Source organism: Eschrichtius robustus, chromosome 2 (assembly GCF_028021215.1).
Source record: "Eschrichtius robustus isolate mEscRob2 chromosome 2, mEscRob2.pri, whole genome shotgun sequence".
Taxonomy (NCBI): domain Eukaryota; kingdom Metazoa; phylum Chordata; class Mammalia; order Artiodactyla; family Eschrichtiidae; genus Eschrichtius; species Eschrichtius robustus.
This window is the reverse complement of record NC_090825.1, coordinates 157,554,244-157,626,332: the sequence shown is the minus strand read 5'-3', so window position 1 is coordinate 157,626,332 and position 72,089 is coordinate 157,554,244. Positions and strand designations below refer to the sequence as shown.

General features: G+C 40.6%; 1 protein-coding gene across 1 annotated transcript; it reads right to left on the bottom strand.

Moving 5' to 3' along the window:
- Positions 1 to 28,657: 28,657 nt before the first annotated feature.
- LOC137758983 (uncharacterized) lies at positions 28,658 to 67,979 on the bottom strand. The gene is made up of 4 exons (XM_068534918.1): positions 67,969 to 67,979; positions 65,278 to 65,858; positions 33,543 to 33,714; positions 28,658 to 30,247 (listed from the first exon to the last, which is right to left on the bottom strand). Exons 1-4 carry the CDS (start codon positions 67,977 to 67,979, stop codon positions 30,130 to 30,132), a joined length of 882 nt encoding a protein of 293 aa, XP_068391019.1. The 3' UTR covers positions 28,658 to 30,129.
- Between the last annotated feature and the right edge of the window lie 4,110 nt (positions 67,980 to 72,089).

Below are 72,089 nucleotides of genomic sequence, written 5' to 3'. Positions count from 1 at the left end.
TTATATAATTCGTTTTTTCTGACAGCTTTTAAGAACACATTCTTTGATCCCCATATTATAAGGAAAATTGGCTTTTTAAATAAAGCTACTTGCTTAACCCAAGGTATCTAAACAAAAACAAGAAAACTTAAATGAGAGGTTCACAAAGGAACATTTGATGACGTTAGTGAACCTAAAATATGTCATATTTCTTATACAGACTTAAGCAAAAGAAAATATGAATCCCAACGTATAGGCAAGTGCCACAAAAACACAAAACCTACAGGAACACAAGAACAGCACTTTATCCTAGGTGGAAAAACGAACCCCTAGCCTATTTCAATACCAGAAGAATGACAGATTCTGAGAGGGCTCCGGCTACCTTGGGAGTTCTCTCCATCAAGAACAAGAACTAGTAATTAACATGAAAGAGTCCATTTCAGACAATTCTGCCCACAAAGGAGGCAGTGCTGTTGAAAAATAAACTTAACCAAACATTGGAGAACAGAAAAAAAATACTGAAGTATAATCCCTCACTGATGGAAGAAAGATCTTTAGTTAGTAGCAGGCATTAAGCTCCCTGACAGAGATACAATGGCAGGTGGGTATAATAAACATGGTCTGTCTCCATATAAAGGTAGATAAGACAGATAACGGAGGATAAGAGAGTCATTAATCCCAACAGCAACAAAAATACACAATTATAACTGCAAACAGGGATAAAAGCTATAAATCCAAGGTAGTAAAAGATAAGAGAAGATTTGAGGGCTGGGTGAGATCTGAAGAATAAGTTAACTTCCATTAGCTATTTAAAGACACAACACTTCTACTGTGAGGAGAAGACTACTTAGGTGAAGACCCTCAAGAAGGAGGGGGCACAGCACATTTGAGGGATTAAGGAGACTGAGCACCAAGGAAGTGTGACAAGTGTTTTGGACTTTAAGGGCAACAGGAAGCCCTGAAAAAGTTTTGAGCAGAGTATGATCATCTCTACCATCATCACTAATAGTGATGCCGGGCACATACTACCACATTTAATTCTTAGAACACAAGTACATGAGGTAAGAATTATATAACCATTTCACAGATGAGGAAACTAAGGTTTGGAAAGACTTAGCAGACTGCCAAGCTCACATAACTAGTGAGTGGTGGAGCCAGGATTCAAACATCACATGGGCACTTTCAAAAGCTCAGACTGGCTGCAATGAGGCTGCATATCAGGGGGAAACAGAAAGACAGGAAAATTGGGAGACCACTGCAATAATGTCAGCCAACAGCGACATGACCAAACTATGACAGTGGCTGTGGGGTGGGAAAATGGATGGCTTACAGAAATACTTCAGAGAAAAAAGATCACCAGGATTTGACTGGCAGGGTGGGAAATGAGGGAATGAAGCAATCAAGGAAAATTCTGAAGTTTCTGACTTAAACACCATGGACAAGTTGGTGGCACCATAAACAAAAATGGGAAAAAATAAGGAAGGACCAGAATTGAGGGGAAATCTTGAGCTGAATGTAATGTGCTTTTGAGATGCTGAGAAAAGGTTTGAGGGAGCAACTGGGCATGTGGGTCTGGAGCTTAGAGGAATGATATGAGCTAAAGATGTTAAGTGTGGAAGCTCTGATACACAGATGTTAACTGAGGCCAAGGCAGTGAATGAGCCTCCCTAGGAAAAGAAAACACAGCAAGAGGAGATAGTCATAGGACTGATTCAACATTAGATGGCAGGCAGAGGGTAAGAGGCGGGCAAAGGAGACAAGAGGAGCAGTCAGAGAAGTCGGTAGAAATCGGAAAACAGTGTCACAGAAACTGAAAGAAGTTGATAAGGACCCTTTCTCTAAGGGGAGAACACAGACCAAGAAAGATCTGGCTCTGGGTTCAATTCCTGGTTCCATCAGGATGACTTCAGTGAAGTTAACTAAATACTCTGAGCCTTAATTTATTAATCTATACTATGAACATTATGAAACTGAATCTACAGGGTTATTATAATAATTAGCAGTAAGACAGAACACCTATCACACTGTAAATTATCAATAAATGGCAGTTACTGTTGTTGCTCCTGTTTGTAAAATCAAAAGGTTTGGTTAGTGGCTTACTGAACCCAGCCCTGGGAAGCCCTAGGGGTTCTAAAGAACATCTTCAGGGAATGCCTGGCAGGGCCACACTGGGGCATCTGGGCTCCCCAGTCCTGTCTCAATCAGAACAGCTTTGCCTTCTTTTTCATTTTACTTCTTAAAATAAGTTTTAGGCACTTGCCTGGTGGCACCGTGGTTGGGAATCCACCTGCCAATGCAGGGGACACGGGTTCGAGCCCTGGTCCGGGAAGATCCCACATGCCGCAGAGCAACTAAGCCCGTGCACCACAACTACTGAGCCTGCGCTCTAGATCCCGGCTCCACAACAAGAGAGGCCACCGCAATGAGAAGCCTGCACCCCACACCGCTCACCGCAACTAGAGAAAGCCTGTGCGCAGCAACGAAGACCCAACACAGCCAAAAAATAAATAAATTAATTAATTAATAATAAGTTTTATTTTCATATCTGAATAATATTCATTTGAAAAAAGGGGTCTGCAGCTTAAAGTGTTTTTCAAAAAGCAATGACTGGATCATCTCAATAGTCCCTTCAATTCATTTGGATTACAGCTTGTAATTCTATTTTTTTTCTTTTTTTGAATTTTTGAAGTTTATTTTATTTTTTTATACAGCAGGTTCTTATTAGTTATCTATTTTATACATATTAGTGTATACATGTCAATCCCAATCTCCCAGTTCATCCCACCACCACCCACCCTCCCCACCACTTTCCCCCCTTGGTGCCCATACGTTTGTTCTCTACATCCGTGTCTACTTCTGCCCTGAAAACCGGTTCATCTGTACCATTTACAGCTTGTAATTCTTCACCAAAGTAAAACATTTGAGAAATAAGGACAAAACAACACACTTGATAACATAATCCCTAACATGAAGCTTATTATTTACGATTATTTAATTAGAATAATGGTTATAAATCAATTAGCTCTGTTTATCTACTGAAAATTGTACTAGGGTCAGTGCCATTACTGCCATTGAAGCACCACAGCCTTATAATAGCAAATTTTTGTTTGTTTGCTTAAGATTATAACCGCATGAACGGTGAAGAAAAGAGTTAAGCAGCATTAAAATCACAAAGGGCTTTCTTTTTTCATGAAAAATAAAGTTGGTTAGTGTGCTCAAATTACTTGTTTTCTTTTTGAAAGCCCTGCATGAAGAAAACCAATTAATAAAGAACCAAAATATCTCACCAGCCTTTTCTCATTGAAATCAGTACCTCTAAAAACTTTCTTTTAATATCCTTTTCTTATGCTATTGATTGTTTGTAATTAATCACTTTCCATGTCATCATTGTGTGTGGTCCTCTTGTGATAATTATCCCACACTCTCCAGTTTAGTCTGTTGAGCAATCACCACTCTGGTGCAGCTGAAAATTCTCAGGGACACTAGCTTGAATCTCTATGGCACAGATGTCCTAATACTTCATTTTAAAATGGGACAAAGGTTTTACAGAGCCTTGCTGATCTTTTGTCCCAGACACTGGCTGTCTTTTTCATCTAGGACATAATCAAAAATGTACTGTATTAAAAAAAAATGTACTGTATAAGTTTTTTAACTACAACTTTAGAATTTATACTCTTCAATAGTAAGTCACTTCTCTTAAATGACAGAATTTGCTCCTATTTAATTGCTGGAAATTTTAAGCAATTAAATAGGAGCTGATGGTGGATCAATAGTTGTCTTCATTTTAACAGCTCACCCAATAATGAGGAACATGAGAACTGCATCTGGAAGATTTGGTGTGAAAGGAAATGACTTCTGAAAGGCTGACTGATTTATTTGTGCTGATACTGGCACAGACTGCCCTACTTTAGGCAGGATGGTTAGGGAAGGTCTCTTTGAAGAAGTACCATTTAAGCTGACACCTGAGGCAGCCAGCATATAACAGTGGGGTAAGAATGTCTGGCAGCACATAAGAATAAAGAGTTAAGAATAGCATATATATATATGTATATGTGTGTGTTTCTGTGTGTGTGTACATATATATTTGAAGGACATTTTTTTCAACGCCCAATCGGCCATTAATACAAATTGAAAGCCTGTTATAATCAAATCAATGTAGTCCTGGAAAAAGAATACCAACAAAGAGATCAATGGAACAAATCTCACAATAATTAAGCACTTAAGAAAAAAAAAGGAAATGCCACAAACCAAAAGAAAAGAGACTGATCACAGTATTTAGAAAGCTTTTCAATTATTAGGGAAACATCAAAATAAATACGTTCTCCCCACACAAAATTAAAAATAAGTTCCAGGAAGATTAAAGAACTAGGTATAAAATGCAAATTAATTAGAAAATAAAAGGAATAAATATAACATATTTAATGATATTCAGATAGGGAAGGACTTTCTAAACAAAAAACGAAATGTAAGAAATTACAAAAAAATTACAAATTGCAAATATAAGAAAAGTATAGTACATTTTACTGCTTAGAAATCTAGAATTATAAACATCAAAAGTCAAAAACTAATGAGCAAATGACAAAAACTAAAAATTATTCACAACTGTGAAAGTACTTTATCCTCACTATTGAAAAAGCCCATACAAGTCAATGAAATACTAAGACCTTACTGTCCCCAAGAGAAATTAACAAATAGGAATATACCAATCACAGACAATATGCAAATTGACAATAAACACATGAAAATGTAAACAAAGAATTGCAAATGAAAGCAAGGTAAGACAAAACTTTTTAACCTATGAAAGAGGTAAAAGTTTTTTTTCAGGCAAAAGATTTTTAAACATTATATGAACAGGTAAGGTGATACATGCATTCGTACATGCCTGATCACCTGAAGTGGTCCAATCCTTCTAGAAGACAGTGTGTCAATAAGTATATCCATCTCTTTTATTTTATAAGCACAATTGTATCATCCTTAGGAAGCAGAAACTATCTTCTAGCAATGTTGCTTTTCTCTCCAAATATAAGGTGGATAATATAGTAATTTGTAGGGTCATTTTTGTAACATTTTCTCATTACAAAGTAATAAATATACGTGTTAAACATTTTAAGAATACATAAATGTATACGGGAAAACCTCTCCTATAATTCCTTTGATCCCCTCTGATGAATAGATTCAATTTTTTAACAACCTATCATAGGAAAATAATCAGAAATGTGAAAATGTATTAATAAAGATGGCCATAACAGTAATACATATGACAAAAAAAACTGAAAAGTGGGGAGACCTTCAAGATGGCGAAAGAGTAACACATGGAGATCACCTTCCTCCCCACAAATACATCATAAATACATCTACGTGTGGAACAACTCCTACAGAACACCTACTGAACACTAGCAGAGGACCTCAGACCTCCCAAAAGGCAAGAAACTCCCCACGTACCTGGGTAGGGCAAAAGAAAAAAGAAAAAACAGAGACAAAAGAATAGGGATGGGACCGCAACAGTGGGAGGGAGCTGTAAAGGAAGAAAGGTTTCCACGCACTAGGAAGCCCCTTCACTGGCGGAGACAGGGCGTGGCAGGGGGAAGCTTCAGAGCCACGGAGGAGAGCGCAGCAACGGGGGTGCAGAGGGCAAAGCAGAGAGATTCCCTCACAGAGGATCGGTGCCGACCAGCACTCACCAGCCCAAGAGGCTTGTCTGCTCACCCGCCGGGGCGGGCGGGAGCTGGGAGCTGAGGCTCGGGCTTCGGAGGTCAGACCCCAGGGAGAGTACTGGGGTTGGCTGTGTGAACACAGCCTGAAGGGGGCTAGTGTGCCACAGCTAGCCGGGAGGGTGTCCGGGAAAAGTCTGGAGCTGCCGAAGAGGCAAGAGACCATTGTTTCGGGCGCGTGAGGAGAGGGGATGCAGAGCACCTCCTAAATGAGCTCCAGAGACGGGCGCGAGCCGAGGCTATCAGCACGGACACCAGAGACTGGCATGAGACGCTAAGGCTGCAGGTGCAGCCACCAAGAAGCCTGTGTGCAAGCACAGGTCACTATCCACACCTCCCCTCCCGGAAGCATGTGCAGCCCCCGACTGCCAGGGTCCCGTGATGCAGGGACAACTTCCCCGGGAGGACACACGGCGCGCCTCAGGCTGGTGCAACGTTAAGCCAGCCTCCGCCACCACAGGCTCACCACGCATTCTGTACTCCTCCCTCCCCCCAGGCCTGAGTGAGCCAGAGCCCCGGAATCAGCTGCTACGTTAACCCTGTCCTGTCTGGGCAGGAACAAACGCCCTAGGCAACCTACATGGAGAGGAGGGGCCAAATCCAAAGCTGAACCCCGGGAGCTGTGTGAACAAGGAAGGAAAGGGAAATCTCTACCAGAAGCCTTAGGAGCAGCAGATTGAATCTCCACAATCAACTTGATGTACCCTGCATCTGTGGAATACCTAAATAGACAACGAATCATCCCCAAATTGAGGCAGTGGACTTCGTGTGATTTTGCCTGTATAGCTTTGCTTTTACCAATTGTCCTAGGGTTCTGTCTGTCCGTTTTTTGTTTCTTTTCTTAGTATAGTTTTTAGCGTTTGTTATCATTGGTGGATTTGTTTTTTGGTTTGGTTGCTCTCTTCTTTTTTTTTCTTTTTTTATTACTTTTTAATTTTTTATTTTCAATAATTATTTTTTATTTCTTATTTTAATAACTTTATTTTATTTCTTTTTTTTCTCCCTTTTCTTCTGAGCCATGTGGCTGACAGGGTCTTGGTGCTCTGGCCAGGTGTCAGGCCTGAGTCTCTGAGGTGGGAGAGCCGAGTTCAGGACATGGGTCCACCAGCGACCTCCCAGCTCCACGTAATATCAAACGGCAAAAGCTCTCCCAGAGATCTCCATCTCAACGCTAAGACCCAGCTCCACTCAACAACCAGCAAGCTACAGTGCTGGGCATACTATGCCAAACAACTAGCAAGACAGGAACACAACTCCACCCATTAGCAGAGAGGCTGCCGAAAATCATAATAAGGTCACAGACACCCCAAAACACACCACCAGATGTGGACCTGCCCACCAGAAAGACAAGATCCAGCCTCATCCACCAGAACACAGGTACCAGTCCCCTCCACCAGGAAGCCTACACAACCCACTGAACCAACCTTAGCCACTGGGAACAGACACCAAAAACAACAGGAACTACGAACCTGCAGCCTGCAAAAAGGAGACCCCAAACACAGTAAGTTAAGCAAAATGAGAAGAAAGAGAAACACACAGCAGATGAAGGAGCAAAGTAAGAACCCACCAGACCAAACAAATGAAGAGGAAATAGGCAGTCTACATGAACAAGAATTCAGAGTAATGACAGCAAAGATGATCCAAAATCTTGGAAGTAGAATGGAGAAAATACAAGAAACGTTTAACAAGGACCTAGAAGAACTAAAGAATAAACAACAAGGATGAACAACAGGATGAACAACACAATAAATGAAATTTAAAATTCTCTAGAAGAAATCAATAGCAGAATAACTAAGGAAGGAGAATGGATAAGTGACCTGGAAGATAAAATAGTGGAAATAACTACTGCAGAGAAGAAAAAAGAAAAAAGAATGAAAAGAATTAAGGACAGTCTGAGAGACCTCTGGGACAACATTAAACGCACCAACATTCGAATTATAGGGGTCTCAGAAGAAGAAGAGAAAAAGAAAGGGACTGAGAAAATATTTGAAAAGATTATAGTTGAAAACTTCCCTAATGTGGGAAAAATATTAAAAGCAGCAAGGGAAAAGCAACAAATAACATACAAGGGAATCCCCATAAGGTTAACAGCTGATCTTTCAGCAGAAACTCTGCAAGCCAGAAGGGAGTGGCAGGACGTATTTAAAGTGATGAAAGGGAAAAACCTACAACCAAGATTACTCTACCCAGCAAGGATCTCATTGAGATTTCATGGAGAAATTAAAACCTTTACAGACAAGCAAAAGCTAAGACAATTCAGCACCACCAAACCAGCTTTACAACAAATGCTCAAGGAACTTCTCTAGGCAGGAAACACAAGAGAAGGAAAAGACCTACAATAACAAACCCAAAACAATTAAGAAAATGGTAATAGGAACACACATATCGATAATTACCTTAAATGTAAATGGATTAAATGCTCCAACCAAAAGACACAGACTGCTGAATTGATACAAAAACAAGACCTGTATATATGCTGTCTACAAGAGACCCACTTCAGACCTAGAAACACATACAGACTGAAAGTGAGGGGATGGAAAAAGATATTTTATGCAAATGGAAATCAAAAGAAAGCTGGAGTAGCAATTCTCGTATCAGACAAAACAGACTTTACAGTAAAGAATGTTACAAGACACAAGGAAGGACACTATATAATGATCAAGGGATCAATCCAAGAAGAATATAACAATTGTAAATATTTATGCACCCAACATAGGAGCACCTCAATACAGAAGGCAAAGGCTAACAGCCGTAAAACGGGAAATCGACGGTAACACAATCATAGTAGGGGACTTTTAACATCCCACTTTCACCAATGGACAGATCATCCAAAATGAAAATAAATAAGGAAACACAAGCTTTAAATGATACATTAAACAAGATGGACTTAATTGATATTTATAGGACATTCCATCCAAAAACAACAGAATATACTTTCTTCTCAGGTGCTCATGGAACATTCTCCAGGATAGAGCATATCTTGGGTCACAAAGCAAGCCTTGACAAATTTAAGAAAATTGAAATTGTATCAAGTATCTTTTCCGACCACAATGCTATGAGACTAGATATCAATTACAGGAAAAAATTTGTAAAAAATACAAACACATGGAGGCTAAACAATACACTAGTTAATAAACAAGAGATTACTGAAGAAATCAAAGAGGAAATCAAAAAATACCTAGAAACAAATGAAATGAAAACACGACGACCCAAAACCTATGGGATGCAGCAAAAGCAGTTCTAAGAGGGAAGTTTATAGCAATACAATCCTACCTCAAGAAACAAGAAACATCTCAAATAAACAACCTAACCTTACACCTAAAGCAATTAGAGAAAGAAGAACAAAAAAACCCCAAAGTTAGCAGAAGGAAAGAAATCATCAAGATCAGATCAGAAATAAATGAAAAAGAAATGAAGGAAACGATACCAAAGATCAATAAAACTAAAAGCTGGTTCGTTGAGAGGATAAACAAAATTGATAAACCATTAGCCGGACTCATCAAGAATAAAAGGGAGAAGACTCAAATCAACAGAATTAGAAATGAAAAAGGAGAAGTAACCACTGACACTGCAGAAATACAAACGATCATGAGAGATTACTACAACCAACTCTATGCCAATAAAATGGACAACCTGGAAGAAATGGACAGATTCTTAGAAATGCACAACCTACCGAGACTGAACCAGGAAGAAATAGAAAATATGAACAGATCAATCACAAGCACTGAAATTGAAACTGTGATTAAAAATCTTCCAACAAACAAAAGCCCAGGACCAGATGGCTTCACAGGCGAATTCTATCAAACATTTAGAGAAGAGCTAACATCTATCCTTCTCAAACTCTTCCAAAATATTGCAGAGGGAGGATCACTCCCCAACTCATTCTACGAGGCCACCATCACCCTGATACCAAAACCAGACAAAGATGTCACAAAGAAAGAAAACTACAGGTCAATATCACTGATGAACATAGATGCAAAAATCCTCAACAAAATACTAGCAAACAGAATCCAACAGCACATTAAAAGGATTATACACCATGATCAAGTGGGGTTTATTCCAGGAATGCAAGGATTCTTCAATACACGCAAATCAATCAACGTGATACATCATATTAACAAACTGAAGGAGAAAAACCATATGATCATCTCATCAGATGCAGAGAAAGCTTTCGACAAAATTCAACACCCATTTATGATAAAAGCCCCGCAGAAAGCAGGCATAGAGGGAACTTTCCTCAACATAATAAAGGCCATATATGACAAACCCACAGCCAACATCATTCTCAATGGTGAAAAACAAACCATTTCCACTAAGATCAGGAACAAGACAAGATTGCCCACTCTCACCACTATTATTCAACATAGTTTTGGAAGTGTTAGCCACAGCAATCAGAGAAGAAAAAGAAATAAACGGAATCCAAATCAGAAATGAAGAAGTAAAGCTGTCACTGTTTGCAGATGACATGATACTATACATAGAGAATCCTAAAGATGCTACCAAAAAACTACTAGAGCTAATCAATGAATTTGGGAAAGTAGCAGGATACAAAATTAATGCACAGAAATCTCTTGCATTCCTATATACTAATGATGAAAAATCTGAAAGTGAAATTAAGAAAACACTCCCGTTTACCATTGCAACAAAAAGAATAAAATATCTAGGAATAAACCTACCTAAGGAGACAAAAGACCTGTATGCAGAAAATTATAGGACACTGATGAAAGAAATTAAAGATGATACAAATAGATGGAGAGATACACCATGTTCTTGGATTGGAAGAATCAACATTGTGAAAATGACTCTACTACCCAAAGCAATCTACAGATTCACTGCAATCCCTATCAAACTACCACTGGCATTTATCACAGAACTAGAACAAAAAATTTCACAATTTGTATGGAAACACAAAAGACCCCGAATAGCCAAAGCAATCTTGAGAACGAAAAATGGAGCTGGAGGAATCAGGCTCCCTGACTTCAGACTATATTACAAAGCTACAGTAATCAAGACAGTTTGGTACTGGCACAAAAACAGAAATATAGATCAATGGAACAGGATAGAAAGCCCAGAGATAAACCCACGCACATATGGTCACCTTATCTTTGATAAAGGAGGCAAGAATATACAGTGGAGAAAAGACAGCCTCTTCAGTAAGTGGTGCTGGGAAAACTGGACAGGTACATGTAAAAGTATGAAATTAGAACACTCCCCTAACACCATACACAAAAATAAACTCAAAATGGATTAAAGACCTAAGTGTAAGGCCAGACACTATCAAACTCTTCGAGGAAAACAGAGGCAGAACACTCTATGACATAAATAACAGCAAGATCCTTTTTGACCCACCTCCTAGAGAAATGGAAATAAAAACACAAATAAACAAATGGGACCTAATGAAACTTCAAAGCTTTTGCACAGCAAAGGAAACCATAAACAAGATGAGAAGACAACCCTCAGAATGGGAGAAAATATTTGCAAATGAAGCAACTGACAAAGGATTAAACTCCAGAATTTACAAGCAGCTCATGCAGCTCAATATCAAAAAAACAAAAACCCAATCCAAAAATGGGCAGAAGACCTAAACAGACATTTCTCCAAAGAAGATATACAGATTGCCAACAGACACATGAAAGAATGCTCAACATCATTAATCATTAGAGAAATGCAAATCAAAACTACGATGAGATATCATCTCACACTGGTCAGAATGGCCATCATCAAAAAATCTAGAAATAATAAATGCTGGAGAGCGTGTGGAGAAAAGGGAACACTCTTGCACTGTTGGTGGGAATGTAAATTGATATAGCCATTATGGAGAACAGTAGGGAGGTTCCTTAAAAAACTAAAAATAGAACTACCATACGACCCAGCAATCCCACTACTGGGCATATACCCTGAGGAAACCATAATTCAAAAAGAGTCATGTACCAAAATGTTCATTGCAGCTCTATTTACAATAGCCAGGACATGGAAGCAACCTAAGTGTCCATCATCGGATGAACGGATAAAGAAGATGTGGCACATATATACAATGGAATATTACTCAGCCATAAAAAGAAATGAAATGGAGGTACTTGTAGTGAGGTGGATGGAGTTAGAGTCTGTCATACAAAGTGAAGTAAGTCAGAAAGAGAAAAACAAATACAGTATGCTAACACATATATATGGAATCTAAGGGAAAAAAAAAAAGGTCATGAAGAACCTAGTGGCAAGACGGGAATAAAGACACAGACCTACTAGAGAATGGACTTGAGGATATGGGGAGGGGGAAGGGTAAGATGTGACAGGGTGAGAGAGTGGCATGGACATATATACACTACCAAATGTAAAATAGATAGCTAGTGGGAAGCAGCCGCATAGCACAGGGAGATCAGCTCGGTGCTTTGTGACCACATAGAGGGGTGGGATAGGGAAGGTGGGAGGGAGGGAGATGCAAGAGGGAAGAGATATGGGAACATATGTATATGTATAACTGATTCACTTTGTTATAAAGCAGAAAGTAACACACCATTGTAAAGCAATTATACTTCAATAAAGATGTTTAAAAAAAAAAAAAAAAGAAAGAAGAACAAAAAAACCCCAGTTAGCAGAAGGAAAGAAATCATCAAGATCAGATCAGAAATAAATGAAAAAGAAATGAAGGAAACGATACCAAAGATCAATAAAACTAAAAGCTGGTTCGTTGAGAAGATAAACAAAATTGATAAAACATTAGCCGGACTCATCAAGAATAAAAGGGAGAAGACTCAAATCAATAGAATTAGAAATGAAAAGGAAGTAACAACTGACACTGCAGAAATACAAAGGATCATGAGAGATTACTACAAGCAACCATACGCCAATAAAATGGACAACCTGGAAGAAATGGACAAATCCACAATCAACACTGTGAAAATGACTATACTACCCAAAGCAATCTACAGATTCACTGCAATCCCTATCAAACTACCATGGCATTTTTCACAGAACTAAAACAAAAAATTTCACAATTTGCATGGAAACACAAAAGACCCCGAATAGCCAAAGCAATCTTGAGAAAGAAAAATGGAGTTGGAGGAATCAGGCTCCCTGACTTCAGTCTATACTACAAAGCTACAGTAATCAAGACAGTATGGTACTGGCACAAAAACAGAAATATAGATCAGTGGAACAGGATAGAAAGCCCAGAGATAAACCCACGCACATATGGTCACCTTATCTTTGATAAAGGAGGCAAGAATATACACTGGAGAAAAGACAGCCTCTTCAATAAGTGGTGCTGGGAAAACTGGGCAGGTACATGTAAAAGAATGAAATTAGAACACTCCCTAATACCATACACAAAAATAAACTCAAAATGGACTAAAGACCTAAATGTAAGGCAAGACACTATAAAACTCTTAGAGGAAAACAAAGGCAGAACACTCTATGACATAAATCACAGCAAGATCCTTTTTGACCCACCTCCTAGAGAAATGGAAATAAAAACACAAATAAACAAATGGGACCTAATGAAACTTCAAAGCTTTTGCACAGCAAAGGAAACCATAAACAAGATGAAAAGACAACCCTCAGAATGGGAGAAAATATTTGCAAATGAAGCAACTGACAAAGGATTAATCTCCAAAATATACAAGCAGCTCATACAGCTCAATATCAAAAAACAAACCACCCAATCAAAAAATGGGCAGAAGATCTAAATAGACATTTCTCCAAAGAAGACGTATAGATGGCCAAAAGGCACATGAAAAGATGCTCAACACTGCTAATTATTAGAGAAATGCAAATCAAAACAACAATGAGATATCACCTCACATCAGTAAGAATGGCCATCATCAAAAAAATCTACAAACAATAAATGCTGGAGAGGGCATGGAGAAAAGGGAACCTTCTTACACTGATGGTGGGAATGTAAATTGGTGCACCCACTATGGAGAACAGTATGGAGGTTCCTGAAGAAACTAAAAATAGAGTTACCATATGATCCAGCAATCCCACTCCTGGGCATATATCCAGAAAAAAACATAATTCAAAAAGATACATGCAACCCAGTGTTCACTGCAGCTCTATTACAATAGCCAAGACATGGAAGTAACCTAAATGTCCATCAATAGGTGAATGGATAAAGAAGATGTGTTTTATATATTTATACATATATATGTATACACACACATACACACACACACACACACACACAATGGAATATTATTCAGCCATAAAAAGGAATGAAATAATGCCATTTGCAGCAACATACATGGACCTAGAGATTATCATACTAAGTGAAGTAATCCAGACAGAGAAAGACAAATATCATGATATCGCTTATATGTGGAACCTAAAAAAAAAAAAAAAAAGATACAAATGAACTTATATACAAAACAGAAATAGACCCACAGACATAGAAAACAAACTTATGGTTACCAAAGGAGAAAAGAGTGTGGAGGAGGGATACATTAGGAGTTTGGGATTAGCCACCACTCTCAACAGCATGTTTGGATAGACGATTAGGCCTGAAGTGCTTAATTTGTTAAAAGAAAGGTATTAAACAACCATTTTATTAAGATATGAAAATGAGAGACAACAACAAGGAGAAATTTAAGTGCAAATTAAAGCAAAGACTACTTTAAAAACTTTAAGTCAGTAAATCTGCATGACAAAAAACTTGTAGAAAATCTAAGAACAGCATGATGCTGTAGTAGTATCTCCTGAGCAAATGAGGAAGGTGATTTAAGAGACAGGTCACCTGTCAGAGCCAGGTTTTAACACCTTATTTCTAGAACTTTTATTTAATGTTTATTCATCAAATTTCTATACCACTTATAAATTCTCTGAATACTTTAATGACTCATCCCATGCCTTAGTGTGTGAGTGTTTGATCTTACCAAAAACAGTTTTGCAAATCACAGTATTTTTCTGAAATGTAATCTCTAACCTGGGTTGGCAAGGGAAGTCCATAAGAAAGTTTAGTACTGTGGTTCCAAAAATAATAACAATAATAAAACAAAAAAAAAAATCACACGCAATTCCCTTTTAATGGTTTAAAGTCAAGCATTCTTTAAAAAAATTCTTTCATATCTTTTCAAAGTCCTAACAATAAAGGAAAATTCCTTTACAAATCCACCACTGTTTTGCTATAGACACTTGAACTGAGTGGGAAAGATGTGACAAGTCAAGTCAAGATATTGGTACACAGAGAAAAGGAAACAATACTCCTATACCGTTGCTTTAGCAGGGCCTGTTTGTGCTTAGGAGTATCACATCGATACCGTGTATTCCCAAATATTATACCCATCCTTCCTCTATGTTCTTATCATCAGGGATAAAACCTTGTCTTCAACTGCCTCTACTAACCTGCTCGTAAGAAGCAAACTTTCTCATCACGATACTCAGAACCCTAAATTCTCCCAGTTCTCCCTGCGTATCAACCTATTTCTGGCTCCAGTATCTGTCACTTCCGAGAGCACATCACCTGCAATTCTTTTCTGAAAGATCAGGCTCTCTTAACCTCCCACTGTGTCCTAATAATCCATAAGCACAGGGGACACCCCGATATTTGTTTCCTCAACTCCTGGGCTGCCGTCATGATATCAAAACAATCATGCCCCATGAAAATTCATGCTGAGGTGTCATGGCAAGATCCTCTGCTACTCTGTAATTCTCATATTCAACATGTATTGATAGTTCAAAGTAGCAGAAAAGAAGAGGGGATGTTAGCTTCAAGCACTGGCTGGGCTCAGAAAGACTGTTTACTTTAGGTCAGAGAGAGTGCGTATTTATTGCAGAGAAAAAGGAACTAACAGAAAGTGAGCAAAGATTATATGAAAGAAAATTAATGGAGACAGATTGCAGAGGAGGGAACCAGAGCTTAAATCTATGATAGAAATAAGAAGAGAGCTTGGTGAAGGAGAGACAGTATCTCCTCTGAGTCAGAAGAGAAGACGACAAGAACACAGGTAACTGCTGAGGTGATGAAGGTAACTGAGGGGTCCCAGCATAGACTTGGTTTCAGTAAAATGAGAGCAGGACAATTACACAGGGGTGGGGATTGGAGTGATGGAGAAAGTACTAAGGGACTTAAAAAAGAGACATACTTGTTCTGAAGAGAAGGAAACCAGAACTTTTCAAAGTCACAGAGGAGAAAAAGCAGCAGCTGTATTCTGCACAGCAGATATATACAGCCTTCACAACAGACTATCTCAAGGAAGCTGCAAGATGCCTGGAAAGTACAAAAATGATGTAAAGAATGGTTCTGCTAAAAGTGACAATTTTGTCAAAACTGACTGGAGAGTGTGGCAAATGTTAATGGTGAAATATGGGGGATGGGTATAAGGAGGTTCACTATACTATTCTCTAGTTTTGTGTACCTTTGGAAATGTTTATAATAAAAAATGTTTTTAAAAATTGCCTAGCCATCGTATGACCTCAGGAGCAATGGTTATCTTCCTCAGAAAGCTCAACAACTTGCCAGAACTTTCCAGAAGGTTTTAGGAATTTCAGAGACACAATTGCATACGGATACATACACTCTAGAGGACTGCAAAATTCAATGACAGGGAGGCAAAAAAAGTTTCTAGTTGACGAGGATTTGCCCCAAATTTGTTCTAAGGAGTGAGAAACACAAGTGAGCATTAAAATTAGGCTAAGTGTGTCAGGCGTGACAAACGGGGCCAGAAGATGAAAGCGATGAGGACAAGTATTTCAACTAAGCATATGCCTGAAGAACAATATTATAAAACTTACTTCATCTCCAGAACTTCCTCTAAGTGTTTTCTTCTCTCGGCCCGAAGGTTGGTCAAATGAGTTTACTTCTCTGCCAGTGACTGCTGAGTGCAAGACAGCTTCGCCTTCATGGACTCCAGCTCCTGTTTTACCTTCTCCATGACCATCAGTAACTCCTCCACCTACGATCAATACAGAAAACACAGAAACTGAGCATCTGGGTCAGGTATAGTCAGAGGAGCTGGGCAGTGGGCAACGCCTGGGTCCACAAAATTGAAGACACACCCATCAAAAATTCTGTACTCTCGCAGGATCAGACATAAATGGCAGTGAAAGAAATACATCTCTCATCTTCCCTCCACTATAATAATTCTCAGTTTAGGTCCAAAAAACCCTCATTTTCTTTTTGACAAATGTGAGGGCATCAGAAGTAACAGTGTGCCAGAAACAATCCCTTCGAAGGAATTTGTTTGGAAACAGTCCAGAAACTTCCATGCAAATAACAAAATAATGCAGATAAAAATATAAGGAGCAAAATCGTAATAAATATTTCTAGAACGATTTTAAGAAATAAAAGCCATAAACCTGACTAATACCAGATGCAGAATAAACATAAATGAGTCATTTTTATTCGTTCAAACAAAGATTCTTCTGTTTATACCATTACAAAGAATTTCTTGTTAAAGAAACAGCTAGAATTCAATCGGATAATTTCCTGCTCTAAAGCTAGGTAGGTAGAGATTTTCTGAGGAAGGCAGGAAGAAAAGAAAAAAAAATATGACCAGATAGAGAAGACAGAATGCTTTTAAAAGACCTGTAAAGGACTTCCCTGGTGGCGCCGCCCGCGAGGACGGGGACGGCCGTCCGCGCCGCCCTCCCTCCCCGGCCGCCGAGGCGAACCGCGGACAGGCCGCCGGCGGGGTCTCCCGGGCCATGCGGGCAGCCCGAGGGCCTCCGGGCGGGAAGCCCACCTGTCCGCGGGCGCCAGGCTCCTAGGTGCGGCCCGCCCCGGGCTCTGCGTGACTGGCCCCCTGAAGCAGCGGCGGAGGCGGCAGCCGACTGTTTGCGCCGCACCGCCTCCTAGGGCAAGCGGGAGGAGACAGACGCCGCCCGCCCGGCGCCTGCCGTGTGCGCGTGTGCGCCCGCGCCGGCCCGCAGCCCAGAGCCCCCGCCCGCCAGCCTCACCTACGGCTCCGCCCTGCCCGGGGGCGCGCTGCCGGGACCCAGCCAGGGCCGTGAGGAGGAGCGAGCGGAGGAGAGCCGAGGGGCCTAGCGCCAGCGACGGGCGGGAAGCTCCAGGCGCCGCCCGACCCCGAGCTGCCGCCACCGCGGCCCTCTCACCCTGCTCAGGGCTGCCGCTACCGCTGCTGCCCGGGCGCCGTCGCCGTCGCCGCCGCCAACACCACAGCCACAGCTCGCCCGGGACGCCCGACATCACCGCGCCCCGCCCCCTGCGCGATTCCCCAGCTCCGCCCCGGGCCGACGTCTGCGCGAGCCCCGCCCCCGCGCGACCGCGCCCGGTCGGCGCCCCGCGGCCTCCTGGGAGTGCGACTCGGGCGCGCGCGGGCCTCGGGCACTTTCCGGGTGTTGTCTTTACTCTGATATCTTAGTTAAGTCTAGTGGGGTGTCCCCCCCTTTTTTTTAAATACTAAAGTATGTCATTATGTTAATTCAACATTAATACTAGAAACAAAAGTGAAAATTCCCATAGCAACAGCTGCTCTTTTTCTATGCTACGTTCATGCTTTTAGAAGTAGTATACGAGCTGTTAAATGTGCGTTTTGCACATACTGTGTAAAACACATTGATGGAGAAAGAGCAGGGAATGATTTTGGCTAATCAAATAATAAACAGTGTATTGATTATCAATTTTCAGAGAAATATAATGTAATAAAGTAGATTAAGCATAAAGGTTATGTGGAATATAGTTTACTTCTATGGCTTTTCAAAATGTGAGCCTGGAGGTGCTGATTCATTCATGTATTCATTCAACAGTTATTTATTGAGTATGGTTCTGGGTACTTTTTTTAGCCTTTGGGAATACAGTAGTGAACAAAGCTGACAAAAATTCCCACCTTCATGGAACTTACCTTCTGGACACCTTCTTGGGAAATGAAGAGGAACTCAGCAAAGGAGATTAATAAGAGGTTATTGAGGGAGGAGGAAGACCAGGAGAGTGCGATGTACTAGAAATGAAGGAAAGGAAGTTTTCAAGGAGGAGGGAATGGTCAACTGTGTCATTGTTTAAAGATGTGTCAGACTGTTGGGTAAGAAAGAATTCTGCCTGATTATAATGCCTAATAACAGAGAAATGACTAAATGCTTTTTAGTGTGAGATGAGACAAATGTAAGAATCTTTCAGTTTTTTACTTCCTTTGACTGATTTTTAAAAACATATATATTTCATTCTTTATTCTTTTCAGAACAAAATATGCAACCTGGGAATTTATACTTGTACTAAGGAGAGGTATGACACTGTTGTTACTAATTATATGTACACTTATTTTTTTAATACATGTATCAAATCAGAAGTTATAAAAGTATACAGGGAAAAAAATAAGTTTCTTCTGTCCCATCCAGTTACTCCTGAAGGCAGACACTGTTTCCAATTTGTTGTTTTTCCTAACCAGTGAAATTTTGTGCAGTAACACGGCATTTAGCTATTTTAAAATTGCATAAATATAACAAGTATTTTTATCCCCTATGTATTTTTTTTTGCAGGCTTAATATTTGTTTTTATAATTTAAGTCTAGCTACCTGCAGATCTTTTTTTTTTTTTTTAAATAACAGCTTTATTGAGAGACAATCCACATACCATACGATTCACCCATTAAAGTGTACAATTAAATTCTTTTGGTACATTCATCACCACGATCAATTTTAGAACATTTTCATCCTCCCAAAAAGAAGCCCCAAACTCATTAGCAGTCATTCCCCTGACCTTTGGTTTTAAAGCTCTCTTTTTTTTAAAAAAAATAATTACTTAATTTATTTTTGGCTGCGTTGGGTCTTCGTTTCTGTGTGAGGGCTTTCTCTAGTTGCGGCGAGCGGGGGCCACTCTTCGTTGCGGTGCGCGGGCCTCTCACTATCGCGGCCTCTCTTGTTGCGGAGCACAGGCTCCAGACGCGCAGGCTCAGTCGTTGTGGCTCACGGGCCCAGTTGCTCCGCGGCATGTGGGATCTTCCCAAACCAGGGCTCGAACCTGTGTCCCCTGCATTGGCAGGCAGATACTTAACCACTGCGCCATCAGGGAAGTCCTATATGGGAAATTTTTTAAAATATTTCCTAGAAACCACCAGACTCGTTGGCCAGTGTCACATTGACACTTACAGTTGTAAAGGAGGATGGGTTTGGGTTTGGGAATGGGTTTATTACAACTGGCCCAGACCTCCACGCTTCATCCCTTAGGGTTAAAAGAGGGGCCCCCCTGCTCCCTAAGATCAAGGGTTCTCCACCCTAGCTGAACATAATAGCAGTCTCTTAACGGGAAACAAGTGGGGATAGCGGGCTATGAATAATGGGCCACAGCTGCGGGTGACTGTGTCCGTTAGCTTTAAGGCCGCCACACAGGTCCCAGCAGTTTCTAACAGTACATGGGATGCCTATCACCCAGCAACCTTGACTGACTAGCAGTGGCACCCTGGAAATGCTGTGTTGGGAAGTACCTACCAATGAAGTACTTGTAGGACCCCAGGAAAGAAGAGCTGTGCTTTACAGCACCGGCTATGACCCAAATAGCCAAGGAGGTAGCAAGCAGCATGATATCTGTACCGCAGATCTTTTCTTGCAGCTGGAAAGCCCCAGCCTGTGATGGCAATTCCTATTTTCTTCCCTCTGGAAGATCAGTCCCAACCGCACTACCCCTGCTTCTGCTTCCTCTGAGTCTGAATGTCATCTGCCCACATTGAGGAGGAAAGGAGGAAGCCCAGGAGAGGCGTAGGCAGGAGGAATCCCACATTCCTCCTGACATCTGATTGAAGCACAGGTAAAGTGAGTCTTATGCTGTCCTTACCGAGTTCTAAGTATGAGGGACTGTACTGCACACGCAACCCCAGAATAAGCACTGGAGATAAACCGACTTGCAAACTTTGTATCTGAAAAATCGCCTCAAATCTGAAATCACCAGTATTTCTACACCATTTTTAGTGTCTATTTTTACGAACCAGTTTTCGAAACCACCATCAGCAACAGGTCTAGAGCGTTCCTTTCCAAACCTGAATATTTTTAAGCAAACTTTTCATCTTCCTTAGCTAGATGAGTTCAGGAAAAACATTTCATTGATTAAAAGGGCTGCATTACAAAGGTTTGCCCCAAGACAACACAAGCTCCTTGAGAGCAGGGATTTGGGGCTGGTTTGCTCAGTGTCCCCAGCATCTACCCCAGGTGTCCTTACATCAAAGCATTCCATAAATATTTGTTGAATTAATGCCATCGCATGACCGGCCTTCTTGTGCTGTGTGATGTGAACTGCATAACTTTCCCCCTGAGGATTAAGATATTGATGGAGCATCCTTCAAGATCAATGGCATGCCCTAGATGAAAGATAGGGATGTGTAGGAGGAAACCTTGCCAGTCAAAGCTATCGATCTATTCAGTCTTAAGTGGAAACTCAAAAGACATGCACCACGGGAGATGGTTGTAGGCCCAAAGTCACAGCTCTCCTTACAAGGAACTGTGTCATGCTAGGAAGTCACTTAACAATCAGAGCAGACACGTACATAAGTGTCAGGCCCTATTCCCAGTGCTTTGTGTAGATTACCTCACTTAATCTTCACAACAAGGCTATAAAGCAGATTCTGTTACCATCACGTCCCTTTAACCGATGAGCAAACTGGGGCACTGCGTTACATCACTTGCCCAGTGTCACATACAGAGCATCAGAGCCAAAATGTGAACCTGGCAATCCGGCTTAAGTATCCGTGTGAATAACATCTGCATTGTGTGGCCACCTGGGCCTCCCAGGACCTCTGGGATTTCAGTTTCCTCACTGTCTGGGGGGCGGGTGCAGACAGTGAGGAATGATGGATACATCAGGAGGCTATCAAACCTTCTCAGCTGCTTGATTGCTTTTTGAAAAGAAATCTTACTTGGCTAGTCAAATTCATAGAAACAATGTAGGATGGTGGTTACCAAGGGCTGGAGGGAGGTGAAAAGGGGGAATTGTTATTGAAAGAGACTAGAGTTGCAGTTTGCAAGAGGAAAAAGTCTGGAGATCTATTTAACACTGAGTATACTTAACACTACTGAGCTGTACACTTAAAAACAGTTAACAAAAGTTTCCAACTTATGTGTTTAACCACAGGAAGGGAGGAAAGGACAGAGGAAAGGATGGATGAAGGGACTCTTACCTGGCAGCTCAAGAAGTAAAACAGAGGCGGAACTGCTGAATCAGTGGGAAAAGGAGCCCAAGGTTCCAGCCTCTCGGCTTCTTTCCCCAGATCCTCCCACCAGAACAGCCCCTCGGGGAGATCATCACAGCAAAGTTTTAAAACCACTAAACAGGACAACTTCTCAATTCTCTTTAAGACAATTTCAAAAGCCGCGGGCCCAATCACACTCTCAAAAGTCTCCAGCTGAAAAGCCCTCCTGGCCCCTCAAGGCCGAATCGGTTCACACTCACCACCATGGTCCTTGAGATTGTCCACAGTGTAGCCCCAGTGTAAGTGTCCAAGCTCACAGAGCACCGCCGTGGCCCCCTGTACTCAGAGTTACTCATCACAGCGGTCTCTTGAGCCTCTGTGCGCTGCCTATTTCATCCTTGTTTGTGGAGTGAGAGCTGTGTGCTCACCCGCCGCCCCAGCTCAGAAGGCTGTTTCTACTCCCACCTTAGTTATGGGCGAGGCGCTATATCTATGCCACTGTCACCTGCACAAGGTGCCCAATTCCCCCACCTCGTCTGTTCTGGGGGCTTAACAAGTATCCAGGACTCTCAGATGGAAGGGTGGAGAGGGAGTAATTCAGAAGAGACTTAGGCACAGAGGAGCATGATGATACCCCATCCCTCCCTATCCCTCAACCAGGGTGCTGAGCCATGGTTCCTGATCAGGGAGAGAATGAATGCTGGGAAAGCAGCCAACGCCATAACCAACTTGTAGCAATGAGGGCCAGAGAACTGAGACGAAAGTACGTGGGGGCCATTGGCACATACTGTTCAGTTAAAAAAAAGAAAAGAAACCAGGAATGCTAACTAAAGGACAGAACGATTATCATCTTTGACTGTAAACCTCTCTCTGCATCATCCTTGGGTCCTAAAGCGACCTATTTCCATCACACGCACATTCCACCAGCAGCCGAAACTCACCTCAGCACCCATGTTATATTCTGACCCAGTTTACATGGAGCTGACTGAAAGGCAAAGAATAAGAAAATGAGGCATTTGAAAGGGAAATCCATGCTTCCTAGTTTAGAGCTGCACAAACTCCTTTGCCCACCACAGGAAGGGATTAGGCTACTCAATCCGAGTAACCCATTTCTCTTTGTTTGGGGACATGGTGATTCTATTCAGAGGGCATAAATAAGATAAAGGACCCACGCATACTAGATTTTTCATTTGGCAAGCAGAATAAAAATCTGAACCTATACCTGTGGGAAAATAATCAATTTTTCATAGGCTTATTATAGGCTTCACAAAATCTACTGCACACATATTTTTAAAAGTAAGAAAGTGGCTTTTTAATGATACTTAAAATACATGGCATGGCAAGAATTATTTAAAATGTGTTTCTGAGGCCTGAAGTTTGGTACTGCCTGCTAAAATATAGATGATTTGGATAAGGCTGTCTTCTCGGGATAAACGTGAGACCTAAGCGCATCTTATCATAAAACTAATAGGAAGGTTGGTATTCAGGCAGTTAAGTAATTGGTATAAATCCTCCCAAGATATTAGATCCCCTGAACTCGCAACAGTTAGTGGTTGTTCATTGGCCTGTGTGCATTAAATAACTCCCCTTAACCCAGAGGCCAGCAATCCACTGTTCACATAAAGTCAACACAAAGCAGAGCAAGAGGAAGCAGAGCTGAATCCAATAGATATATGACCACGACTCACCCAACAAGTGTTTTCCGAGCAGCACGCCAGGCCTGGGAAAGTGGACACGTGATCCACGGGGTCTGGATGCCCAGTCTCGATCCAAGCAGATTGGCTCCGTTTTTATGAACCATCGGCTTGATTGTCCACATTGGTGGGCATGCTTTTCGCAGGAACACATTTCTGTTCTAAGCGGAAGGCTATGCGCCTACACCTGTGACCAGCCCTGTATGAGGAGTGTACGTACGTGTGTGCGTGTGTATGCGTGACTGAATGAATGAAAGATTTTTAAAATGTCTACATAAAGCAGATCTAATATACGAACATCTCCATTTACAAAAAGGCTTTCATTTTTTTATCATGCAGCAAGTCACTGAAATATTACACTATTTTGTGTCCAGCAACTCCCTTCAAGGAGCTATGAAAACATGAAGCATCACTGATGTCAGAAGTCACAGTCTAGCCGAGAAGACAAGTGACAGACCCGAAACAGAGACCACAGCAAATGTCTGACACCAAGTGTAAAAGCTTCAGGAGTTCACAAAATCCAAAGTCACTAAAAGCCCAAGTTGCTGAGAGGACTTGGAGCAGTGGGCGTTAAGAAGGGCAGCAAAGATGGTAGGCTTTAGATTACCAAAGGGACGGAGGTGGCGTTTCACGGAGGTACAAAAAGCAGAAGCAATGACTTAGAAGCAAAAAGAAGCCTTCTGTTTGCCGATAGCAGTGACAGCACCTGCCCTGATCAGAGCCACAGGAAACAGGGCTCATTATAGGGTGGGGACTCGTTATGAAGGGGTAACAAGCTGCCCAGAGAAGTTGATTTGTTACATTAGGGAGTCACTTTAGGATCCTGAATGGGAACAACCGGGTGTTCCTTCCGTATGGTGAGAACTCACCCCAGGATTCCTTTCAAGAGCACGCTCCCCTTGACATTGAGTTAATGATTTCATTTGCACTCAGCTTTCCAATATCCCACCTCAGTGGTTCCCAACTTATGGACCACAGAGTTATGGCAGAGGTCCCTGAAGGCAGATAAGCACTGCCCAGAAACGACTTGCTCCTGGTATATTGCCGCTGTCTCATTCTAATATTTGTAGATACCATGTGAGCCATAAAACGCAAATTCACTCCAAAGCCACAGTCACCTGAGTTGCCCCAGGCGCCAGCCTATGGCTACACATGCAGTCACTTTAACAGTAGCCCAAATGTCACTAGCTCCCACCTCCCTGCTGTTCATGCAGGACTTCAGCCTCCAGTAAAGTGCCCCTCAAGCATTCCTAGGAGTTCCCAGGGATTTGGTGCCTGAACCTGCGAACAAGGCCGTCGTCCTCTCAGCGGCCACTGGGCGGCGATGGGTCCACACAGCTCCCTCTCCTGCGCCTTCAAGCACCCCGAGGCCTCCGCAGGCCAAACTGCAGGATGGTCCATATGGAGTAGGGGAAACATCTCATTCCTCCTGGGAGCTACCATTCCCAAAGCAGTCACACTGGTGCCATACACGATAGCTTACCGAGGGTATTTTAGAAAAACAACTCTGACAGTTGTTACTTACAGCCCTCAAGCTGTGAATGAAAACTGTATGTGAAGGTGAATCTAGCGGAGGTTGGACAAGAAGAAAAATACCAGGGACAGAGCCCATGCCGTGCTCACAATCAACCTTCCCATAATGTGCTATCAAAATGCACATCATCCTGTTTGACCCAGCAAATCAAACTTCTAAGCACACAAGGAAGTGAAAAGTGTAGGAGGATTTTCAACGCAGATTATTTGCAAGAGTGAAAAAGGAGAAACACACATCTCCTAGTACAGAAGGGGTTAAATTATGACACACTGACAGGGTAGAATACAGGCAGCTGTTAAAAACGATGACATCAGCTTGGAAGTACCACTGGAGAGCTCTGCGATGCATCCTTAAGTGACGCAATGCCAGTTAGAACAGCGCTCCACAGCCTGTTAGGAGGCGGGGTGAGCGGCGGGCAGGCCAGCGAAGCTTCATCTGCCGCTCCCCATCGCTTGCACGACTGCCTGAGCCCCCCGCCCCCTTCCCCGTGGAACCATTGTCTTCCAGGAAACCGGTCCCTGCTGCCGAACAGGTGGGGGACCGCTGAGTTAGAAGACACTAGGGACAGCGTGATCGCATTTCAAAAGTGTGGAGGAGGGGCCGGGAAGAGGTACATATGGATATTATATGTCAGGAACAAAACCTATGGAGCTACTGACAACCTTTCTCCCTCATACCCATGCCTGAAGGGGAGTCTTTTTTTACCACCCAGATCCTTTATGGAACTGATCTGGGAGACAGTAAGAGAGATAAAGAGTCCTCAAATGGCCAGATTAGTCTTCATGAGAAGAGATGAAAGAGGAAGTAGTGGATGAGAGAGGCAGGCAGCCAGCCAGCCAGCCAACCAGGAGATGGAAGAAAAGAAGTACCTGGAGTTTTTAAAGACGGGGGAGGTGGAGGTCCTGGAGCAGCTACTGAAGACTTGGTGTACGGGAGAGAAAGCTGGGTGACGTAGGTTCAACATGTTTGGCCGTGTCATGTGCTGTGTGACCCCTCCACAGAGTCTACAAATACACCCATGACAAAGATCTAGAACACGCATGAGGTTTTGAGATCAGATTGGTGTTTCTTCCCCATGTTTCTGTGCTGCCCATGAGGTGAGAACAAAAGCTAGTTTAAGGTTGTACATGTATGAAAAATGCCAGGAAAGATACCCCAGAAATTTTCCCAGCGGTAACATCTGTCAAGGCTGATTAGGTACTGGTGGACTTTGTCACAACAAAAGTGTATATCACATGTATAATTTTCATGGGCATGTATTTTACTTTCACTCAGGACAGGGGTTTAGGTGAGGCAAGCAGGGTGACTACAGTGCAAAATTGAAGGAGACACTGACTCTCAGCGTCTTGCTGGTTCAGAGCCGCATGTAAACACCCCCGTGAGGGAGTGCCTCCTTCACTTAGCGCCCTACCCACCCTGCTTGCCTCACCCCATCCTGGCTCTGCTTGCCTTGTTAATCACAGTTCTGAATCTCACTGAAATTCAAACTGGGATGCTATCTGCCACACACACTGCATACAGAGTACACTGCCATTCTGAAAGCACTTTCGTATATGTAGTTCACTGTCTCTTCATGACAATCTCAGAGGCTAATGAGACTAGTATTGTAATTCCCATTCTACAGATGGAGACCAGAAAGGTTAAAAGACCTGTCCAAGATCACACTGCTAAGTGACAGCAAACTCAGTTCAGCTGAGTTTGATTACCATCCCCAAGTATTTCCATGACCCCACCCACATACAAAACAAACAAAAATTATCACTCATACCTATCAGGAAAACAATGACTCTCTGAAGTGAACCTAGCCCAGATATTCATGTCTCCCGTCAAATAAGGCCCGGCAGCCCCCATTTGCCCCCTTGGAAACCACGGAGGCAAAGCCCACAGAAGATGTAGGCAGCCTCTAGCCAAGACGGCGCCCCATGAGGAGCAGCCCCTCTGGATTCTCGAGTAGCAGCAGGTTTTCAGGACGAGCAGCAGGCCTTCACCAGGACCTACAGGCAGGTCCGCGGCTGCTGGCTGGCACCAGGTGTGAGCCATGGGAACTCTGGGAGCTGGGCGGGGGTGTGTGTGTGGGGAGCATATGCACAGGAGGCATGAGCCTAAGAGAATCTCTCAGCATTGGACATTCCACAAGGCGTACATGCAGCTACTGGTGGTCGGCACTTCCGGGTTTTCGCCTTCAGGTGAGCGGAAAGGAGTAACACGGCACCACTAGCCACCGGCCTGGAGCTCAACCAGCCGGCCTGGCAGCCTAGAAATTTGCTTAAGGAGTTAATCCAGGCAGACCCTGAACTACCCTGTTCATCCAGCTGTGTTTCAGGGCACAGCACGATTCCAACACTGCATGTAATAAAAATGAAGAATACCCCTCCCCCTGCCCTCTGCAGATTCGTTTTTCTCGGGTCTCACTGGTACTTTCGTTTAAAACTAAGTTTAAAAATAAAGAAATCAGCAAACCACACTCATTTGCCAAGTGTGCTTTTTTTCCTTCCTTCACAAACCTAAATCATACCTGGCAGAATTCATGCTGTTCTTGTTTACCTGTTCCTCTAAGAATATGAATCCATTTCCCTCTAGCCTGGGTTTTAGGTACATTGTTTAGCCAAGCCTTTACCTCCCTCTTCTGTTAAAAAGAGGAAAACATACAGCAAACTCAAGTTCTATATTTGTGAAAATGTTAAGAGGAAACTACCCTAGGATGTTTACACAAGCTGTGTAAAGTGGCTTTAAAGAGGCTCCAGTATTCCAGTATTACCCATACTACATTCGAATTAATACTTCCCAGAAAAAGTAAACTTTAAATAAGATCCAATCAGGATCAACTGCACACCCACCTGAGGAGCTGAACAAAATCAATGGAGCAATTCTTTGGTCATCGGACTAAAAGATTCAAGATTGACTGTTTCCCCCTTTTAGTAAAATATGAAACTCCCTGGTAACCTGAAGTATTATTGGGTCCTGTATCTTGCAAGGATTTATGCGCAATTTATCTAAAAACTGCCTTTCAACAGCTACACGAATGGCTGAAATTGCTTGATCTCGTCAGGCAAAGAGTTTTTAAAAACATTAACCTCAGAAACAGAATATATATATATGTCTGTCTCGTGCTAAGTACCAGAGTTTTCAATCATGACATTAAATATTCCTTTGCAAACTCAGCTATATCCTAAAACAGCCAATGATAACCTCTTGCAATACTCAGCATTCTGTGGAGAATTGAGTTTCTAAAGGGCCGTATACTGTCCTGAACGTAATGGGAGATTCCTTTAAGGGAGTTTTTCCTTCTGAGGAAAACAGTTGTACACCGTGGACTACTGAAAAGCCCCGCTGGGCCTGTCTTATTTATGAGATGTTTCCACAGCGGGGTCTTCTGTGTTTACATGGCGCTGCTCCTCTTAGTGAGGGTGACCACTACCGAGCCTTGGATTAGGCTCTCAGCGTATATACACACACTGCCAACCGGGCACCATGACCCTCACGTCTCAGCGGAGGAAACAGTGTTAAAAGGAACTTACCCGAGGTGGCGAAGCTCGGGGAGAAGCGGAGCTGGGATGCAGTCCCAGCAGTGAAACCGTGAGGCCTGTACTCTCCAAGGCAAACTCCGCCCAACCCCCCACCCGCACTGCCTCTTTGAAAACCTCCTCCTTACCTGGTAGGCAGGCACACCTGAGACCAGTAGTTCCCTGGGGATAAGAATCACCCGGGAAGCTTGTTCACTCTACCTTCCCAAAGCCCCTTCCCTGGAGATTCTGACTCAGGGGTTCCAAGCTGGACCCAGAAATTGTCTTTTGAACAAATGATCCAGGTGATTCTTATCATCAGAGGACTGTGGGAACGGTCTTAGATCAGGGGTGGCCGGGGCCAGGGAGTATCTTTGGCTTTGTGGGCCATTAGGTCTCTGTCACAACTACTCGACGCAAAAGGAGCCAGAGAAAATTCATGAATGAACTGGTCTGGCTGTGGTCCAATCATTTATTTACAAAAACAGGCGGCTGGCTACAGTTTGCTGAACCTTCTCTTAGACCATTCATCATACCATTAAAAAAGAGACATTAATGCCTGCTATTTGTCACCTCACTAAGGCTATGTCTCAATCAGGCAATGACCCAATGAAAATCCTCCCAACACCATGAAACATCACTCTCATCAAGAGGATAAAGTCAAGGTTGTGTCTGCCCTCCCTCAAGCAAGAACAGATGGAATTTACATGAGAGGATGCAGTCTAAGCCAGAGAGTAGAAGCACACTGTATTTTAATGTACAAGACACACTGTATTTTAAAGGACAAGAATGAGGTGGTAACTATAAGATGCTGGTGGAGATTGCGGCGGGTTTTCTTTATGCAGTGGATTTTCTAGGGCCCCCAAAACTCTTCCTGCATCCTGGGAATTACTAGCTCAGACCACCATATCATTTTTCCCGGTACCTATTGTTATATTCTTTTTTTTACTCCCTCATGAGGATGATTGATGCTCAGCTGAATTCAGAGGAGCGTTTGATTTGCCTGCCATCCTCTGGGAATACCCCTGCTAAATGCAGGAAAAGTCACTCAACATCAAAGATCATTCAGCCACGGATGTGAGAGCTACTGTCACCTTATAAAGCTTACAATAGCCAGTGTCCTCTTACAATTTTCCCCAGCGCAAGCTACAGAGGTGGGGAGGGTTGGAGGGAGCACGGGTTAATACAGTGGAATTTCCTTTGGCACCAGCTCCAAGCAGTCTTTTAACAGAGATGTTTAATTGATCTTTATTGAGCAGAACCTTCCCTTCTGCTTATAAAAGAAATGATCACTTTTCCCTCGGGTTCTATCTGGAGAAGTTAATAGCCCCAGTTTTCTCTTACAGCAGAGATACTTAATGACTGGGAGACTATCATAAGTAGAGTTTATTGTCCAAAATACAAACCCAGTGCTAATCAACCTGCACAGTGAGATTGCCTTGCTTGTATCTGTTGATACCTGGAGGAGCTTTTCCCAACTGACGAGCGCATTGTTCTTTCCACTCAGGCTCTGCTGTCCAGTTAACAAATTGGATAGCGAGGTAATCTATAGGCCTTTGCCAAAGACCGCTGAGGATGCCCTAATGTGTATCAATTTGATCCTCACATGCAGTAGCTACCAGATGAGGCCCGAGAGCGGAGCCATAATCATTTGCGTACACGGTGCAGGAATATTTTGCAGGTGTGAAGACGATCATTGCAATACTTCCAGGATACAGAGACACTTCCGGGATTCAGTACAAAGACAGCCGTTACTGCTTGGCAGCTATGAAGAGTGATGGAAAAACAAACAAACAAAAGTAATACTTACAGAGTTCCTTTAGCTCGTTTATAAAGGGCTTTATTGATATTAGCGTTACTTTTTGAAATAACTTCCAAACACAACAAGCAGGTATTAATATTTCCGTTTTAGAGCTAGGAAATTTTGTATTAAATGTTCTGACTGCTGTGCTCCTTGAGGACTAGATTTAGCAGTAAACTAGAGGCTAGGACTTGCTGCTACAGTAAACTCTTACTATTTGGGAATTTGTTCTAGAGATACAAATTTCCTGGGTCTTTTTCTTTGTCCTCTCCTCCTTCTGGCTGCCGGCTTTCCCCACCTGCCACCTGCCACGCCCTCCCCAGCCCTCCAAGTTGCCATCCTGGCATGGCAGGCACCGTGACCATGATTTCTGAACCACATTTTGGAACCTGTAGTATGAAAAATACCAGTGTTCTTAGGTGGACAAGAGGACAGAATTTTTGAAACCATGATTGTCCACAAAAATCGGAGATATGTGATCACTCTTATAGTGTCGCTCTAGCATATTCTCCAATGACGAGCAAAGGAAGGTGTGGAAGGGAAGCACCTACCATTTACTGACACGGTTAATAGGAATATACTCAAGGCAGGTGTAAGGCCCGGGCCTGAGGTCTTCCCAGGAATGTGAGAGGGAAGGAGGAGGGAGGCTTTATACCTGAGATATTGGATTCCTTTTTTCCCCCCATTTTACTGAGATATAATTGTCATATAATTTTATATTAATTTCAGGTGTACAACATAGTAATTTGATATGTGTATAAATTGCAAAATAATTTCCACAATAAGTTTAGTTAACATTTACCGCCTCACATAGTTACAATTTTTTTCTTGTGATGAGAACTTTTAAGATCTATACTCTTAGCAACTTTCAAATTAAATAACAGTATTGTTCGGTGCTTTGTGTCCACCTAGAGGGGTGGGATAGGGAGGGTGGGAGGGAGATGCAAGAGGGAGGAGATATGGGGATATAGGTATATGTATAGCTGATTCACTTTGTTATACAGCAGAAACTAACACACCATTGTAAAGCAATTATACTCCAATAAAGATGTTTAAAAAAAAAAGAAAACAGTATTTTTAACTAGAGTCATCACGATGTACATTACATCCCCAGGAGTTGTTTCTCTTATAACTGCAAGTTTGTACCTTTTGACCACCTTTCCCATCCCCCCTACTCCCACCTCTGGCAACCACTAAACTGTTCTCTGTTTCTATGAGCTCAGTTTTCTTCGATTCGTATACGTGAGATCATACAGTATTTGTCTTTCTCTAGTTTCACTTAGAGTAATGGCCTCAAGGTCTGTCCTGGCTTTTTTTTGCATCTGGTATCACAGTTAAACATGGTTAGAACCATGTTGGTGTTGTTACCAGGTCCTTGTCAGGTGTCATGGGCTGAGTTGTGTCCACCACGGAATTCACAGGATGAAGCCCTAAATAAACCCCAGTACCTCAGCATGTGACTGTATTGGGAGATCAGGCCTTTAAAGAGTAATTAAGTTAAAATGAGGCCATTAGGGTGGATCCCAGTCCAATCTGACTGGTGTCCTTATAAGGAATGCAGATTAGACACACAGAGAGACACCAGGCCTGCCCAGAGGGTGAAAGCCCTGTGAGGACACAGGGAGAAGGCGGCGCTCTGCAAGCCAAGGAGAGAGGCTGGAGCGGGCTCTTCCCTCAGGAGCCTCAGAGGAAACCAACCCTGCTGACAACTTGACCTTGGACTTCCAGCCTCCAGAACGGTGAGAAATAAATTTCTGTTGTTTAAGCTACCCAGACTGTGGTGTTTTGTTATGACAGCCCTAGCAAACTCATACAGATACCAAAAATTAACGTGGAATGAGGCCTGGAACACCTCCCGCTTACATGTTGTTTGCTACATGCCAAATACATGCCAAATACTAACTCGATCCTCACCATAGCCCTATGAAGTGGGCACTATTGTTCTCACCCCCATCTTACAGACAAGAAAACTGAGGCACAGAGATGTTCAGTGAATTGCCTAAGGCCATACATCTGACATGTGGAAAAGCTGGAATTTGAACCCAGTCACCAGTCTCGGAGTTCACTGTTTTGTCTCAATTTTCTACCTGTTATCCCCCAACTGATCATCCACAAACCTTCCAAAACTGGCTCAGGAGGCAGAGTGGAAAGCAAACCTGAGGATACTGTGCCCCACTCTTGAGAGGCAAGGACTCACAACCTGGGAAGCTTAGGAGGGACAAGGAAAGCTGGTTCATCTCAGAGGCCCATGGATGGAAGGAAGAGACACCTGGGCCTGGTGAACCGAGGGCCTGCCTGGAGGCAGGAAGACTTTTCCCATGTTGGCTGTCACCCTGATCCACAGCTCTGCCATCAGGTAGCCTTGGGTTCCTCCAGGCACACTGGCCCTATGAGTACATGATGTACTACAGGCTGCTGGAGCATATTGGATGTAGAGTCAGAAATGGTTCACTCCCTCTCCAGCAGTCATTTCTCCAGAACAAGCAGGGAAAAATTACCAGACAGGGAGGTTCACCTTCATCCTCTAGACCCGGGTTTCTCAGCCCCGGCTCTAGTGACATTTTGAGCTAGGCAATGTGTGACTTTGTTTCTTTGTTGTGTGTGACTGCCATGTGCGCTGTAGGCTGTTTAGCAGCATCCCTGTCCTTACCTACTAGATGCCAGTAACACATCAGCTACTTTTGACAACCAAAAGTGTCTCCAGATATTGCCAAACATCCCCGAGGGGATAAAATCACCCCCATCGAGAAGCACTTCTCTAAGAGAAACAGAAAAAGGTACTTCCTCAAGACACCATTTCCATCTGTCAGAAGGCTGTCATAATAATATATGCAAACGTTCTACATTTATGGTGTTGTACAGTGCACAACCTGCCCAACTGCCCATGGTCATCTACCTCCTCCCTCCCTCTCCTCAAGCTTCACAGGAAAATGAGGCTAATCTGCCCTACACTTTATCGTTCCTTTCTACTTTCCCATATTTCTGAGATACTATAAGGAACCCTAGGGCTTCCTGGTCTAAACTTGGGGTTCAGTTCGGGATTGACCTTTCTCCACCCTGAGGTAAGGATTAAGAAAATAAAACCTGTGCTGATCCTTCTGATTTTCTAGTTCAGCCATTAATGTGACAGGCATGAGGTGCTGATAAAGTGGCCCATTTATTCAATCCCTTTAATGGAGAGAAAAAGTTTAAACTTGTATTGGTTTAGCTTGCCCCAAAAGCAACTATCAAATGTTGGCAGGATACAATGAAGGCTTACCTTGTTAACATAGTTAAGTCTCTCTCTCTCAGAACTAGCCCATTTAGCTCCAGGTTCCTTAGCGCACCCGACGCACTTACACAGCATTTAAGAGCTTTACACAACTGGAAGGTCACATCTTTATTTCTTATCGCAGGAACACGACTTCTGTAGACTTTATTTCTGTCACAACCTAAAGCAAAATTATTGTAAAATGAGTGATTTAAACCATACATTTTATCATCATTAAAAAGCACCTTAAAAAAAAAAAAAAGCATCTGCTCTGTGCTAAGGATAAGAAACGACTCCTGCCCTTAAAGCCTGCATTAAGGAGGGACATGAAAATTTGAATCACATGAGATAAAGAAGCATAACCTTTATGCACAGAGGTTCCTTGGAGGCAAAATGTTATATCTAAGTGACAGCTTCATGATAACCCTGAAGCAGAATCTAAAAAGCTGAGGCTATGCAGAGGTGGAGAAGGAGGTGCATTAACTGCAGAGGGAGCACCTGTGCAAAGACACTCAAGCCTGACACCTGCTGGGCACTGTAAATACTGCAGGTGGGGATGACTAAAGGCCAGGGGTCCAAGTGTGAGAACAGACAGAAAGGAAAATAGAGATGTTGGCGGAAGCAAGCCTGGGAGACAGCATGGCTTGTATCCCACAGGTGATGAGGCCTGGGGTTACCACTGGCTAAGTAAGGGTGCCTCCGCTGATTAGAAAAAGGTGCCCCGCTGCTGAAGGACCAATTAGATAAAGGGAGTGATCCCAAAAAGCTCCCCTTCCTCAGGGCCAAAGAGCCCCAGGAGGCTTGGCCGAGCACAGTTCAGACTACACGCCTCTGTGCAGAGCACATGCTGGGCGGCTAGTATGCACTAACTCTGTGTGGGCAAGCCATTAGCAGCATTATTTTAAGCGTATCTTTTTATGTTAGAAGATCACTCAACCCGAGTAGGCAGATGAACTTAGGGGAACTGAGCCCAGGGGCCGCGAAACCACCCAGGAGCTTCTGCCGTAGTCCGGGCAAAATGTAATATGGATGAAGAAGCAAATTGAGGAGAAGGCCAAAATCTACGAGCTAGACCCACTGGACTGAAGACATAAAGTTCACTGAAGGAACTCTGAAGAGAACGGGCTCTGCAATAAACTTTTCTTACATTCAATGTAAAATATTAGGCAAAATTAAGTACAGTGGCCTTTCAGGTCCTTTCAGCTCTAATTTCTTTTGATTTCTAACTTATTACTCTGGTTAAGTAAAGTCCCTTCAGAGGTACAGAACAGTTCCTACGCCTGCATTGGATGCAAAGAATAATCTGACTTCTCTTCACCAGGGGATGAGTTGAACTGTCCTTGCAGAAGAGATAACAGATGGTGTGAACCCCAGATCCTAGAAAAAGGCCAGGCACACGATAAGTATTCAGCTTTTTGAAAACAAATGAACAATCATTTCCTCTCCTAGATCTTCACACCCTTCCTCTGCTGGCTACTTTCTTTCAGCTTATAAACATCCTCAAGTATACCCACTTAAAAAACTCTCAGACCTATGATTCTTTGGATCTTCTTGTGGGTAACTTAAGTCTCTCCCATGCCTTCAAACTCTTAGAGGAAAACATAGGCAGAACACTCTATGACATAAATCACAGCAAGATCCTTTTTGACCCAGCTCCTAGAGAAATGGAAATAAAAACACAAATAAACAAATGGGACCTAATGAAACTTCAAAGCTTTTGCACAGCAAAGGAAACCATAAACAAGACCAAAAGACAACCCTCAGAATGGGAGAAAATATTTGCAAATGAAGCAACTGACAAAGGATTAATCTCCAAGATTTACAAGCAGCTCATGCAGCTTAATAACAAAAAAAAACAAACAACCCAATCCAAAGATGGGCAGAAGACCTAAACAGACATTTCTCCAAAGAAGATATACAGATTGCCAACAGACACATGAAAGAATGCTCAACATCATTAATCATTAGAGAAATGCAAATCAAAACTACAATGAGATATCATCTCACACCAGTCAGAATGGCCATCATGAAAATATCTAGAAACAATAAATGCTGGAGAGGATGTGGAGAAAAGGGAACCCTCTTGCACTGTTGGTGGGAATGTAAATTAATACAGCCACTATGGAGAACAGTATGGAGGTTCCTTAAAAAACTAAAAATAGAACTACCATACGACCCAGCAATCCCACTACTGGGCAGATACCCTGAGAAAACCATAATTCAAAAAGAGTCATGTACCAAAATGTTCATTGCAGCTTTATTTACAATAGCCAGGACATGGAAGCAACCTAAGTGTCCATCATCGGATGAATGGATAAAGAAGATGTGGCATATATATACAATGGAATATTACTCAGCCATAAAAAGAAATGAAATGGAGGTACTTGTAGTGAGGTGGATGGAGTTAGAGTCTGTCATACAGAGTGAAGTAAGTCAGAAAGAGAAAAACAAATACAGTATGCTAACACATATATATGGAATCTAAGGGAAAAAAAAAAAGGTCATGAAGAACCTAGTGGCAAGACGGGAATAAAGACACAGACCTACTAGAGAATGGACTTGAGGATATGGGGAGAGGGAGGGGTAAGATGTGACAGGGTGAGATAGTGGCATGGACATATATACACTACCAAATGTAAAACAGATAGCTAGTGGGAAGCAGCCGCATAGCACAGGGAGATCAGCTCGGTGCTTTGTGAACACCTAGAGGCGGGGGATAGGGAGGGTGGGAGGGAGGGAGATACAAGAGGGAAGAGATATGGGAACATATGTATATGTATAACTGATTCACTTTGTTATAAAGCAGAAACTAACACACCATTGTAAAGCAATTATACTTCAATAAAGATGTTTAAAATAAAAATGTTGACCCTGATTTATCTAAGTAGTGGCAGTTCATTTAAATTTTATGTTTTTCTTTGTAGTTTTTCCCCTTTTTCCCCAACATCTTGGAATAAGAAGTTTCACAGTGAAAAAAAAAGTTGTTGCTAAAAATCAGGTTAACTAAAATGCCTATTGTGCTACTGTGAGTCATTTAAATTCATCAGTACTCTTAGAAAACTTTTAATAACAAGAGATATGTGTTCCAGGAGGACAGTTACCATTAGAATATTTATCTCATTTGGAGAAGATCATCCAATAGAAATCCCCTCAACCTTACTGAAATAAATGCACTAGAAAAGTTTAGTCACTAAAAGACATGCCTTGAAAACATTAAAGCATTTACAACTTCAACTGCTGCAGTTGAATATAATTCCAAAGATACTCAAATTTTAGAAATGTAAGGCTAGCATGATATCACCTGACCAGAGTAAAAACAATGGTTTCCTCCTTGGCTCTTGCATCAGATGTCAATTCCCACCCTTGCCCCACTTCCACCTGCTCTATTTTTTAATCACACTGGTGGATCTCAAAATATTTCCCTATGAAAATAAAAGGTATAGAAAATTATCGTTGGCTTTTGATACGATAATTTAATAGGGCTATCTGGATTAGGCTGAAGATCATCTTAAAATAAAGAAAAAATATTGCTAGGTAAATTAAAGGAGAAAACTAGGAGATATGATTAAATTACTGAGGGATTATTTTAAAGTCTTTAAGACACTGTAGGAAAACAGATGAAGTTTTCCAATTAATTCTATCTATTCATTAGCACAGTTCGGCATTACTTCAAATTTCTGTTGGGAAAGCAGCTCCAGTTGCTATATACAATACAAAAAAACATTTAAAAAGCATCTTAGTCACACTGACCTCTTCTTGATTAGTCCTAATATATCAGATTTTAATATATGCAAAGTCTTCCCAATAAAATGGGTAAGTTGTGATGTATTAAAAGGAATACAATGCATCTTTTTCTAAAACAAGAAAACTAATTATACATATGTGTATATATACACACCCACATATATATATTAAATTATACACACACATACACCATACACACAAGCAGAGAACCCCAAATTAGATAGAACTGGCCAATAAAGTAGATTATATCTCCCTGGAAGTCACAGAAATGCAAAATAAGACAATGCTATTAATTAAGTAGAAAACTGGAACACAAAATTACATATAAAATTATATAATTATATGTTAAGTTTTGTGTGCATTTGCGTGTGTCAAAAACCAAATGAAACATACTAACATATTAACTGGTTGGTGTTACGGATGTTTAGAGATTAATGTTTTTTCATTTGAAAATTTCCTCATAGAAAATGGTCGTGTATTATTGATTGTGTATTATTTTTATAAGAAGAATTTACTTCGAATTTCTAAAAAGGAATAACAGATATATGCTTGCATAAAATGTCAACAGAGTCTATTCTAATTCTGAAACAAGTTGAAAAAATATTTTCTCTAGACATTCGGCAAGTATCACCTAAAATTAAATAGACAAGTCATCTAACTTTGTGTTCAGCTTGGCTTTCTTCATCTTCTGTAATAACCACATTTGTGGAACAAATTCCTATCAAAGGTTCAGACCTAAACAAAAACTACTGAGTAAAAACACATCTGTTTTGGCTTTTTCTCCGAATAGTTCCCAGTATTTGTTAAAATTGAGATCTTTATATTAAACTACACGCACAAATAAACCCTACCAGGACCAAATGTTACAAAATACAGCATGAGGCAAAGCAAATATATTTCACGACAATAAACTAGGTACCTTCAGGAACAACTTCATTTCTTTTAAGCCATCGCGATAAAACTGCCAATAAAATCATGTCCAGTTTTTTATTCTACAATGTTTTGAATTTCCCTAAAAACATCAAAATATTTCCTATTTCCTCAGTTAATAACCATTTCTATATTCTGACATGGCACTTTATGTGGGCAGTAAAGAAATATTAAAGCAAGCAGAAGAGTGATTAAAAGCAGTGACTAATGTCGGAGAGAGCTGGGTCTGAATCTTCAGTCCTGACTCCTAATTTTATGGTCATTAGAAATTCCTTAACTCCCCCTGAACATTACCTTTCTCACACATAAAATGACAGTAGTAATATTACACCATAGAACTGGAAGGTTAAGTCAGATCACGTATATATAACTCTTAAATTACTATATTAATTATATTAAGCAAGCAAAACTATGCTAACTAAAAGAAAACAGCCAATGGTATTGATTCCCAAGGAAATGGAGGGAAGTAATGAAGGAATCCTTCAGCCTTTGAATAACAGTCAAGTTTTTCTGTTTGTTTAACCTATTTCCATCTGAATAAGTCAAAGGCGAAAAAGAAATCAATCATGAAGTCCAGTCTGGAGATAATTCAAGAAATCAAGAGATTATATTACAACTAAGTCATGCAACTCAGGCGGAATCAGTAAATAGATTTTAAAACAAACTGGGTCTGGGTAATAAGTAGGAAAACAATACTGTTGCATAGGTCTCTTGGGTCTTTGCTGAGGTCCACAAATTCTCACAACTTCCGGTGACTAAACAAGTGCCTATCACTTCCCTAAGGAATGGGAAATAAAAGCAATAGGAATAATTAAACTTGGTCCATGACCAAAGGTAGAGTAACAATCTCTAGAAAAGAAGCTTACTGGTCAATACTCTTCAACCTCAAATTTGATTTCTCACTGAGATACCAAGAAAAGTGTTTGAGTTTGGCAATCCCAAGAAACTGACATTTTCAAGTCAATTATGATACAGTTTGGACCTTACCAAGTTTCTAAATGTACATGTTGTAAAAAAAAAAAAAAAAAAAAAAAAAAGGCATACCACAGAAATAGATGTGGGTAGTGGCAAATCGCTCTGTTAGAACACTGAACCTGATTCAATTTCAGCCAGATACTTTATATTCTGCTCAAATTCAGTCTGTCTCAGATATTTACTGAGAATAACATTAAATTAACACCAGGTTGGGGGTGAAGGGTTTAGCCTTACTGACCCATACAATAACTGGTCTTGAGAACACTAGGAACACTGTTGATTCTGTACCCCTTATACTCATTGAGAGAAACCAACATTTCCAGGGAAGTCAAGACCAATTTGTCTTGCCAGATGCTTAGAACAAGGAATTACAAAAGGACAGTTTAGAATATACTCCACCTTCCTGGGTCATGTGTTGCTGTCATCAAAGGAAAAATTCATTTTTTCCTCTTTTGGAGGAGAGGGGGTGAACAGGTGGTGGTTGTTTACCTGAATACAGAATAGACTAGTATGAATAAAACAGAATGAAAAGATGGTTGAGAAAATACATAAATAGAAAAGTCTGAGCTGGAAGTTTCTGGTCCCTTTCTTTCCGGTCAGCCTGTACTTTGGTCCTAATGTATATGACAGTGTCCCAAAATGCTTAGTCTACATTCATCAGGATTATGTGCATGTTGCATCTAGAGCACTTAGAGCAAAATTTTTCTTCAAAGAATTTTACCTTTAGGTTGAAAAGAAATATGTTCCTTGTAACATGGTATAGAAAAATATTCCACAAATGGGACTTCCCTGGTGGTGCAGTGGTTAAGAATCCACCTGCCAATGCAGGGGACACGGGTTCGAGCCCTGGTCCAGGAAGATCCCACATGCTGCGGAGCAACTAAGGTCGTGCACCACAACTACTGAGCCTGTGTTCTAGAGCCCACGAGCCACAACTACTGAGCCCAGGTGCCACAACTACTGAAGCCCATGCGCCTAGAGCCCGTGCTCCACAACAAGAGAAGCCACCGCAGTGAGAAGTCCGTGCATCACAAGGAAGAGTAGCCCCCGCTCGCCACAACTAGAGAAAGCCCGTGCACAGCAACAAAGACCCAACGCAGCCAAAAATAAATACATAAAATAAATTTATTTTAAAAAAAATTCCACAAAATAAATCTGATCATCAGCGGAATAAAATTTCTGTGCTGCCTATTTTATGCCAAGGGCTAGTCTAAGTACTGTAAACAAACGTAAACAAACACAACCTTTGGACCAGAAACCAGGTTCTTCAAACGACACTTGAAAACCTGAGATCCTTTAGGCATCCCATAAAATTTGTTTCTTTAACCCAAATTTCACAAAAAGGCAAAAATAATCATATTCAATCTGAGTAATTTAACCATGAGAAAAGTGCCCAACGCAGAGAAGGTTATACCTAAATATTTGTTTAGTGAATAAAAGACACAAGAGGTGAACTGCAACAGCTGGCCAAGACTAGAGCAAGAACAATTATCAGAAATATACAGGTTAAAGAATTTCTCTAGTCAGAAAAAAAAAAAAAAAAGCTAGATATTTTTAAATGTCTGAATGTCTGTTTCGCGGGGTTAGAAGGCAACATAAGGAGAAGTGGTTCAGTACCCTGGATAGCTCCAGGGAGGCACAGTTTCTCAAGTCCCAGATCTACTTAGTTGCTGGTGTCTTCCAGCTGCAATTTCCCTGTTAAAGGGCTCTGTCATTTTTAAGCCAGATTCATGCCCCATAAAAACAGAGTAGACTCCTCAACCCCATCCTCACCCCAAAACACATGGAACAAATACGCACACAGAGAAGTCTAGCCTGTTCGTTAAAAAGAGTATCTTCTGTCCTGACCAGGGAATAAACCTGTCACTTTAGAAAACTGATCCAGGAAGTCTTATCTCTTGCTGTGTGACAGCTGATCCTGAGAGGGCTCACCGCCCAGATCTAGAGTAAGGGTTTACCCACGGGATCGATAAAGTAGCTATCTTCGAGTTGAAGTAAAACGTATTACCAAACCATAATTCAGTGTTATAAACTCAAATCAATAAATCTCTTTCTGAAGAAGACTCTACCGGAAGCATAGGACCTCTCCATAACATTCACATAAGTGAAGCAACTTACCCATGAGCTATGACTACAAAGTCGTGGTAATGATTATAAAGTAACAAGAACTGTAAAGTAAAATGACACCATTTCATATCTCAAAACTATACAGAGCTAAAGTAAAATACTGACAAACAAAAGAGCCTCATCTTTACTATTCTACTTATTTTGCTTACCTACTGAGTTCCTAAATCTTTGCTTGTTACTATACCGTAGCAGTCATCTTATGGTTGGACATTTATTTGCATAGTTTCTCCCATACTAGATTGCAAATTTCTTGATAGGAGGGATCATGTATCATTCACCATGGCCAATGGTATCCTGGACACAGTAAATGTTCAATAACTGTTTATTGAATTAAACTGAGTTGAAGTAACTCATCTCTGGTTTATGAAACTTCTGTTTTCATAGCGATACGAGTGGGAGCCATCCCAGGACACAATCATGTCACCGTAGAGAAAAAGGAAGAGTTGTTGGTTCTTATAGTAAACGTAACAAAGAGATTTGGGGCATCTGGAAATATTTACCCCATAAAGAATCCTATGAGAGAAAGTAATACAAACCATACCTTCCCTTCTGCTGAGAAATCACAGAAGATTCTATTTATGTCGTATTTTTAAATCCCCAAAGACTGTATTATGAGGGAGAGAAATATAAAAACAATTGAACCCTTGAGGAAAACACAGGTCAAAAGAGATTCCTTTTAAAGAAAGAAAAAGGAGGCAGGGAAGAAAAGCAAAGGGGGAGAGGAGGAGGGAGGGAGGGAAGGAGAAAGGACAAAAAGAAAGATGATGCTGTTAAAAGTGAGGCTGGAGAGTAATGAAAGTTATGTCTTGACAGATGGTGAGAAGGTTAGGAAAAGCAGCACCACCCAAAAACTGTACAAGTAGAAAATAAGCTTATTCTTGTTGGTCCATGGATTATATTACACGGAATAGAGGAATGGTGGGTATGTATGTTTGTTCGTTTGTTTGAAGATTACTTGTTGGGCAAATGCTTCCAGGAAATGCTTTGGGAGAGTTCACTTAGATATCTTGCAACAGATGCTCAACTTCAATAATCTCAAAAACTGCCCAAGTTTTCCAAGGCAAATCCACATTGTATGCTCAGTCTCACCAAATTCATATACGCTGTCCATTTTTATTCTTACGTAAAATTTATCTTACATGAAATTATCAAGTGTTTTAAAATAGTTATTAAGACTTTGGAGCACTCATGTTAGAAAATTAAGTGTTACCAAGTGAGGCTCCTTTTTTTTTTTTTTTTGAGGCCCCTTTTTAATTCAGGACGTTTTCCATTTTACTGGGAATCAATTCTGTCTGGTGTTTCTAATCCAGCATGTTAAAAAATCATCCTACAAGGCCTCTGATCTTGTTTAAACACTAAAATTTCACAGTACAGATCCAAATTTCCATAAAAGTGACTCTGCTAGTGAATCCATTTCATTGTCCCCTCCATCTGCAAAGAATAGATTTTTCTTTTCTACCTCAAGAACACCTAATCCTTACATTTTAAGAAACAGTACTTGAGTGCTTTTACTGCCAAAAGTCTCATTGTAATATAGCTGGAATATTCCCCTGTGAGTACTAGTTAGTGCTATTGCTTGTTCACACATGCTTTTTTAATTTCAAGTATGATTAGTTATAGGCAAGTCACTGAATATTTAAATTTGGTACAGATAGGTTTTCAAACTACCTGTGAACAGAAGCCTGTAAATTAGAGGGAGTGTGGGAATATGAAATCTGAGCAGAGCTGTTTAAAATCTGGCTGTTGTACATTATGCTCCCTTCCTTACCTGTAACACCTGCTTTCTGCGGAACCAGAAGTCTGTGTCTCCTGTGGCTTAGGTTTTAGACCGGGGTGAGCGTTGTAACAGCCTCACCATAATGTCTGGCATGTTCCAGACTCCCCTGTGATTGAGAATATGCATAAGTTGAGATGGAGCAGGGAACAGCAGAATCTTCAAAGCTGAGAGAGAAGTCCAGAGACCACAGGGAGACCTCAATGCCCATTACAGGCTTAAAGAAAATAAAAATAAAACTCTAGAATAGTATTGACTTGCTAAAACCCAAAATGAACATAAGTATTAAATTTTTACTAAACTGTAAATCAAACCTTAACAAAAACCTAAGTCATCAGTTAAAAAGGAAACCAAACTGTTGTAATTCTAAACCCAGAGGCAGTAGTGCTGTGTGAGATAAAATGCGTGAGACCAAAAATTGGCAAGTTCTGGATTCTTTTTCCTATTCTGTTTCTTCTGAAATGTACCACCGAGCATATCACTTAACCCTCCTAGACCCTGGATTTCCATTTTTTCATCTGTAAAACAAAGAATCTGGACTAGAAAATAACTAAACTTGCTTCCAGAAATAAACAGGCATTTCATTCCATTTGAACTCAAATCTGACTTGCACTTGAACAGTTCTAAAAAGAGAGAACACTTTGTGTCTTTTATAAATGTGTTATAAGTTTCCGAAGTTAAACTCTAGTTCCTTATGAGGGTAATATGCGTTTTTCTTTCAAAACAATTCCAGATGATAGGAATGAGGACAAAGACCTGAAGAAGTGAAAATATATATATATATGAATCTATGTGTGGGTATATGTATCTCCAGTTCCAGAGTACATTCTCATTTTCTTCCAAAATCCTGCAAAGTTATAGAAAGTAGAGCATAAGGGCCAACATAGCGGCTCCTGGCTTGAGGTATGTCTCCTTCACCACTCCTCTGAGTAAACCAAGGAGCCAGAACATGTCAGCAGCAAGAGAAAGCTTCCTGCAACATCATACGAGAAAAGGCCCATATCAGAGTCTAAAACTAGGCTGCCAAGAATTGCACTTAAGTTGTCGGAACCACAAAGGACAAGGTATCTGCCGCTCCTCTCCTACTGTATTCCATGGTCTTATAATGAGGGACAAAACTACAGCCAGCCTGTACTCAGAGCTGTGGTCCTGCCCTGGCAGCTTGAAATCCTAGTCAGACAGGCCACATGATGCTAATGGAGAAGTCTAAAACATTTAGCAGCGTCAGAAATGAAAAACAGCTCAAGAAAACCCAATGAGGATCCAAGCACTGAGAATGACGTATTTCCTAATGACCAAATCCAAGTTTGGTCCACTGAGACATAGGCCGTCTCTTAGAGTGAAATACCTTAGACAACATTAATTAATATTGTGAGTGATGGTTGTTAAAAAGCAAGGCAGAAGAAATATTCAAAGTTTAACCTCAAGGAACATGTGTAAACCATAGCTTTGAGAGGAGGTGGCAAACATATAGGTGACTTCCCTGTTCTGTTTATATAGCAAACAGTCCTAATCAATAACATTAGTCTTTTCTATAGTACCTGGCTCTCAGTTCCACAGTCTTTCTCAACAGCCAGGCCTTACTAATCAACCTGAATTGGCATGAGAAAGAAAACCTATTTACCCCTTTTCCTATAGGAGAAAAGAGCCCTGTGTGTGGAGAACTGTGAAGCCTTGTTAGTCCTTTGGGCTTCACCATTAACCAGTTAGACAAGTCACTTTGTAATTCAAGGCCTCTCCACCCTTAAGAATAAAATTTCGAGTAGGGGTGGACTATCTCTAAGTTTCCTTTGTGTGTTCAAGCCTCATATATTTATAATCTTAGGCGACGGGGAGTATCTATGACGACTGAAAAAAGCATGACTATCCCATAACTCAAAGAAATAAAGTTACTCATTGAAGTTATCAATTATCGTTATTTTTTTTCCTCCTGAAGAGCTGCAGATACTAATTATAAGATTCTTTGTCCAACAGTGGTTATTTAAGCCAGGAAATATATTCTAATCCAACTCCTTCACAGATGAGGAATTCGATTTTCAGAAAGGTTAACTGATTTGCATAATGTCATGCCAGTAAATCTGAATACCCAGATTATGATTATCAACACCAAGGTTATTAGCACAATTATTAGTTTTTGTGGAGTTTACAGAGTGGTTTCCAAACTGCAAACCCAAATCTATTGACAAGCCAGTACCTCTCCTCCATCATGGTCTCGTTTGTGGTGATTTCTTTGTACCTGAATACATTTAAGGTGCCTACATTCTTTCGATTCCTTCTGATTCCTTTTGATTCCTTATTCATTGAGCACATTGTACTCATCCATTCATACCTGCAATTTGCCAGTTTCCCAATTTAGCATCTCTGAAATATTTACTAGTGGGGAGTATACTTCTTTACCGCATCATAACTATGCAAAGTAAGACCTTATCTAACACAAGCCCTGTGGAACCCAAAGGGCAACCATTTACTGCTACCTTTTTGTCTATTGTCTTTTACCTGCATGTAGTTGCTGTTTATGCTTCCTTGAGCGGAAATTAATTAACTCCCTAAAAATCATCATGATACGGCATAAAATGATCTTAATACGTCACTGTGTCTGTTTTCTAAGCTTGAATCCAATTTTCAAGTGCTTTACGTTGATTTGATAAGCAAGAAGAGGCATTTCAGGTTGTACATGAAATAAATGAACATAAATTCACCAAGTGACCAAATGAACATAAATTCACCAAGTGACCAAGTATTCCTGTGGGAGCAAAAGGAGGCATGGTATTTAGCATAAATAAGTGTAAGTGGTGAGTTAGATAAGTAGTCAGGAGACCCGAATTCCATCCTCAACTTTCACACTAAAGGTACAAACTTGCACAACTTTCCTCACTTCCTTGAGCCCCAACTAAAAGTGAGGGAGTTCAACTCGCTTTTCTAAGATTAGATTCATATCTATCATTTTATGACTACCATGGGCAGCCCTGAATACCCCCTCCTCTGCATGTATGGCAGCTCTTCTGGGCAGTTATCTAATACTTCACGTGGCAGCGCACACCAGCCCCTGTGCTGTGCTTCGCCAGGATGGCCCACTGCCAGACCGGCAGGCACAGCCTCCGGCCCTATGACGAATCCCAAGCATCCCAGGGCAGCAGTCAGTAGCAGCCTGCTTCAACAAAACCTAAGAAAACAAAACTTCTCATCTTCACCTTCAGTCTTTACTACACGGGACAAATTTAAGACTTTAATGGCTACTTTTTCCTCCAGTGTAAAGTGCCAGGCCAGCTGGCTCTAAAATACTTCATAAAGCATGCCAAAAGCCCCACTTCCATAGGCATGTATCACTGCACTAAGAAGGGACCTTGGAGAGTTTTAATATTAAAAACTGAGACCCACAGAATGGAGATGTTAGGACTAGAACCAAGCGTTCTTGATTCCAAACCGGTGTGCTCCCAAGGGGAATTTATCAAAGTACAGAGAGAATTCACAACTTCTTACTTCAGTGGATTTTAGTGGGTGTTTCTGTAACACATCATGCAATCTAGTGTTTTCTTAACATTCATGGTGAAAATTTTAGAAATCTCCACATCTTGATTGTTATAGTGAAGCAGTACAGTAATGAGACAAAGCATTTGTTCTCGAGCTAAAATCACGTCTCCTTCACTTATATTTGGCCAAGTTAACTTCTTTGCACTTCTTTTCGCCGTCTGAAAAATGGCATTAAAAATGCTTTCAAATTATTTTTGAAAGTTAAAGACAGATAGCTAATGTAGCATTAGTAGTGCTGTGCCTTCTCACATTCCTTAATGGAGTCAAAAGACATATGTTGTCTGACGGTCACAACAAATCTTACAAATTAAAGTATCTCTTCAATGTGGCCTGATATCCCAGTTGGCCCTTGGGCTAACATCCTAAGATGCACTAGTGATCTTGAGGACATTTCCTGCAAAGGTCCTGGACTGATACTGTTCTTTGTTTCCAGGACTCTTAGAACCAAGCTGCATGGAAATATGACTGGGGATTTGAGAAGATATTTTGTTTTTTAAACACGAGTTTAAATAAACTTAAGTAATGGAAATAAAAGAAAGTTCTTATTTTTTTCTTTTAATCTCAAGATGGTACAGGAGAGGCTTCAAATGTACCACTTCCTGGTAATGTAGAAATAATTTCTGAGAACATTAATCTCAACACAGCAATTTAAACCAACACACGTGTGCATTCATTATAAAAACAAATATCAGCTGCAAGACGTATTATTCAATGTAGGATCAGACAACTAGTCCTTAATACCTTACCTGTCTAGTAGAAATCACTACAATGCAACTTATTTTTACTGTGTATAATGTCACTCTAATTTACCTGGAAAGGATTAAACTGTGTTCAGCATTTTCTTTTTAAGAAGCATGAACTCGTTAAATTTAAAAGTTTTTTAGTTAAAATGTTTATAACATAGAATCCTAAAATAGTTTTCTCCTGATAGTCTGCCTTCCTCTATATGTACAAGCAGTCATATGTGATGATCTGACTGGACCTGTTTAGAAAGAAAAGGCAACTCTGCCCAAGAAGCTACTTTGCATGAACCTGAGATGTGGTGGAAGAAGGAAAATCACTGGACTGACTGAAGCAGACGGAGTGATGATTAGGGATCAATGAAAATAGAACAGTAAACTGAGGGCCATGAATCCTGGCACAGCAAACAGGAGTAAATGAAAGTTTTCAGGAAAATAGTTATGTGGGATGCATATGCAGTCAACTAACCTTTGACAATGGTGCCCAAAACACAAAATGGGGAAAGGATAGTCTATTCAATAACTGGTGTTAGGAAAATTGATACCCACATGCGAAAAAATACCATAGACAAAACTTAACTTGAAATGGATTAAGGACTTAAATGTAAGACCTGAAACCATAAAACTTCTAGAAGAAAACATAGGTGGTAAGCTATTTGACATAGGTCTTCGCCATATCTTTCTGGATTTGACACCGAAAGCAAAGGCAATAAAAGCAAAAATAAACAAGCAGAACTACATCAAACTAAAAAGTTTCTGCACAGCAAAGGAAACAACCAACAAAAGGAAAAGGCAACCTATAGAATGTGAGAAAACATTTGCAAACTACCTATCAGATGAGGGATTAATATCCAAAGCATGCAAAGAACTCATATGCCTCAATAGCAAAATTTTTTTAAAAATCCAATTAAACAGTGGGCAGAGGACCTGAATAGACAGTTCCCCAAAGAAGACATACAAATGACCAACGGATATATGAAAAGGTGCTCAACATCACTAATCATCAGGGAAATGCAAATCAAATCCACAATGAGATATGACCTCACTACCTATTATAATGTTTATTATGAAAAAAGACAAGAGATAACGAATCTTGGTGAGGATATGAATAAAGGGAACCCTTGTACACTGTTGGTGAGAATGTGAATTGGTGCAGTCACTATGGAAAACAGTATGGCGGTTACTCAAAAAGTTAAACATAGACCTACCGAATGATCCGGCAATCCCACTTCTGGATACATATCCAAAGGAAATGAAATCAGTATCCCAAAGAGATATCTGCATTCCCATGTTCATTGCAGTATTATGACAATAGCCAAGATAAGGAAACCTGTGTCCATCAATGAACGAAGAAAGAATATGTGGTATATATATTCAATGGAATATTATTTAGCTATAAAAAAGAAGGAAATCCTGTCATTTGTGACAACATGAATGAACTCGGAGGGCATTATGTTAAATGGAAAAAGTCAGACTGAGAAAGAAAAATGCTACATGGTATCACTTATATGTGCAATCTTAAAAAAAAAAAAAAAATTGAACTAATAGAAACAGAATAGAAGGGTCCTTGCCAGGGTCTGGGAGATGAGGGAAACAGGAAAACGTTGGTCAAACGTACAAACTTTCAGTTTTAAGAAGAATATGAATAAGTTCTGAGGATCCAATGTAAAACATGGTTACAGTAGTTAATAATACTGTCCTGTATACTTGAAATTTGCTGAAATAGACTTTAAGCATTCTCACCACCAAAAAAAAAAAAAACAAAAACAAGGGTATGGGGGTAGAGGGGAACCATGTGAGGTGATGAAAATGTTAATTAACTTCATCAGGGCCAGTATTTCCCAATGTCTAGGTGTATCAAATCAGTTTGTACACTTTAAATATATACAAATTTATTTGTCAATTATACCTCAAGAAAGCTGGGAAAATAAGAACTAAATAAATATTTAGTAAATGAAAAAAAGTTATGAGGTAGGTGTTTAGGAAATATTAATTAGGAAACACTGTACAGACAGGACTAGAGCAGACACGTACTGCAAACAAGGAAGTAATCTCTCTCTTCTTCTATGGCAATAAACTAAGAGTACCCAAGCCTGACAGCAATTCATCAGCAATGTCCCAAAATTCAGTTTCCCAAGAGAAAGAACAAACGAATAGGAGAGAAGAGATGCTACATACATCCTCAGCCCATAGCTTTATCTGTTTTCAGTCTACAAACCAGTTTCTTACAGTCCCCTGGGAACAGGAACATGAACCTGCAGGAGGATAATGGCTGCTTTAACATCTCTCTCTAAGCTCATCAACGATGTGCTAATAGTTCATACATTTAAGCCAGACACTCGTAACTCATTTTCAGTGGTGCAATTGTCTAATAAATTGTTTGAAACTTTAAAAAATCTTCAGTGTTCCATAGAAATGGAAGCCTTTTCACAATAATTGAAACCAGTAATGCAAAACAAATGTATTTCCTTGATAAATTTAGTTTTAAGTAAGCTTTAATTTATATGCTAAATTTTTTAATTCAGTTCAAGTTTTGGCAGAGACATGTTTATTTTAATTGTTGGCCTTCAAAACTCTAGCTTAGGAATAAGCATCTGCTTCTTTTCAATTTTCCGCATAAACTGGGTAAATTTCTTCAAGTTGCAAATGAGGGGTAAACATACACTGTATTGCTTCTGGAAAGGTTACAAACTTGCAGCACTTTTTGTGACTTCTTTATGAGAGATCTTATAGCATTACCCTTAAATCTTAACTAGGGTTCTTATATGTACTTATATTTAAGCTGTTTTCAAAGAACATAATACATTAGCATCTAGACCTTGTGCCCAAATATCCCTCTTTGGAGCACTTGTCGAATCTCTAATAAATTTTGAACTCCTCTCATTGCTTTATAGAGATTCACAAAACACATGGATCCTTTCTCTAAGATGAAAAACCTCCCAGAGGAAAAGCACAAACCCAGCCTCAGCCCACCTATATTGGAGACCCTGTAACCAATCTGACAAATAATAACATACAGTGCGTATTTCTCCAGCTATAGCCTTTGGAGGAAATCAATAAAACTTTCAGAAAATTAAAGTTAGAGCTCTTGAAACACTGTAGGAGGTAACATTCATCCTTTGCAAATACCTTAAGAAAACTGACTTCTGAGAGAATCCAATCCCTATTATAAAATACTCTTCCTTCACCAGTAATGGCAACACTGGTAAAGGCACTGCTAAGCATGTTTGCACCCATCTGAACCAAGCAGGCATAGAATCTAGGTAACAACGCCCACTGGCTATTAATATGATGGAAACTATCTGTGAATTGGGACTCAGTTGATATTAAGATGTAAAACCCCTGAAAATCTACAAGAGCATTTTCTTCTCGGATGTTTTATTTCGTCGGTTTCTTTTTCAGTCTACCTTTTAAGGTATTACCCAATCGCCATGTTATGTATGGTGTCTAGCCATGGTACTGATGTTCATGATTCCATGAAATGGTATCTTTGCTTTACAAAGTATCAGGGTTATAACAGAGAGAGTGGTGAAGGACTAAGAAACATACTTTAATAGAGCCAGTTAACTTGCTGGACACCAACATCCAGTCAGGAGCCTCAAGTAACATCTCTGCCCAAAAGTTTCAATTGCTAAATAGCAAGGGAATAATACCAAGGCCCAATCACAGAGTAGCAAATACCAGAGGCCTGGGAAAATCCCAAGAGAATAGCTTCAATGGCAGTGATTCTCAAATGTTCAAGGTACTCAAGAATCACCTGGTGAATGTGTAAAAACAGTTTCTGAGGCCGATCCTCTGAGATTTTAATTCAGCAGGTCAGGCGAGGTCCATGAATTTATAGTTCTAACACGGCGGGCAGAACCAGAGCTGCTGCTCTGAGGAACACACTTTGAGAACCACTGCCCCACCACTATTAAATCAGAGTCAGCAGTCTTGTAAAATGCAAGGTGATTTGCATGTTCATTAAAGTTTGAGAATCACTGCTTTAGGAGATGAGGCAACAGGTTTGTTTGGTTTTTTCCTTCCTCCTGTGATATCAGGATAGGGAGATGGTGAAAAGAGAGGTTTTCAAAAGAAAGTAAGTGCTTAAATCACACTCTTTGTCATGAAACAAACCTATCTGGCCACCTTGCTCACCTTCCTCAATGAAGCATCACTCACTCCTTCCTTTATCCACCTCTCCATCCTCACTGTACCTTACCTAGGGCTCACGAGGAGACAGAGGTCCCATATGAACTTCAGATCGGCATGTTATAGATTTCCCGGGAAAATCCAGAATTCATATAATTGTTTTTCTAGTCAATAAAAATTACACTGGCATTAAACAAAGAATCAAGTTTGAATTACATACGTTTAGAAAACTTTTCATGTAAATAACTTCACAAGAAATTCACAGAAAAATATTTTTTTAGACTGATTGGCAACAGGGCCACGACAAGAGCAAGAAATGTCAACAGAGTGGCCTCCTGTGGTCACCCATGTCTCAGAGATGGAGGAAGGAAAGATAGCCTCTTGACTGATTTGCACTGTATGTAATTTTACATTACATGTAATTACGTGGACTAAACCAAGTGTAACACAGAAGACTAAACATGCTATCGTTCCATGTGATGAGCCTCTACAAAGAGGAAAAAACAGAAGATGTGAAAAAAAAACCACTTTTTTTCTACTTTAATTTTGTACCTATATGAGATGATGAATGGTCACTAAACTTACTGTGATAATCATTTCATGATGTATGCAAGTCAAAGCACTACGCTATATACCTTAAACTTTTACAGTGCTGTATGTCAATTATATCTCAGTAAAACCGGAAGGAAAAAAAAAAGTGGAAGATGTGAATATATCAAGCCTTGGCAATGGGAAAGGCCTAAGTCCACGTGACTCATCACACCTCCTTCTTGCTGATTCATGCTATTGTAGATTCAGCAGCTCCAGCAGCGAAACAGCTTATCTGTTAATAAGCTACAGAAAGAAGAGCCCCAAGTCCCATCACGCACTGCAGAAATGTGATTTGAACTGGCAAACATCTCCCAATCCACCACAACAACCCCTTGCCTCGCTTACCTGAAACTTTCACACATACCACATCTCCCCAATTATTTCCATAATCAGTGAGCCTATTGCTGATCTAAAACCTGACACATACATGAGTAGATTCCAGGTCTGTTAAGTACCAGGAGCAAAGGAGGACACAGAAAAACACCGCATTTAGTCTCATTTTCTCTGAGAAATTCAGTGCACTGCAAGACAGCACTGGACTGAGAACACGGAACCAAGGTTCTAACACCAGTTTTTCTACCAGATACCTTGAAGCAAGTCACTTGGCCTCTTTCATTTCATTTCTTTCGAAATTAGACTACATTATCATTCAGATACTTCCATATCTAGGAGTCTGTGATTATGCTGAGTATCCATGCTATTAGAAAGCCAAAGAAACAGCTACTCAGAAGCACATGGAAAATAACCATCTTGGATGAGACTTAAGAGCTGCAGTGGCACTAGCTCCACACAAGGCATCCTAATCCCAGGTCAGAACTCGGTACTGCAGGCTGCCCAGAAACTGGGGCATATAATAAGGTTTATTCATATGAGCATCCTTCCTAACTTATTCAACCAGAAGTCTTTCATGAATACCACCCAGATGCTGAAATTAGGATCGCCATCCTTAGGTATCAGGGATTAAAGTATGATCCAAAGAGTTCAAGTTGCCTCCAAAATGTCTACAACTGCATGGAAGTTGAAGGCCTCACTCACCTCGTTCCCGCCACATCCTGCAAATCCTTTTCTTAGAAGGAAATCACAAACTCCCTTTCTTGAAGACAGATGGGTAATTCATGTACAACCATCTGTGAGACTGCCTGCATGGGGCCTCCTTGTTTGAAGACTACAGAGATTTTAAATTAAAAGAACCATCTATGTCAACTCTGTCTAGATGATGTGTTCAAAGGGAAGACTCAAAGCAGCAAACTAGAGGGAACTTTTCGTTTACTTATTTCTAAAAAGCCAAATAAACCCTCTAGGAATGGTTATCTGTCATTTCCTTTCTCAGCACCCACTGTTCCTTCTTCTGGCTGCAGTCACAATTTTTATTTGCAAACCATGACTACCGCCCTCAGTGGACCCATGTCTTCTGTCCCAGGCTTCCTTTTCCTCTAAGAATTTTATGATCTGCATGAATCACTTTGCATAGATAACTAAAATTGATCATTAAAATCTGAAATTAAAAAACAAAAAAAGAGCATGCAACACCCTGTTCTTATTTTGCTTCAAGGATACTCCTACTGAGCTCATGGAGCTGAAAGCTGCAAAAACTTGAAGGATCCTCCTCTCAGGTTGAAAGACTAGGACATGAAGTACCCAAGTATGCCACACAGAGTTCAAGAAAAGGAATACAGCCAGATCTTCCATCTAAGTACCAGGAAGAAATCGGAGGTAGGGAAAAGAATTGGGGTAGCTCAGCAGTAGCCTTTTTCTTAACGTCAGAAGCCTGATTTTTATTCCGAAACAAGACTATAAAACAGCATTTCCCAGACATTGTCGCATGCAGGTGTAATCATGTGACTGTGTCTGGGCCAATGACCTGCAAGAACAAGTGTTATGCTGGCTTCCAGAAGGCTCTGGCAAAAGTCCAACTTAATGAAATGAAAATGTCTGATTAGACCTTGACTTGTCCTGACAACTCTGGTCACAGGGAAAGCAGTCTTATTGACTCATCATGTCATTTCGCTCAACTATTGATGCAAGGAGTATCATGAGGAAGAAAGAACTGCTTGCAAATGTACAAAGTAAGCAACAAATACCCCTGTCAACAGTATTAAATTATTTATCAATCACACACTACAGGTTATATCACAGTAGTTACAATGATGGAGGCCACTGGGTCCTCACCAACAAAAAGACTGGCTCTTCCACTTTTAGGACAGTTATTTAGAGCAGGGGTCCCCAACCCCCCAGGAACCTGGCCGCACAGCAAGAGGTGAGTGGCGGGGAGCCAGCGAAGCTTCATCTGCCGCTTCCCATCACTCACATTACCAGCTGAACCATACCCCCAATCCCCCGTCCGTGGAAAAACTGTCTTCCACGAAACTGGTCCCTGGTGCCAAAAAGGTTAGGGACCGCTGATCTAGAGGACTACAGGGCACTCAGCGTTTATCAGGAGTCTGTGCTTTCACAGAATCTACTCTTCAGTAAGCCTACAAATCTTTTATCCTTGGCCCTAAAAGCCAAAATCAGGGTTGTACTTTATTATAATCAAGGTGTTTAGGAATTTCTGGTGAAAATAAAAGTTTACACTCAAAAGTGAATAAATGTTCCTGAATCTACCTTTCATCTTTGGTTAATACGTTTCTTGCTAAACAAGCCAAATTCATAAAGGAAAAGACAGGTTACCTCATAACACTTTCTTTTCAACTAAAGCAGTAAAGACCCACACTAACGCTGCATTTTTTTACTTCCAAATTCTATACATCAGGCTTCTCACAGAAACTTTCACTTCAGCCAGTGGAATACCTTGCAGGAGGCAGGCACTCAAGAAATATTTGTTAAGGTGACTTGAACATAGTAACACATTAGGTGAACATTATAGGAAGTTAGCCTAAGGGCTCTTCACTGAGAAGAAAACAGTTTTTTACCATGTTCTTTATTGCCAAGTGAAAGGATATACATATATAGCCTTCTTCGCTCAAAATGTACCCTCTCCACATCACTGACATCCTGTAAATGGCCATAAATCACAACTGGTCCTTGTCATGAGAAAAAACTGTGTGTGTCAACTTGAGTTTGTCTGCCTTAAAAGACAGGTGCAAGGGTAAAATCAAACATATTTAAGTGCTTGGGAAAGCAACACTGCTCTACAGAAGCAAGGGAATATTAGGGGCAGGAATTACAAACATATACACCTTTTATAGCAATAGACTCCAGACAGGAAATCAGGATGAGACTGGTCTATCCTGGCATTCATTTCATAGAGTTTAGTTTCGTCTGATGAATATTTAAACCCAAAGCACTGCAGTGGTAGTGCCAATATATGTCATATTTTCAGTTGCATCTCCTTTCTGGACTAGGAGCGCCCCTAACTATTCATAAGCCTTAAAATCCTAATTATTGGGTAGACCAGCGGCAGACTGGAGTGACACGAAATTAAGGTTGACTTTTAAGAAAATAGGCACACGTCTTGTACTGCTCTATTAGATACACTTTGGCATTTTGCAGAGCCCAAATGAATTACAGAAGAGACACAGGTACTGTTAATACATCACATGCCTTCTAAAAATTCTGGAAGACGTGGGGAGTCCCACATCATTTCTTTGGGACTAGAGACGTTGCCAAGGACTGAAATTGATGATGCATAGAAGGAGAACCCTCCAAAACTAACTCCTCTGCTTTGCTGACCCAAAGGAAGCCAAAGGAAAGAGACTCTCTCACTCCAAGTAACTCCCTAAACTAACAATGTTTAGAAAAAACAAGTATTTTCAAGATGGTTCAGAGTTGGAGGATAGCAGGCAGAGAGTAGAAACTGACTTGGATTTGATTATGGGGTCACGAGAAAGGATCAGAAATGTTCATTTTTAGTTATTACTGAAGTTTTTATAAAATCCCAAGACATTCACTAGAACTTTACTAATTAAGACACGTAACCCACACACAACTAGACTACAAGTACTTATAATACATGTTTTTGTTTTTTGTTTTTTGAGAAAGAAATCTCAACTACCAAAGGTTCACCAGCTGCAGGACTTCAAAGGCAGTAATAGGAGCAATGGTCTCCAATGACTCAATTTGGAAAGAAAAATCTCTCACACAACCCACGCATTAGACAAGATGACATATACATCTACTTCAGGACACCTTACATTTTGGATGAATAGCCTTGAATTTACTTCACAGCCAATAGCTTGCCAGAGAAAACTTAGAGTTGGATCCTATTACTTAATACACTAAATCCACAGCTCAAAGTCCATCTCACTGGATAATTGAATATAACTAGCGATGGGAATTAAAACTGAGGATGCTAGCAGCCCTGATTTCACTGTTATTATTTGTACTGTGTGAAATGATTTTCGTATTGGCAAGTATGGGATCTCTGAAACTGTGCACTCTTCCTATCTACCATGGTACATACGATTATTTGCCCATGCACGCTCTGAGGGGCAATGCGGTACAATGAAAGGAGCCCTGAGCTTGAGTCAAAACCAGTTCTAGTGCCAGCTCTGCCACTATCTGGCTGAAGACCTTGGACCACACTTTAGGTCTAAGTTTACTCATTAATTTATTTAATAACCATGATTTGATCACAGACCTAAAAGAACACAACATTGCTCAGCTGTAAAAGGGGGGAAACTAGACCTAGTTTATAGAACTGGTGTTAGACTTAAATGAGATAATGGGTGTACTTTGCATCCAAGACACATTGGTGCTAGTCTTCTTCTACCGCAACTATCAGGCACTGTGTTCAGTCTAAAACACCATTGCAGGGAGCACACTGGAAGCCCTCATCTCGTTTGTCATCACTGGGTAAAGCCTCTTGCCTCTTAGTCGGTAAAATCCATGAAGGCCAGGATTTTCTTCTTTCTAATACACAGACGCATCCTCTGAACCTGCATGTGCCTCAGCATCTAGTAAGCACTTAATAAATAATTGTTGAATGAATAAATTCTCTTTTACTCCTTAAAATAACTCTGGATCAACTAATATTTTTACCATTTTACAGTGAGGAGGCTGAATAATGAGATAAACTGTCTATACAATCAGGTGATAAGGCCCTTCCAATTCCACAATGCTATCTATAGTTGTTATATTTTCCAATAGTTCATCATTATATCATTCTTCCTAAATAATTGCTACTTACTCACATTTATTTATTGGTTATTGCTTAAATAATAGCAAGAGTCTCAAACTATAAAATCTACTCCTATCTTTAAAGAAAATAAAATATTTGAACCATAAAAAAAATCATTTGTTTATAAGAAAACTTTATTCTCACATCTACACACGAACTATCTAATGAGGTTATTCTTTTTTTTTTTTTTCTTTTTTTTTTTAATGAGGTTATTCTTAAGAAACTCTTCCGGGCTTCCCTGGTGGCGCAGTGGTTGAGAATCTGCCTGCTAATGCAGGGGACGCGGGTTCGAGCCCTGGTCTGGGAAGATCCCACATGCCATGGAGCAACTGGGCCTGTGAGCCACAATTACCGAGCCTGCGCGTCTGGAGCCTGTTCGTCTGGAGCCTGTTCTCCGCAACAAGAGAGGCCGCGATAGTGTAAGGCCCGCGCACCGCGATGAGGAGTGGCCCCCGCTTGCCGCAACTAGAGAAAGCCCTCGCACAGAAACGAAGACCCAACACAGCCATAAATAAATAAATAAATAAATAAATAAATAAATAAATAAATAAATAAATAACTGATTGAAGGACTTAAAAAAAAAAAAGAAACTCTTCCAAGTAGTTTTCCCAACCTAAACTTCCATATACTTTTCCCCAAATAAGAAGCGAAATAAACAATCAGTCAAGAGTGATATTAAAAACATGGGGGCAATCCTGTCCCTAAAACATTTCTTCACCAAAATTTGGATTCTTTCACTTTAAGAGCAGCAAGATCATCTTTTTTACTATCTTTCAGAAGATAACTGTAGCTTCCCTAGTCTGGGGCCCTAAATGAGAAAGACCTCGGTTAGATGCAGCCAATGTCACAGGGTCTCCTGGCTCTGAATCAGTATTTTCACACACTCCCAATCATAAATGCCCCAGAGACCTCCTATCCCCAAAACTGACACTGCTGTATCTCAAGTTCAGGTTTACAGAATGATGGCCTCCTCCAAGGCCTTCCTTAGAAAACGTATTCCCAAATTTGCCATCTCACCTCATGCTTCCTTCTCCAAAAGCAGCCTACTCTTTACCACTCATAAGTCTTCTCCTCTAAAGGGCTCAACGTACATTGGGGCACTCAGCAGATATTACACTCTACTCCATCAAAAGGATCTCATAAATTTGTTTTAATTTAGTAATTAACATTCCTCTAGACTCGCAGAAGTGTTGAGGGCAAAGTCATAACGCTTTTAATGGCAAAATCAAACTGTAAGCCCAGGTCAGACTTCACATCTAATGCTGTTGCTGGCAGACCCAGTGATTTTGAGACCGAGCAAGATGATTTTATCATTAAGGCATCACCACTGCTGTGCAGGGAATTTCTCTTTCATTACACCTCAGCTCCCTCCCACCTCAAAACGCTGCGTAGAGTTCTAACGTACTCTGAAACCACAGTAACTTATGACAGAGCAGCCATTATGATGACCTGTAAGTCATCAAGATACATATCAACCACTGGCTATGTTATTAATACTTGAAGTATCAAATTTGCTAAGGAAGCAAAAAGGAGCTTCGTTCTTCCTCAAGGGGAATCAGAAACCAGTATGTTCAAGAGAGGATTTCCATAGGAAAACCGCCCCTGCCTCAGACAGCACCTACCATCAACATGTTTATGGGCAAACACAGTATCAGAAAAACATGCTGTGAGTCTTAGAAACAGCATATGCCTCATTTCATACGGGCTGCTATGGTGCTAGGCATTGTTTTTTGGTTTTGTTTTTTTTACTGCATTTCAGAGAAATAACCGTAAAATGAAGGTCTATAACCAGCATATAACACAATAAACAACAGCATCAACTTCTGCACCCTTTTTGTGAATGGTTTCCCTATGCTTTAATTGAAAATGTAAGTTTTAATATGCTTTGTGTTTTCTCTCAAAATAGTTTGGGACCAATTCTATTCTAAGACTTCTGTATTTACCATCTCCATCCAAGGTCCAAAGATTACAGAATTTACAAATGAAGGACACCCCCTACACACACACACACACACACACACACACACACACACACACACGTCAGTCATAGAGGAGCTATGACAACAAAATTCCTGAATGACAGAAAGAAACACAGAGGACAGTGGCTTGAAACAGCAATGGTGGTCACCACAAGCTTTGTCCTAGAGTTCAGCTCAGGTCTTTCTGAAAGCCTGGACCAAAAATTCACAAAAACAAGAAGCAGTAACACAGTTCACATAACTTTCCTGAGCTTAAATGTATAATAGATCCGGGTAACTGTCCAATCTAGGTTGTATCTTCAGGGAATCTCAAACTCTCATAAAAAACCAAGGTTTCTGGCTCAAGGAAAGGCTTAAAGTTAGAGATGAGCATTGTTAAATCACTGGTTCCTATTCACATTTCAACCCTTGAAATAACGCTTCACTACTTGTCTCAGTCACCAGCGACTCTAGTCTGTCTTGAGAAAGCTCACACGCCTCCCTGGACTCAGCCATCTCCTTCTCACCGACAGGTCAGGTCCAATACAACCAAAGCTTAATTCACTTTAAAAGATATGTGAACTATTATTCAAGGACAGTAGCTGTCTGTTTACAGAAGCTTCATCCACATCAAGGCAGCTGAGTTTGTGAGCTTGATTTTTGTATTCTTCTTTCATTCTGTCAAAATTCAAGCTTACAGATATTTCTGCTTTCAGTCTATTCTTTAATAAATGTCCCGCTCAGTGTAAGACAGGACTCAGAGTTTCAATGACATAACTGTATATTTTCCCAAGAAAATTGTTTATGTACCTTTCCATAAATGTTTTAACTTTTTCACCTAGAATATAAAATCCTTGAAGAAAATGTCTGTCTTCTATAGTTTAGCAAGATACATGCTCAACACAATTTCCAAATCACCTTTAGTACCAATTTTAACCATGAAGAACACTGAAAATTCTACTGTAAATTATCAAATATATGGTAGCAAATATATAAATGAAATTCTTCTGTCATTTAGTACAAAGAAGAGAGATACAAATATAGGATAATTTCTCAAATGAGTTTCAACTACTTAATGTGCTACTTTAAAGCATATTCACAAACAACAGAAATAATCAATCTGAAGAACTGGATTCATCTCTATACACAGGGGACATTTTTATACAGTTTCTCGAAGAATTAGCCACACACAAGCACAATAGGTACCATAAAGATTAAAAGAAAGTAACTGCATTAAAAATACTTCAGTTTATTAAAAGGAACGGTTCCTATTTTATATGTATACACATCTATTTTTATAGAAAAGAACACATCTATTTTTATTCTAATTTCCATGACTCACTCCCCACCCATTCACCGATGAGATAGATAACAGTTGATCCTATTTTTCACCTTTTAATTTATTCTACCTGGAGAAATAAAATTCATCACTGTCCCATGTTATTTTCCCTCCCCTTTGGACATTTATCCACTAAATAAACATCTACTACCCACTGCTGTTAAGCAGTGTGCTGGGTCCTGGGGCTCCATCCCAGTCTCCTCCGCTGGTTTCCCCTATTTGCCCCAATTTCTAAGCGCTGAAGTGTCCCAGGACTCAGCCCTGTCTCATCCTCAAGTCAGTCTACACATGCTCACTTGGTGGTCTCAGCTAGTCTCCTGGTCTAATTAGCATCTATCCTATGCTGACCACCCCCATATTTATATATACTGCAGACCTCTTTCCTGGGCTCCAGTTTCACATATGGACTCACCAACTCATCCTCTGCCAATAGATGTTTTACAGATCTCGAACGTTTAACAGGCCCAACTAACTCCAGATCTTCTCCACCAAACCTCCTTTCAAAGGATGAACTTGATGACAACTTCGTCCTTCTAGTTAGTTAGGCTGAAATCCTTGAAATCATCCTGACACCTCTTTCTGTCATACCCCACAGCCAAGCTATCAACAAACCTCTCTTGGAAGGCTGGCCAAGGAGACACTTTGACGTAAGCTTCTGCCCAATCCTGACGCCTCTGCCTCCCTCCCACTATGTTGTTCCCAAGGGCACATGCTTACAAGTATTCTACACACTAAACCCTATCTGAGTCTACTTCCCAAATGATCCAAATGCTTCAAGTCTTCACTACAAACATCCATTACAATATTGTGCATACAACAGCTTATCCCTACTAGAAATAAAACAAAGGATGATTTTAGCTGATCTATGTGTAGAATCTTATAGTTATAGATTCAGAGATTAAGGATATTTCTTGTCTTCTTTACAAGGACACTGAATGCCTCATGCTGCCTTACTACTCTTTTTGTTTATCCTCCATGCAGCAATGAAAGGCTTTAAATAAATCTTATCCATTCAAGTCCAACTGGTACTTTTTCTTTCTCTTCCCTGAGGAGCATCTTTTTTCTACACTACCACTTCTCTATTACTTCAGTTATTCACTGCATTTAGTTGTTTATCTTATTTTTTTCAGAAGTATTCCTTCATAACAAGGAGGTGCTAAAAACCTCATTTCACAAGTAGGTATGAAAAAGAAATATCTGGAACACCTTTCCTAAAAAGAAATCCAAAGGTAGCTAATTTAGTACATAAGCCTTTAGGAAAGCATTAGAAGAAAGTAAGACAAAGTCAAATATTAACAATTTACTGAACATAAATTCTCATTACACAAAATAGTATCTCTCCTTATAACTTCAAAATATTAATAGGGCAACACAGCGAAATATCAAGGGTCAGATGCAGCTAGACTACAAAATGTTATGTTTTTATTTTAGAAGTATGATTTTTATTATTGCTGAAACGAGAATTTTAGAAAAAAAACTACCATCAGTTTCTTAACATGTAATTTATTTGTAAAAGTCAACCAAAACAATCTGAATTCAATCATCAGCTCAGGAAGCAGATTCCATGACATTTTTTTCCCCTAAATGCTAAATGACACAGGCAGCGATAAAATATGCAGAGAAAGAACCATGTCACAGAAGATGTGACAATTTTGATAAATGATGATAAACTGTGATGTAGAACAGCCGTTTGTAAGCTGCTGTTTTCAAAAACATGTATTTTAATGATGATTTTTGCCAAATATCATTTTAGAGAGATAGTCTGTAATAAAACCATTGACAAACAAAATTGGTACCTTATTATAAATTAGAACAGAAATGTATTTAAGTTTTCAGCAAACTTGTAATTTTGCTTTAAATGAGAATGCATTTTAGATCCAGTCAGTTCCTTACAATGTTAAACACAGTCATCATCTGACCCAGAAATCCCACTCCGAGGTATAAAACAGAAATTAAAACATACTTTCACACAAACCCTTGAACATGAATGTTCATACATGCAACATTATTCATAAAAGACAAGAAGTGCAAACAACCCAAATGTCCATCAAGTGACATATAATATCAATAGAACAGAATATTATTCAGCAATAAGAAGGAATAAAGTACTGATACATGCTACAATACGGATGAACCTTGAAAATATTATATTAAGGAAGCCAGTCACAGGAGGCTACATATCATTATGTTTATATGAAATATAAATTCTATTGATATGAAATGCCCAGAATAGGCAAATCCATAGAAATAAGATGTAGATAAGTGGTTGCCTAGGGTTGAGAGTGTAGAGGGAATGGAGAATAATTGCTAATGGATATAGGGTTGCTTTCTGGGGTAATGAAATGTTCTAGAATTGTGCACCGTGATGGCTGCACAACTCTCTGGCTATACACAACCTCTGAATTGTACACTTTAAGTGGGTGAACTGTATGTGAACTACATCTCAAAAAAGCTATTTAAAATGCCAGTTAAAAAGGCCAGTCATGGGCGTTCCTGGTGGCGCAGTGGTATAGAATCCACTTGCCAATGCAGGGGACACGGGTTCGAGCCCTGGTCCAGGAAGATCTCACATGCTGCGGAGCAACTAAGCCCACGAGCCACAACTACTGAGCCCAAGTGCCACAACTACTGAAGCCCGCGCGCCTAGAGCCCACGCACCGCAATGAAGAGTAGTCCCCGCTCGCCGCAACTAGAGAAAGCCCACGCACAGCAACAAAGACCCAACGCAGCCAAAAATAAATAAATAAATAAATTTACTTTTTAACAAAAGGGCCGGTCATGTTGTAGGTGTTTATAACTTGTATAGACTTTTCAAAGTCTAAATCCCTAATTATCAAAATATGTTTCTTACTGTCCACAAACCTCATTTCATTTCCTTACATAAAACCACCTGCCTATTCCACTATAAATACTACACGTAGTGAAAGAAAGTGCTTCTAAAATTAAATCATGTTTTCAAAACAGATTTCTCCTTAATATATTTAATTTTAATGATTCGCATGTGCATTATCCACACTTTCCATTAACTATGGTTAAATTTTCAATCTCAGATAAGTATCCCCCAATACAAAAGCACAGTAACAGGCCATTCCTCTCCCAACACAAGCTGTGTGGACTAAACTTTTAACGTATTAGCTTGAATTTTAAAAAGCAAAATTAAGGAGGCAGATCTGTAAGAAAAGCAAGCATATGAAGTCTCAGAATTTTAGAATGGAAAATATTTTCAAGATTGATCCTCTTCAGGACTACCGAAACTTTAGTATCTAAGAACTAACCCCAGGAATTTTGTGATATTCTCATATCACCTTACTTTTTAAATTTTTATTGGAGTATAGTTGATTTACAATGCTGTGTTACTTTCTGCTATACATACCTTACTATTTTGCCTTATTATTTATATTTACATTAAGTTGATTCCTTTCCTTTTTTTTTTTTTTTTTAAACTTAGCAATGTATGACACAACATCAGTGACCTTAGGGGTTTGGTAAGCTATCTGTACTAGTCTAACAAACATTACAATAAATAAAATTTTAAATGGTGATGTGTCTATCACTTAAAAACATCTTGCACATGATCAGTACTACATCTACCACACTTTGGGAAACACTGATCTAGTTTTAGCTTCTAATTTTATGGGTGAGAAAGTTGAACTTCCTGGTGACTCTCAAAAGTCTGTGCACATCAGAACCTCCTGGAGGGTTTGTGTTAAAATAGAGAGTGCCGGGCTCTTCCCCAAGAGCGTAGGTCTGGGGTAAGGTCTGAGAATTTACGTTTCTAACAAATATCTAAGTGGTACTAATGCTGCTGGCCCAGGGACCGCCCTTCAAAAACCACTGACCAAAACCTACTAACCCCAAATTAGTCAGACCAGAATTTAAACTAGAACCCAATCTTCTCTTAGATGCTCTTATAATTATATGCTCTATCAAACATGTTTAATGTTGCTGAATTTTATTCACCTTTCACTTAATTTTACTCTTTTCAATAAAGGTGATTATTAAATGCTAAAGATCAGGTTTATACATTTTTAAGACTTCAGAGTTGTTATAAAATAGTGATTAATAAAAATTTAAGGAAAAGAACATTACAATCACCTTTGAGGACCCTGAATCCCTTTTCTTGGTCACATACCCTCCGTTAGTCCTTTGAGATAAACATTATCTTCAAGTTTGTGTCTTATCATCCACTTGCTTTTCTTGTTAGTTTTCTCATAGCTGTATCTCTAAATAACATATTGTTTAGGGTGTATGTTCTGAGCTTTATACTATATCTTTTTATGCTATTTGCTTTTTTATTCAATATGATGTTTTTGAGATGTAGCCCTCGGTTTTTATCAGTAATTCATTGCTTTCATGGCGGGACACTATTTCATCTACAAGAAAACAGCACTAAAATTGTTGACTTTTTTTTTCATTTTGAAAAAATCAGAGGTAAAAAAGAAGTTGCAAAAATAGTACACAGAAGTCCTATGTATGCTTCATCCAGTTTCCTCCAATGGTTACATCTTACCTAACTATATTACAGTATCAAAACCAGCAAACTGGTTTTGGGACAATGCTTGTGTATAGTTTCATGCCATTTTATTATACATGCAACTCTCAATTTTTAAGTTCTTTTTTTTTTTCTCGCGGGCCGCCCAGGCCGCGAGACCAAGGGCCGCGGGGGCCGGGCCGGCGCGCCGCCCCCGCCCCGCCTCAGGCCGCCCGCGCTTGGGCCGCCGCCCGGCGACGCGAGGCCAGTCCCACCCCGCCCCCACCCCCGCCGCCGGCCCGGGGGCCGCTCACCTTCCGCGTTGCCCCAGACCACCATGCCCGGGCACAGCCGCCTCCTCCGGCCTCGCTGGCCCCGCCGCCGCCACACGGTGCCCTCGCCTGGGGCGGGGAGAAGGGCCGGGGAAGGAGTCGCACCGCCGCGCCGCGGTCCACGCTCGCCCCACACTCGCAGCGGCCACCCTGAGCGCGCCCAATGGCTGCTCTGTCCCTCCCCCTCCGACGGGCGCGCGCGCCGCGGCTCCGCCCCACCCCTCCCCCTGCGGGGGCCGGCGCGCTCCCAGGCTCCTCCCCGCCCTTCCCCACCCGCGGCGGTTCCGGCCCCGGCTCGCACTCCGCCCCGCGCTGCGCAAGTGCCTGCCTCGCGCCTAGCCTCGGGCGACCCTGAACCACCGGCGCGGCGCCCCTCCCAGGCCCGCCCGCGGAGGTCAGCCCCTCCGCTGCACGTGACCGTCTCGCTCGCGGGGGCGGAGAGGAGCGCGGCGCCGGCCCGCCTTCCGCATCCCGAGACCTGCGCGCCTCCCGCTGGGGTTGATGCGCTGTTCTCCTCTCTGCGAGTCCCCGCCCCGCGCTGCACTCCCCAGTCCGGGAGGACACTAGTTCAGGGACTGACCATGCTTAATCAAGATCATTCTAGTGATATTAATGAATATCTGAGTTACTTCCTTTATTCCCCCCCCACCCCCCGCCAATTAAAGACAATGCTCCTACCTATTAGAAAAATGAAAATCCAAACACTGACAGCCCCAAATACTTGCAAGAATGTGAAGTAATAGGAACGCTCGTTCATTGCTGGTGGGAATGCAAAATAGTACAGCCATTCTGGAAGAGAGTTTGGCAGTGTCTTACAAAACTAAACATACTCTTACTATACGATCCAGCAATCGGACTCCTTGGTATTTACACAAAGGAGTTGAAAAATTATGTCCACATAAAAAACCTGGACACAGATGTTTCATAGCAGCTTTATTCATAATTGCCAAAACTTGGAAGCCACCAAGATGCCCTTCGGTAGATGAATGGGTAAACAAACTGGTGCATCCAGATAATGGAATATTATTCAGCACTAAAAAGAAATAAGCCATCAACCCATGAAAAGATATGCAAGAACTTTAAATGCTTATTACTAAGTGAAAGAAGCCAATCTGAAAGGCTACATACTCTTTGATTCCAACTAAGTGATACCATAATGGTGGATAATGTCATTAGTCAAAACCCATAGAACATACAACACCAAGCGTGAATCCTAATGTAAACTATGGACTTTGGGTGCTAATGAAGTGTAAATGTAGATTCATCAGTTGTAACAAATATACTTCTCTGCTGAGTAGTTGATAATGGTGGAGGCTATACATATGTGGGAACAGGGGGTACATGGGAAATCCCTGTACCTTTCACTCAATGGTGTTGTGAACATAAAACTGCTCTAAAAAAATAAAGTCTACAAACTTTAAGCTATAAGATGAATAAGTTCTGAGGTTCTAATGTATAGCATGGTGACTAGTTGATAACACTGCAATGTATAACTATAATTTGCTAAGAGAACTTAAAAGTTGACCCCCAAAACATACACATATATATTTATATATTCCTCTTTACCATAAATGTACGGCTGTGCTCCTGGCTTCTCTAATCTCTTCCAATCATCTATTTTTATTTCTGCTCAGTACCATGCTGTCTTAATTGGTAGAGTTTTATAATAGCGAGTCTTAATATCTAGTAGGTCAAAAATCCCCAATTCACTCTTCCATTTGCTGTTAAGAATCAGCTCGCATGTTCTATGTGGGGGAGGGAGGTGAAGGAAATTCATTTTAGTTTCCTAAAATCTCTAAAACAATTTGGGGAGAATCACATCTTCTGTAGATTGAAATTTTCTATTGAAATAAGATTTATTTCTCCATTCCTTTAGTTTTTCTTAGGTGTCTTTGTTCTATAATTTTCTCCATATAGTTGTTGCCTATTCTTGCTAGAGTTATTCCTAGGTACTTTATAATTGTGATAATATTATAAGTGGTATCTCATTGCCTTTTCTAAATAGTTGTAGCAGAGTACAGAAATGCAATTGATTTTGTATATTGATTTTGTTTGCAGTATACTTGCTAACCACTTTTATTCATTCGAATACCTCATCTGTGGATTCTTTTGGTTTTTCTACAGGGACAAGATATCCTCAATGACTAGTGATAGCAGTTTCTTCTTCTCCAATGCTAAGAATTCTTCTTTTTCTTCCTGTGTAAGACTTCCTATATAATGCTGCAAAGAAGGATTATCTTATCTTGTTGGTGAAAGGTGTCTTATCTTGTTCCCAATATTAAAAAAGAATGTTTTCAATGTTTCACCATTAAATATCACATCTGCTGAATATTTATACCTTCTAATGATAGTCTGTTCATTTTGTATCATGAATAGATACTGAATGTTATGGAATGCATTTTCTACATCTCCTGAGATTAAATTTTTTTTAGATCAAGAATTCAGTGGGGGACAGATGGATTGAGAGTTTGGGGTTAGCAGACGCAAACTATTACATATAGGATGGATAAACAACAAGGTCCTACTATACAGCACAGGGAACTAAATTCAATATCCTGTGATAAACCATAATGGAAAAGTATGAGAAAGAATGCATATATACGCAACTGAGTCTCTTTGCTGTACAGCAGAAATTAACATTGTAAATCAACTGTACTTCAATAAAAAACTTACTCTGCATCCATAATGTGTCACACTGTTCTAGACAGTAGAGGTAAAGCAGTGACCAAACAGATGAAAACACTTGCCCTCAGGGAGTTCACCTTGTATTAAAGGAGAACAAACACAATGAATAAATAAAATGCATAGTTTGTTACATATTGATCAACACAAAAGACAAAAATGAAGTAGAGAGGGGAACAGGTAGTGTGGGGAAGGAGGTCTGCAACTTCAAATGCAGTGGTAGGAATGGGTGTCATTGACAAAATGACATCTGGCAAGAGCCTGCAAGCAGAAACAAGAGCATAGCTTGTATGCAGTAAGCACTGCAAGGCAATATGAAGTTCTGTTACAAATTCTGTGAAGGAAAAGTGAATTTCTGAGTAGGTTCACTGGAAAAGATAAATGTTAACATACTATTTTAGTTGCTAATTCCCTATCACAAGCAATGAAGCTTAAAAATCTTACATCAACTATTAAGTAAATTAAAAAAACCGCTGAAACCATTATAACCACCAGTAGTACCAAAGTAGCATTCTTATTAAAAGTATGAAAATAACCATTTCAATATAGAATACAGAAAGATAACAAAAATCACTCTGTTGTTCAAAGTAAATTATTATAAAATTTCAACTTGGGTCACAGAAGCCTATCAAAAAAATAAGTATGGGAAAAGCATAAATGGAAAAAAGACATATTCACAGGTACAAGACCTAAAACTCATTGTAAGTACTCCCCATAAGTTATCTGACCCAATCCAGGGCTAACACTCTAAAGAAACATGAAAACAAACAGACAATCACTCAGAGACCAGATGACAGAAAGAGGAAAGGAATCGTTTCAAAGATGTGTTACAGAAAGTTCAAGTACAAAATTTTCAAATTAATATTGAGAATGCAAAAGGAAAAAAGACCCAGCAAGTCTAACTAGCAATGAAATAAATAAGCAAAGACAAAAAGAGAAGTACATCTAAACACACAAAGACTGACCAAAAGAGAATAAGGAAACTCCTAAACCAAAAGGTCACAGAGGTGTCCTATCCAACATTAGCTCATGGGATGATGATAGGTGTTTATGCGGGGGGGGGGAATAGGTCAAAGTTAATCTATTAGATTCTTTATGCAGTACATCTCAGAATCTTTCAAAATGCCACTGTGAATTATGAATCACTAACCTACTTTGGGGGTAGGGTATGGGGGGCACAGAGTAAGTACGCATGAGAATGTAGTCTTTCCCATGCCAGCTCACCACGGAACCCTTTATTTTGGCCAAAAACAAAAGTCTGTGAGAAAAATGTTGTCCTAAAGGATGGTAAGACAGATGAAATTCATAAATCGCTTTGTAGAGTTAAAGGAATGCTAAAAAAAAAATTTAAGGACTTTCCGGTTGTTGTTTTTTTCTTTTAGTATTGGTAGAAAGCCAGCCAAGAATCAGTTGGACTTACAAACATGAGTACATGGATGAATAAAAGATAGAAAAGAGAATAAATCAAAATTCTGATATATTTTACTGAAGAGGATATTTGGATACAAATGTTGTTATGAAGCAGTCCAACTATGCTAAAGTAAAGAAAGAAAAATGCAAGGGTTGTACTCGTCCTAACTGACAAAAGTGAAATAAATCACCAGGATGGAATGGTATCCAACCAGAGTTCTGGATGCTCTTGAGGACGACTATGAATTTGTAGGCAAAGTTAGATAGAATCATCCAAATAGCCCCAAATTTGGCTCCTACAAAGGCTCTGGAGAAGACCCAATAAAATAAGATTCATTGTGGATTTGTTGGAAGTATAGGGTAGGTTGATGGAATTTTTAATTAAGAATAGACTCAGACACTGAAGTAAAAATAACCTAATGGAAGAAACACCGTAAAGTGATAGAATCTATAGATATCTGTATTAATTCTATATCTATAGGTAGATTCTGTATCTATAAAGAGAAATAGATATAAAACACCTGAAATTTTTTGAAGTGGTAAATAAACTGAGGCAGGAAATAATGTTTATTTAGACTTTCGACACATCTTAGACAACATTCTTCAACAAAGGCTTAAAATATTAAATCACTATCAAAAGAAATATTCTGCCCCAGATAGGAAAGTGGCTTGGTGGCAGAAAACAAAAGGAAGAAATAAGCAAAATTTCAAATACAGTTTATCTCGGGATATTAGTGAAAACTAGTCTCATTTGTATAATATTGAAAAATGGAGCACACGGCAAATGTTCAGGTTTAGAAATGAGCAGTGAAATGCCAAGCGCCAGAGATAACCGATGGAGAGTTATTTATTTATTTAGTACAGTCCTGGCAATGACAAGGGTCATAGCCAGTATGATCCACGACATTCAAGGAAGCTCTCCACGTGCCAAACACCACCTGAGTCACTGTATGTGCATCACTTTGTTTAGTCTTCACAACTTCCTACAGAAGTAATTGCCATTTTATTCCATGAGTTTACAAGCTAGACAGTAAAGGCTCAGAGAGGAAAGTAACTTCCCCAAAGATCACTAAGGTAAGTAGGTGGCAGTAATAGTAGCTACTAAGTGATAGAGCTAAAATTTGAAACCTGGCAACTGACCCCAGAATCCTCACCTACTTTGGGGGTAGGGTATGGGGGGCACAGAGTAAGGATGCATAAGAATGTAGTCTTTCCCATGCCAGCTGACCACGGAACCCTTTATTTTGGCCAAAAACAAAGCACTGCGAGAAAAATGCTGTCCTAAAGGGTGGTAAGTCAGATGAAATTCATAAATCACTTTGAAAGGTTAAAGGAATGCTAAAAAAAAAAAAAAAAAAAATTAACTACTGCACCAATGGTTCTCAAACTTGAGCATGCATCAGAATCACCTGGAAGGTGTGTCAAAGACAGACTGCTGGGCCCCATCCCCTCGAGTTTCTGACTAAGCAGATTTTGTGGGTTCCGAATTTCTATTTCTAACAAACTGATGTTTCTGCTCAAGGGCCCACACTTGGAGAAATATGGTCCTAAGCCACAGGTGGTGAAACAAAGAAAGCAAGAGATCACGATAAGAATGGTCTCGGGAAAAGGAGAAAACCTAGGTGAAGAAAGCTGGCGTGGAATTAAGGAAAGGAGGGATGAATCATCCAGTAAATGGGGTCAAGCTAAAATCACATGGAAATTTTCCTGGGCCTTTTGCTCCCTGGGTGGGCAAAGAGTCTTCCTGGGACCTCAAACAGCCTAAAACTATTCAACCCAGCTTCGGGCACAGTATAAATTTAATGGCAAAAGGACGTCCCCACGTTCAGGATCTCTGTACTCTGGCTACCACCACAAACCTTACCCACTGACAATGCCTAGAACTCCTTTAACAGGAAACAAAACGTTTTACTTTGTAGCAAGAAATAGAAGCTTGAGAAGGAAATAAGTCCTAAAAAGTGAATATATATCGCTGTCTACAGATCTCATTCAAAATGTAAATGACTGCTTATAGATTAACCATAGGTCTAATATAACATGGCATGTCTAATATTCTTAAAATTACAAAAATTCAGTGTTATTACTTTGGAGAGGAAGCATGATGCTACATGAAAGGCATCAAATTTGGTGTTAGAAATCCTATATTTGGGGATAAATGACTTCTGACAAGTCTTTTTTTGTTTCTTTGTTTATATTTTATTTTTGGCTGCGTTGGGTCATCGTTGCTGCACGTGGGCTTTCTCTAGTTGCGGCGGGCGGGGGCTACTCCTCGTTGCGGTGCACGGGCTTCTCATTGCAGTGGCTTCTCTTGTTGCAGAGCACAGGCTCTAGGCACGTGGGCTCAGTAGTTGTGGCTCGCGGGCTCTAGAGCGCAGGCTCAGTAGTTGTGGCGCATGGGCTCAGTGGCTCCGCGGCATGTGGGATCTTCCCGGACCAGGGCTCGAACCCGTGTCTCCTGCATTGGCAGGCGATTCCTAACCACTATACCACCAGGGAAGTCCAGACATTTTCTTCATACGTAAAAAAGGAGCAGTAGGGACTTCCCTGGTGGCACAGTGGTTAGGAATCGCCTGCCAATGCAGGAGACACGGGTTCGAGCCCTGGTCCGGGAAGATCCCACATGCCGCGGAGCCACTGAGCCCATGCGCCACAACTACTGAGCCTGTGTGCCACAACCACGGAAGCCCGCGCGCCTAGAGCCC

What these genes read in the sequence shown, in the direction of transcription:
- LOC137758983 (XM_068534918.1), bottom strand. An exon ending in GGTCTGGGGCAACGCGGAAG is followed by an intron (nt 33,715 to 65,277) that starts GTGAGCGGCCCC and finishes ATTTTGCTTTAG; the next exon opens with GTTGTGACAGAAATAAAGTC. An exon ending in GACTTAACTATGTTAACAAG is followed by an intron (nt 30,248 to 33,542) that starts GTAAGCCTTCAT and finishes CACTCTTCATAG; the next exon opens with CTGCCAAGCAGTAACGGCTG.